This window comes from Neophocaena asiaeorientalis, unplaced genomic scaffold, assembly GCF_003031525.2.
Source record: "Neophocaena asiaeorientalis asiaeorientalis breed wild unplaced genomic scaffold, Neophocaena_asiaeorientalis_V1.1 scaffold280, whole genome shotgun sequence".
In the NCBI taxonomy this organism is placed as follows: domain Eukaryota; kingdom Metazoa; phylum Chordata; class Mammalia; order Artiodactyla; family Phocoenidae; genus Neophocaena; species Neophocaena asiaeorientalis.
Genome location: NW_020185321.1, coordinates 8,205,915 through 8,278,003, shown reverse-complemented (window position 1 = coordinate 8,278,003; position 72,089 = coordinate 8,205,915). Strand labels below are relative to the sequence as shown.

The following is a 72,089-nucleotide window of genomic DNA, read 5'->3' as shown; positions in this document are numbered from 1 at the left end:
TTTTAAAAATTATTAAAAATTTAAAAATAATAGAAAGAAAGAAAGAAGAGAGCAACAAAACCAAAAAACAAACCCACCAATGATAACAAGCACTAAAAACTATACTAAAGAAAAAAAAAAGAAATAATGGACAGACAGAACCCTAGGACACGTTAAAAGCAAAGCTATACAGACAAAATCACACAAAGAAGCATACACATACACACTCACAAAAAGAGAAAAAGGGAAAAAAAAAATATATATGTATTTTTTTAAAAAAGTAAGCTAGCAGCCAAATCAATAAACAAATCTACCAATGATAATAAACTCTGAATAGTAAACTAAGGTAAACATAAAATCAGAAACAAATTAGATGCAGAAAGCAAACCCTAAGTCTACAGCTGCTGCCAAAGTCTGCCGCCTCAATTTTGGCATGATTCATTGTCTATTCAGGTGTTCCACAGATGCAGGGTACATCAAGTTGATTGTGGAGCTTTAATCTGCTGCTTCTGAGGCTGCTGGGAGAAATTTCCCTTTGTCTTCTTTGTTCGCACAGATCCCGGGACTCAGCTTTGGATTTGGCCCCGCCTCTGCATGTAGGTCGCCAGAGGGCGTCTGTTCCCGCTCAGACAGGACGGGGTTAAAGGAGCAGCTGATTAGGGGGCTCTGGCTCACTCAGGCCCGGGGGGAGGAGGGGCACGGAGTGCGGGGCGAGCCTGCGGCGGCAGAGGACGGCGTGACGTTACAACAGCCTGAGGCGCGCCGTGCATTCTCCTGGGGAAGTTGTCCCTGGATCACAGGACCCTGGCAGTGGCGGGCTGCACAGGCTCCCGGGAGGGGAGGTGTGGATAGTGACCTGTGCTTGCATACAGGCTTCTTGATGGCGGCAGCAACAGCCTTAGCGTCTCATGCCCGACTGTGGGGTCCATCCTTATAGCTGCAGCTCGCGCCCGTCTCCGGAGTTCGTTTAGGTAGTGCTCTGAATCCCCTCTCTTCGTGCACCCTGAAACAATGGTCTCTTGCCTCTTAGGCACGTTTAGAGTTTTTCCCGGACTCCCTCCTGGCTAGCTGTGGTGCACTAACTCCCTTCAGGCTGTGTTCACTCAGCCAACACCAGTCCTCTCCCTGGGATCTGACCTCCGGAGCCAGTGCCTCAGCTCCCAGCCCCTACCTGCCCCGGTGGGTGAGTGGACAAGCCTCTCGGGCTGGTGAGTGCTGGTCGGCACTGATCCTTTGTGCGGGAATGTCTCTGCTTTGCCCTTTGCCCCTAATTCTGTGTTAGTGTGTGGAAACTTTTCCTCCTTCACAGCTCCCTTCCAGGGGTGCAGGTCCCATCCCTATTCTTTTGTCTCTGTTTATTTATTTATTTATTTTTGCCCTACCCAGGTATGTGGGGAGTTTCTTGCCTTTTGGGAGGTCTGAGGTCTTCTGCCAGCGTTCAGTAGGTGTTCTGTAGGAGTTGTTCCACGTGTAGATGTATTTCTGGTGTATCTGTGGGGAGGAAGGTGATCTCCACGTCTTACTCTTCTGCCATCTTGAAGGTCTCCTCCTCCACCTGCATACTTTTAACATTAGTTCCCTTTATTTTTTTTTTATGTATGTATGTATGTATGTATTTATTTTTGGCTGCATTGGATGTTCATTGCTGTGCGCGGGCTTTCTCTGGTTGCAGCAAGCTGGAGCTACTCTTCTTTGTGGTGCGTGGGCTTCTCATTGCGGTGGCTTCTCTTGTTGCAGAGCCCAGGCTCTCGGCGCACAGGCTTCAGTAGTTGTGGCACATGGGCTCAGTAGTTGTGACTTGCAAGCTCTGGAGCACAGGCTCGTGGGCTTAGTTGCTCTGTGGCATGTGGGATCTTCCTGGACCAGGGCTTGAACCCATGTCCCCTGCATTGGCAGGTGGGTTCTTAACCACTGTGCCACCAGGGGAGTCGAGTTCCCTTATCTTTAAAATGCATATGATAATGATCTATCCTGAGGAGATAATCCTACAAATAAAAAGCTTTGTGTATGAAAAATAAATCTTAAAAGTTATTGCAGGAAAAAATTATATTAAAGGTACTGGCTCATCAAAATTTATTACTGATTTTTTAAAAAACTTTTTAGCCTACCTGCCTAAACTAGGACCCTTGGTTCCATTTGACTGAGACTTTGAAGCATCCATACTGCTCATGAACTGCAGTTTAAGCATTTATGTTCAGGTTGCCTAACCTTTTCTCAAGGAATAAAGCCCTTAATGAATGGATCTGATCAGTCGTACAAGTAAATTATCACAGGTACCATTCGTTTCAAGAGATTTTTAACCTAAATTGTTTTTGAAAATCTTTTAAAAGGTTATTTTATTTTGTTCTGTCTTTTAAAGGTGAGTCGTTCGTCTCTGCTGATTGAACAGCCTGTGAAAAAAAGGCCTATTTTGGATAATCAGGTGATAAATTCCGTGTGTGTTCAGCCAGAGCTACAGAATAATGCAAAGCATGCAGATAATTCATCTGACACAGAGATGGAAGACATGATTGCTGAAGGTTTGTGGATTTTTCTTTAAGATGCCCTTTAACTTTGACTTTGATTGTTTGAAATAAGACATGGGTGTTTATTCCACACAGATTTTCACTTGGAAGTATTTACTTTTTTTCTCATATAATGTATTATTTGACTAAAATAGTGGGAAAGCTAATCAGACTCTTAATGGTCATATAATTAAAATAGCAAGATTGGTGTTAATTTGTATACTACCAGTTTGACATTTGAAGGAGTGTGGTTGGGAAAAGCTCCATTATATATGAAACTAATTCAGAATTTTAGGATCAAAACAACCAATTCTCTTTCTTAAACAGACTTAAGTAAATGACTATTTTACTGAGTTTGCTTAAAAATTTAGAGCTTCTGGGTTATTTGGTTTTAGACTTTATGTGTTCAGATGTTTGATATCAGGTGGCTGTTACAGTTGTGTTAAGGACGTAGTCTTCAATCAAAAGGCGATTAAGTTTGTTCATAGAGGAAAATATCACTAAATCTTCTCAGTGTCAAAGAATTTTTTTTATAGACCTTATTCTAATAGTGAATATTCCATAAAAGTCAAAGTGGTAATGCAAAGTGACTTTAGGAAAACAAACACAAATAAATGCAAAAATGATATATTTTACTTTTTATTGATTCTGATCATGGCTCTGCAGTTGATACCGTTCAGTTTAATTAAATAGCATTTAATATAGTCAGAGCTCTGTAATAGTGAATTAATATCTGTGTCTAAGTAATTATCCTCAATATATTAATATATTTCATCTAAAATTAATTTATTCATTTTTAAAATATTTATTTAGCATATATTATGTGCCTGTACTTTGCTAAAATTAAGTAAAATAGCATGCTGGTAAGCAAAATAGATACTGACTTGGCTTGCAGTTTTCCTAATTCTTAAGAGGAAGGCACCTCTGTCATTGTGGTAATTTATGAACTGTTGCAAAGTATTTATCACTGTTTTACTTCTTATTTGAATAGCAAAGAGTATGATAGTAGTATAAAATTTTTTTACTGCTAACTTACGTTGAGTTCAATTTGATTTTTTTTTATTTAAAAGAATGTTAAACATGAAAATTTTCAAACATACATACAATTAGAGAGAACTGTATAATGAATCCCAACTCACCCAGATGCAACATTACCCAATTTTAAACATTATTTTGCCACACCAGCTTCATCCATCCCTTTTGTTTTTTTCTCCCTACGTTCCCCCCTTCTCTCTTTCTCTGTTGCTTTTTCTCTTTCCGTTTTCTCCCTTTACTCCTCTGTTTAAAAAAAGATCATGGTTCTTATTGTATTTTGCTAGTACATGCTTCAGTGTGCATCTATAAAAAGTGTACATTTTAATGCTGTGTCACACAAAACAACATTAATAACTGTTTGGTGTCATCTAGTACCTGGTCCATATTCAGATTTCCTCAATTGTATAATTGCTTAAATTGTATAAATGTTCTTTTATAGTTATTTTGTTCAAGTCAGGATCCAAACAGTGTCTACATTTTGCCTTTTGTTGTTATGAACTTAATTTCATTTAATTCCTAAATACTTGCTTTTAGTTATGCATACTATTTATCTGAGAAAATTTTTCATTTGAGATAAAGAGTAGTAGAGATGAATGTGCAGGGTTTTTTTTTCTTGTCTATAAGAATAAGTGTATAAACAAAGTTTTCTAGGCTAATAAGCATATATAATATGCTCTCTTGTGTGCACATATTGGAGAGAAATGGAAAACTGCTTAGGAAGCTTCATAGCATATTTTGTGATGCTCATGGTTTATAATATAATACAATTAAAACATATGCTGGCCTATGCTGGAACCTAGAGGAGCTTTTGATCTAGTAGGAAGTAGCAATCTCCACAACAGAAAGATAACTAAGGAGCAACATATGGTAGGTATTAAATGAATTATTATAGACAGTAAGAACTTGGCACGTTAAAACTGGGTGAGATTATTGCCAGTTTGGTGAGTTTTCTGTAGAGATGGGATTTGACCTGGGTCTTGGCTGGTAAAGCATAGATTTAAGATAACAGGAATAACCTTTCAGGTTAGCATACCATGAATAAATGCACAAAAGATGTGCAAGTGCTAGGTAACTTCAGGAGGGGGCAGTGAAGAGTAGACAGTTGGGTTAGAGAAGTAGTGGGTAGTAAGGCAGTCAGATTCTAGCATACTTTGATATTCGACTATGGAGTTAGGAGTTATCTTGCTGTCAAGAGGATGGTTACTGAAGATTTTTTAGGCGGATGACATGAAAAAGAGTGTTTTTGGAAACTCTGCTGGTCACATGTAGGAGCAGTGTAGAGGTTTGGCATGTAATTGATACCTGTAGTCATGGTGGGAAGAGGAAGACAAGGCAAAGGGTAGTTTTAAAGGACAAGATACCGGAGTAAGGAAAAGGGCGATTTAAAGATGATTAATCTATGCAATGAATAATAAATAAGCCATAGAGATCTAATGCATGGTATAATGAGTATAGACAACAATATTATACTATAATCATCAACCTTGCTAAGAGACTTAAACTTAATTATCCCAGTGACTAAAATGAAAGGATAAAAATGTAATGTGATAGAAGTGCTCAATATTGCTACAAAGGCAGTCATATTATAATATATAAATGTATCAAGTTAATGTATTTTACACCTTAAATTTACACACTGTTTATGTTAACTATATTCAGTTAAAGAAAGATTAATCTATTTCATAGTAGAGATATATTTACTGAAAATGTGTCAAATTTTAAAATACTTCATAATTTCCCAAGGTAATTTTATAAAGTGTTTCTGTTACTGTATACTTCGGTGTTTATGGGAAGTATTACAGGGTGAAATGGTGAGGTCACTTATTTAGTGGCTTTGGTTGTAGTAGTATATACAGTTTAATTCAGTATGAAAAACAATGTAAGGATTATTCTTTTTTTAAAGGATAAACTATGTCTCTATTTGGACTGGTTCTATAACCAGAATCTCCAACCAAAATGTGATTTACCAAAATATCTTATGTCTTCCCTGGTAAATCATTACACTGATCATGGTTTCTCTCTCTGCTGCTGATCATCACATGATCTCAAGTCTTCAGGAAAATTGAAAAGTAACTCCTCCTTGCACAGAAAAATTGGGGATCTCTGTTAGTTAGGATATGTGTTTGGCCACTCCATTAGAGACCCAGAATAATACCTGATGAAATAAAGTTTAATTTTCTCTGACATAGTCTAAAGGTAAGCAGGGCAGGGCTCCATTGTGTTGGGCAGCTAAGCTGTCAGTGGCTCTGCCATCCCTAGAACGTTGCTCACATTTCCAAGATAGCTAATCTTCATGATCACATTCTAATTGTAAGATGGGAGAAAGGGCACTACCTGGAATTTGGTCAGAAACTGGCCACACAGGGGGCAGAAACTGTACTTTTTATTCTCAGTGGCCATATTCCTAGCTAAATATTAGGATTTTGTTACTGTGGGAGAAAAGTGAAGAATGGATATTAGGGAAGTGCCAGCTGTCTCTGCCATAGAATCCCATCTTTATTAGCCAAAGCAATAGTTCTTTAAACTTATTTGGCTCTGTAATTTTTTATTTACAAATGTGAAAAAGTAGCCTTGGTAACATTACCAGATTTGTTGAAATTTTGACCAAATATTAGAACTGGACTTTTTTGAATCTGTTGATATTCCTCTCTTCTTTATGAGAAATAAAACTGATGTTCTATTTTTGTCAGGTTGTTAACCCTTAGACCATACCTGTTTGGGATCTCCCCTCTCTCACCAGCAAAAACATTTCCTTCTCCTTCATAAGGTATTCTAACCTGTTAATCAAGTGTTGTATATTATTATGTTAATTAATACAAACTTTTGAAATAAAGCTTTCAGTATAGTCAAAACGGAACTAGTTGACAAATGGGCTCTTTGGGGCTGGATTGGTGGCAGTGGTGGTCAAATGAGAGGTTCTGTCGCCGGTACAGGCTTATCAAGGTCAGATCTGGTTACAAGCATGACAGTGTAAAAGCAATACTCCTGGAAGTATGACACTAGGTCCCAGGGATATGTTGAGGGGCACAACTGTGTGAAAGCCATCTCTAGGTCATTGGAAGGAGCAATTTTTACTTTACTTGCTTTGAGAGTCTCTTGTTCCTCATTGCTACTAAATAGATGAGTTTTGTTTATGAAGACAGTCTTGAGAATTTCCTTGAGATGATCACTTGCTAGTTTATGATTTGATTGGTCATGACAGTGTATTTGGATGTCCCTTGGAACTTCACATATTTCACAGTGTGTTTTTTAGTTCTTGCTGCCTTCACTTAATTTAGCACTTTGCTGTTTGCTTCTCCAGTAACACTGGGATAATGTGGTGCTTGAATGTGCTGAGTACATGTCATCCATGTCTACAGTTCAGAGTCCCTTTCTTCATCTTAACAAGTCTTGCTTAAATGAATAACATAGAAGAGCACATATGGAGCTCATAGCTAAAAGCTTTAGTTAGTGGAGTTCTTTTTTTGTATATTTTATGCGACTTGGCATAGGAATTAGGATGATGCATGAAAATGGCAAAATATGGTGGATTTAAGAATTTAACAGTTTTCATTGAAGTATTTCTTAAGCACTTATTACAGGTCTTAGTACTCTTAGTTCTTATGTGGAAAATAGGAAATGGAACTGTCACTTTTTTATGCCTGCTACCTATTGGGCATTCATGTAATCTTCACTGCAATTCTTCGGGAAGGGTATTTTAAACTCCATTTTACAGATGAGAAAACTGTGGGTCCTGAAGATTAAGTTGCTTACTTACAGGTGACTGCTGCTGCTGAATACTTGAGGATTTAGGTGGGAAGTTTCTTTGGGTCCTGTGGTATGACTTGAAAGTTATGGATATAGAGGTGGAGGGAAGGACATTCTCATTTAACAGAGAAGCACCCTGACAAAAAGGAGCAGAGGTTAGAAGTTACAAAACCAATGGTGATTTTGAAGGTAAATGTAAATTACTTTGTTTTAATATGATAAAACTAAAAGGGACTGTTTTATAATTAGATAAATACATCTTTATATATTCTGTTGTACATTGCAGATCTTTGAGAGTGTTAACTGTTTTAAATGCTCCTCTGAAATCAGACATCAAAATGTTACCTTCTTTTTGGATTCATCCTCATTTTCTCCAGTTAGAAGTGTGTTCTTTGCTATATATATTGTACATAGCACAGTGTATCAAAACTCATATACTACATGATGCTTTTTGAAAGGTAGTGACTTTGTTTTATTTTGCACATTTTAGGTAGGTTGGATTCTTAGCAAAATGAACCTTTAAAAATGTATTGCTTATTTATATAGAGAAAACTCCATAAAATATTTTTATGCAGGAGCAAGAGGGAATTGGTGGAAGTGGTTGTTTTGGGGGGCTTTGCCTTGCCAAAGTGGCTATGGATTGAAAAGTTAAAAGACCATTCCTTGTAAGTTTCCTGGAGGGTCTGAACTCTAGCAGCATCCAACCAATGTAGAAGCTAAAAGAAAATTTGCCACAATTAAAGTTTTGGAAGTTTTTTCTTTGTTTTCTTCTTTTTAGAGGCATTAGAAGAAATGGACAGTGAGTTGCTCAAGTGTGAATTCTGTGGAAAGATGGGGTATGCTAATGAATTTCTGCGGTCAAAACGATTCTGCACTATGTCGTGTGCCAAAAGGTATTTCTGTTCTCTTGAATTTCCTAGAGCACAAGCCAACAACTGCTATAACAAAACCAAAAAACTTGCAGAGTTTACCATTAGTCAAAACTAGATATTATAGAGGAATGATATCAAATAGGCATTATTTGGAGCAACTCTGCTATTTAGTTGTTAACTTTTGCTCCGTGAAAACTGCATATTCATAACACATACAGCATAATCTAATATTGAAGTGGCAATCTTCTGGTGGCAAGAATATGCTTAGGAGAACCCCTCCTGTGAAGAGACTACTAGTCCTTAAGGTGTCAAAACAATATTTGTTTTATCAATATTGAAATACCTGGATTTACTTTGTTATATTTTTAAATGTTTCATTTTTTTTAACCATATCCTATTTATTTTAGGTTTCTAAGTGGGACAGCTATAGCATAAGTTCTCCACATTGTTATATTATCTGACAACAAAATGGCCTGTCTTCTAAACCTGTATTTTCAATAGTAATGTTATAGGTGAATAGTATTACTATCAAAATTTTTAGTATCTTCATTGATCTAGTCGCAAGTTTAGTTTACATTAAAGAACACCCCTCTAATTCTGATTATAAATCCTAATTATAGGTATTTCCCACCAAAGGTGAAGTGTATGCACAGGTTGATTATTTTGAAATTTGTTTTCTATTCCAAAAGTTATTATTCTCTCAAAGAATTTAAGAACTTAAAGATTCATCAAGGGAATTTCTTGCTTGAATACATTATTTAGTATGGTGCCCCAAAAATATACTTAGTAAAACTTAAGTTAAATAACTAGTAGAAGTATTTTCCTCTAAAAATGAGTTATTGGTTTTTCAATTGTCAATCTGTTATTCAGATATTCTTTCATGTTATTGATAGTCCTAATCAAATTATGTAACTCCTATTTTAACTTAGGAGTTTTCCCAGTTTGCATGTACTACAAGAAAGAATAGTGGCTCTCTGATTCTAAGGGATTAAAAACTGAGGGAGGGCTTCCCTGGTGGCGCAGTGGTTGAGAGTCCGCCTGCTGATGCGGGGGACACGGGTTCGTGCCCCGGTCCGGGAAGATCCCACATGCCGCGGAGCGGCTGGGCCCGTGAGCCATGGCCGCTGAGCCTGCGCGTCCAGAGCCTGTGCTCCACAACGGGAGAGGCCACAACAGTGAGAGGCCCGTTTACCGCGAAAAAAAAAAAAAAAAAAAAAAAACAACTGAGGGAGAAGGATTGCCTTTCAGAATATTTTAAACTTCTTGACTATTTAGAAATATTTCAGGACATTTAACACACTACGATCACTCTTCTCCCAGAGGTGATTGCTTAGTTGTCCTGTTATGATACCTTTAGGCGAAGCTCTTTAGAGGTTTAGGGGTCCTAACGTAGGAAAATGCAGACGAGAGAAGAGCAAGGAGGAGAGGATAAATTAGGTCTCACCTGAGAACTGCAGTTTACATGTCTGCCTAGCTATCTGTCTAAGATATCTAAATATTTAGGGACTAAATAGCAAGTGTAAAGTTAGTCTCTCTTCTCTGTTCTGTAGTCAGCTAGGAAAGAAGTTTTGTCAGTTATGTGAATGGAAATCAGAAACCTTTAGAGCTGAGTCCACAGATGAGCATAATGAACACAGGAGGAGCTTGTTGAATTGTTTTAGGGTAGAATGAAGTGACCATCAGGACACTTTTCTTCTTTATATTTTTAGTGGAAAAATAGCCTATTCACTCTCATAGAACTCCTTACTTCTACCTCCTGATATTTTCATAAAACATAGGTGAGGAAATTCTTGTCATTTCCCTGAAAAATCATCTTAGAGCAAAAGAGTTTTGAAAATAAGAAATTACAATGGCAGTTTTATGTGTAAAAAAAGAGGAACTGTGTATATTTTTCTTAGCCTTTGTGTAGCTTTTCAGAAATTTGTATCTTAGATCATCTCTTTTCACTCTTCTTTCTAGGGAAGGGGTTGGCAAACTGCCCAGGCTGAGTCCTTTCTGGAGCCTATTTTTATATGGTCCCTGAACTAAGGATAGTATTTAAATTTTTAGGTGGTTGAAAAAGAATAACATTTTGTGACACCTGAAAATTACATAAAATTCAAATTTAAATGTTATTAAATAAAGTTTTATTGGAACACATCCATGCTCATTCATTATATTTTAAAATATATTTATTTATTTATTTTTGGCTGCGTTGGGTCTTTGTTGCTGCTCACAGGCTTCCTCTAGTTGCGAGAGCGGGGGCTGCTTTTCATTGCGGTGCGTGGGCTTCTCATTGCGGTGGCTTCTCTTTGTTGCAGAGCACAGACTCTAGGCATGCAGGTTTCAGTAGTTGTGGCATGCAGGCTCAGTAATTGTGGCTCGCGGGCTCTAGAGTGCAGGTTCAGCAGTTGTGGCGCATAGGCCTAGTTGCTCTGTGGCATGTGGGATCTTCCCAGACCAGGGCTTGAACCTGTGTCCCCTGCATTGGCAGGCGGATTCTCAACCACTGCGCCACCAGGGAAGTCCCCATGCTCATTCATTATTGTCTTTGGCTGCTTTCATGTTACAGTTGCAGAGTTGAGTAGTTGAGCCAGAAACTTGTGTGGCTTACAAAGCCTAAAATATTTAATATCTGGCCCTTTATAGAAGAAGTTTGCCAGCACCTGTTCTAGGGTGTTGGAACTAAGTAAATGGCATAGGACTCTTTTAAGCTGTCATCATGCCTTATAAAGGTCTACGTTAAAAAATTTTAGAGTGCTCACTTCGATAGCACATATTCTAAAATTGGAATGCTACAGAGAAGATTAGCATGGCCCCTGCACAAAGATGATAGGCAAATACATAAAGTGTTCCATATTTTAAATATATATATGTTAAAAATGTATATTTAAAAATATTAGACAGTCTATTTTGATAAAATAAAAGTAATCTTTCAGCCAATTTTAAAGAATTATATATATTTGAATTTCCTGAATTCCTGAGACCCATGAATTCCTTGTGGAACTTTGAAATCTCAACTTTACCTTTTCATTCCTTGATTTTAGTTATATTTGAAAAATATTTTACTAGCCATTTGAGATTTCCCCCTCTCTACTATATTAACGTCTTTTTATTAATCTCTTCAGAAATGATTACCTGGAAAAATAACAATTTGAACGTTTAAATAATTAAATCATAATTTATTTTCTCCTGGAACCTTGAATTATTTTGCAGCTAGAAAAATGAGTTATCCTCTGTATTTTGCAGAGAGTTTCTATCATGCTGTTATTAGGAGAAAATATCAATACCTTGTTATAGGTGTCCAGTATTATATTGAGAGCTATATTATGATGTAAAATGAGGCCACTTTTTTTTTTTTACTGTTAGCATAAGTAAATCTATTGAACACTATGGTTTACTTTCTGAGGTATTACAGACCATAATGAAATAAATGGCACTTACTGATTCACAACTGCACTTTAAGGTCATAATTAGTTACTAAATGGAGTGTCCCATACATCATTTAATTTTTTTCTTACTTGAATTTCTTAGGTACAATGTTAGCTGTTCTAAAAAATTTGCACTTAGTCGTTGGAATCGTAAGCCTGATAATCAAAGTCTCGGGCATCGTGGCCGTCGTCCAAGTGGCCCTGATGGGGCAGCAAGAGAACATATCCTTAGGCAGGTCTGTAGAAACTTTGATTCAATGTACAATACCCTTTTCAGAAATACAAGGAAAGTGCAATGCTGTATTTTACCTGTACTACATTTTCCAGCTTCCAATTACTTATCCATCTGCAGAAGAAGACTTGGCTTCTCATGAAGATTCTGTGCCATCTGCTATGACAACACGCCTGCGCAGGCAGAGTGAGCGGGAAAGAGAGCGTGAGCTTCGGGATGTGAGGATGAGGAAAATGCCTGAGAACAGTGACTTGCTACCAGTTGCACAAACGGAGCCATCTGTATGGACAGTTGATGACGTCTGGGCCTTCATCCATTCTTTGCCTGGTATGTGATTCACCACTTTGGCCTTAATATTTGTCTTGGGCACACACAGAGGAATGACGTTAGATCCATCCACACCTGTTGCACAAAAGGGTTAGAGAAGTTCTATGTATATGTACTCATTAAATGGCATTTGGTATTGAAATGTGATCTGTCTCCTCTTGCTTATTCCCTCAGCACAACTGGGTATTTTCTCATACCCCCCAAGTCGATAAAAACTGACTAGTCCTGCTTCTGCTGTGACACCTCAGCCGGTGAAGAGATTAAAGGTGCTCTCTTCTCTTCAGTCTGATTTCTCTCGAGAGGTCAGTAGAGAGATTGAGTCAGACACTTCTTCCCTTCTGCTCTTCCAGTTTTCTATTCTATTTCCTCCTTATTTCCTAATTTAACCTTTTTTAAATGAAGTAAGAGAGACTATCATTTTTTTTTTTTACTTTTTTGAAAGCTAATCAGCACCTTTTAGAATATAAAAGTTTGGCTTCTTTTAAAAAAAAACCAAGCTGTTTCTTTTAAAGGAGGCTGCATTCTTTGATTCTTTGCAGTAAATAGACATCAAGAATACTTCTGAAATTAAGTAGACAACTGAAATTCAGTTATGATATTCCATTCCAGTATTGAGGGTTACTTTCTTATTTATGTTTTCTGCTCTCTCATTTGGTACTCTTTCCATCAGCTTAAGTCGTTATGTTCTTTATCTTTTTTCTTTACTACAACAATAATCTTTTATTTCCACTTTCTCTAAGGGGCTGGCTACTGAAGACAGCTGCACCTTTGCTCATCATGAGACCCACACCGCTATATATGTTAAGACAATATATATTTTTTTAATCAGCAAACCTTTATCATTCACTTTGACCTTATGAATATAGAAAATAAGGTTTTAAAAATATTTGTTCCATTTTGGTTTTTCAGTGAATCTGTCATATCTCTTGACACAAGCTTTCCAGAAAAATACATCCCCTTTGAACTTGTCTACAGACTTATTAAAATTAATCCAGCTATTTTTGCTAATTAATCTTTCTATGAAGGTGACCACTGTCTCAGAAGCAAACTTACAGCTAAAGTGTTGGGAGTTCCCTGGTGACCTAGACGTTAGGATTCATCGCTTTCACTGCAGTGGCCCGGGTTCAATCCCTGGTTGGGGAATCATCCCACATGCCGTGTGGTGCGGCCAAAATACAAAAAATAATAATAATAAAAATTAAATTAATTAAATAAAGTGTTGTATGAGTGAAGAAAGTATATTCAGAAGTACTCTGCTTTTTAAAAAATTCCTGGCTTGTGATGGGTTGACTTAATGAACTTTCGATTTTATGGTGGTACAAAAACGATACACATTCAATAGAAACTGTGCTTTAGTTTTGAATTTTGATCTTTTGCTGGTGATATGAAGCACAGTACTGTCTCCTCAGGTTGGGTAGGGCAGCTCCCAGTCAGCCACGCTGTCACGAGGGTAAATAGCTGATAGAACCATTCTGTACCCACGCAACTCTGGTTTTCACTTTCAGCACAGTAGTCAATAAATTACTTGAGACATTTAACACTTTATTATAAAATAGGCTTTGTGTTAGAAAATTTTGCCCAACTTACAGTAGGCTAATGTAAGTGTTCTGAGGACGTTTAAGGTAGGCTAGGCTAAACTATGATGTTCAGAAGGTTAGGTGCATTAAATGCATTTTCGACTTGATGTTTTCAACTTACGATGGGTTTGTCAGGATGTAAGTTGAGGAAGATATATGTACAGAACTCTGAAATTTTATTAAATTATTGTTTCAATAGCTTGTTTTAGAAATGTTAAATAAGTTTTTCTTTTTTTTTTAAACAAGGTATGGTCACTTTTAAAGAAAGATGAAATTGTTTAAAGAAGGGATACATTTTTCATGGAAAGAGTTTTAAGCATGCATCTAGGAAAACTTACGTGTGATTTAAGTGCTGACCATGTGGGTTTAGAATCTGCTTTAAAAAGCTGACATATTAGAGAATGGTGTGTCTTCACTGGGTGTGGTTTTAATACTTAGTGCAAAAAATTTTAAGTTTTATACCAGTCTAGATATCTTGAGAATTAACGTTGGAATTGACACTAATTCCTGAGGCTGGACTTTGATTCTGTCATCTTCAGACATAGTCTTCCAAATGGAGTACATGAACTGTCAGCCTGATTTCTCATTAGGGGGAAAATATTTCTTTTCCTTTGGGGAGGAGGAAAGTAGTTGGCCAAATAATTAACAAATAATAGATACTGCTGATTCTTCTATGACTTCATATGCTTTTTTTTTTTTTTTAGGACTAGTTTTCTAATTTTCCCCAGCATCCATTTGCCATGAGACTACTCTTGGCTGCTTTATTAGAACAAAGGCTAACTCCTTTGTCTTACTCTTGCTTCATTTGAATTGAAAAAAATTATTTCTTATAACTTGAGATGCTTGTCTTATTGAGTTCATCAAGACACTTAATTTTGTTGCTAATTGTTCAGAGAACATTACATATAAAGCAGACTGCTTTATAATTTAGGATTGCTTGATACTGTTTAAGAGTTTGCTGAATATAACTCTGCTTTTCTTTTACCTGATTAAATGGGAGTATTTCTAAACTGCTTTGACAGGCTAAATAACAAGCTTATTTGTGTGATCAGTTAACATTTTCTTTCTCAAAGTTTTTCTCTGAATAATGCCTGTAGCTTAAGGTAAATCTCAGCCAGAAAGCCGTTATCTTTATTTCTCTATGTTCCTCTGGCCTTTGTAAACTTCCTTTTGAGCCGCTTTCAGCTCATTCAGGGCTGGATTTTTTTTTTTTTTTCCCTGAGCTTTTCTCATGGAGTGAACAAACTTGTAAATTTTGTAATCTCTTGTATTTTGTTTCTTTCCAGTTGAGGCTAGGTTTCCCTCTTTCATCAGGGCACCTATATTTATTCCTAAAGTTTTCTCTTCTCATTGTGTAATGTCATCTTGTGAACCATCTTGGTGGGACCATGTTAGAGCTGGTATGCAGACCAGTCTCAGAACTGTTACCAGAGTGAAAAATTATTTTCTTCAAAATTTTTGTACATTAAAAAGTTCTCTATAGGAACGGTTCTTTTTACTCTCAGTTTACTGCAGTTATCTTCCTTAACTCTTCCTTGATACAGTGAACTGCCTTTTGCAAAGATCACTTTAGTCTGTATTTGTTGATCTGTGAATCTGCAGTAGATTTGGTTTCCCTGTAGGCATATAAAGTAGGTATTGTCTAAAAACATAGGACGGTTTACTGGTTTTCATAATACTGATATTGGGACTTATTAATTCTGTAGTATTGAATGCAGGTAATATCTTTTCATCATCCTTACTGATGTTAGTTTTGGGGTGGGGTGTTTTGTTTTAGGTTTAGCTGGAAAAGTGACTGGACATTTGTAAGGTTCATTTGAGACCCATGTCCATGTGCAGAGGTCCATGCCCATTCTGATGTCTGCTTGTGGTGATGTAAAGCCAGCTGAGCTGACTGGTTGCTGCAGTTGGGATATGTTCTGTAATGTTCCTGGGGCTCCAGCTGTTTTACAGAAGTAGATTCTAAATATGTCAGAAATTCATAGAACTATAGCTCAGTATACCTTGAGCATCTAGGTTTTTTAAAAAAATTCATCTTTCTCTAATATGTTTCAGGAAAGCATATTTGCTTCTGCCTTTCTTTTCCATTTTTCTTTTCTAAGTCACTTTATTTTTTCATTTCTATACTAATGTATGGTATAAATACCCTTTTTGTGGTTTGCTTAAGAAAGTTGTGATCTAAAATTCTGAAGATAATTCATTCCTGTTTGATCATGCTGTTTCCCAACTTTTTGTTCTGTATTATTTTGCTAATACATTTACCGTCTGTCTACAAGAAGACATTTGAAGAGCGCTCTGATAATACCGAGGAACAAGCACATGCTATGAATTTCTTCATGGAGAACTCCTTGTTTCTATTCCCAAATGTAGCTCTTATGGTCCTCATTACTTCTCATTGCTTCTGTTTTCTGAATCTAAGTAAGTCCTACGCTATCTTTCTCTCTCTTCTTTTCTTTCCTGTGTTCTTGTAAGTAAGACTGAAGAGAGAAGAACATTTAGTTCTTTCGTAAAAAGAAGGATGAAGTCACAACTAGATGCAAGATTAGTCAGTTTTGTCTGCCCAGTTTTGAGAGCTACCTCTGGGAAAAGAAAAGGGGCTTTTCTATGGTGAGTAATCCCATTTTAACTATATAGTTTCTTTTATATGGTAAGTGGCCAAAAGCATAAAAATTTTGCATAGGGTACTTTTGAAATGTCAGTTTTTAAAAATTTGAGAAATTATTAAAATAGAGAAATTGAAAAGCTGATTGCTATATAGGAAACAGGAAGGATACAACCAACAGAGAAGATGGAAGAGAAATAGCCAAGAGAAAAGCTGGCCACACAGCTGAATACAGAAAAAAAAGTTTGTGTTACTCTTACAGATGGCTCCTTTTTAGAAGATTCTGTTTTTGTTCATTATTCATTCAGTCAGTCCTTCCCTTATCCAAAAATATATGTATTTAACACCTACAATGTTTTGTGCTTGGTGCTGGGGTTATAGGGATGACATTATATAAGAGGATGACATCCTCTTATATAAACAAGAGGATGATACATTTGCGGTAGAAAGAATAATCATTCCAGCAAAGTTGTATCCAAAGGTATAATGTAACCATTTCCATTATCTTTTTCTTTGTGTTCTCCCTTAGAATGCTGATTTGAATAGAAAAGAAAGACTTTAAGCTGTTAGTTTTTATTCTTAAATTCACTTTTATAATTTTGTCTTTTATAAGGAAGCTTCCACATTTTTGCATTGTCTCCTCTCATGGTTCGTTAATTCATTACCTTCCCTGCTGGTTTCTTTACCCTTAGTGGGGAAGTTTATTAGCCTGGCTGTGCAAAATTTGGTAGATAATAGAAACGTTTGAGGTTCAAGTAGAGTGCTCACGTTGTTACTTGCTTTGAAGCACTTGGTTTACACAGAGAGGTAAAATATTGGTTATTTGTCAAGAGATTAGCCAGCAAGCTCAAAATTTCAATAAGAATTTATGTTTTCTTATCAGAAGTAGAGATTAGTCCAGTGATATTAAGATTTGAAGTTGAAATTACAAGTTGATCATTGTAATACATTTCAGCAATAGATTGATACTGTGATTTTGATGGATTGGTTCTGTCCTGAGTGAATAAGAAAAATGTTTTGGATATGCCTGGCACATTGAAGGTTGTAAATCAGAATAAAGATACAAATGATAATGAAAGTGGTACTTGAGAAAATATTTCTAAATTATTATTTAAATGGCAGAACATTATATTTTATTCTTTTGTACCTGTATGTGAAGGATATGTTATACAAAGTAAAGTTCTTGAGGTATAATGACTGGTTAATCCAAACTTGCTGTATGTGTGGCATGCTTTCAGGTGACAGCATTGCCCTTTTCATGAAGGTATGTTATATCTGGACTGAACAATCTGTACATTTTACCTGACTTACAATTCTTTCTGCAATATTATTTTTAGAACAAGAATTCCAAATAAATTGCTTTACCTGGATTTCGAATTCTTACTTTTTAGAATGTCAGGAAATACTCTCTTCTTCAAGAGTGAACCCAAGACGACCATCAATAAATTTCATTTGTTTCTCAGCCTGTATTTCAGATACTCAGACCCAGTGCGAGCATAATTGTGACTGTTAGGAGTAACCTCTGATTGTTGTGTATTAATTCTAACATCCTTCCTCTGATCAAATTCTAGGCTGCCAGGATATTGCAGATGAGTTCAGAGCACAGGAGATTGATGGACAGGCTCTTCTCTTGCTAAAAGAAGACCATCTTATGAGTGCAATGAATATCAAGCTAGGCCCGGCCCTAAAGATCTGTGCACGCATCAACTCTCTGAAGGAATCTTAATGGGATCATGAGGCTTTGAGATAACAGCAGTTTTATTCTTAAACAAACTTGTAAGGTAAAGGCTCAAATTGGCCTACAATATTATCACTTACTGTGATGGATAGCCAAGCACATTGGGATCTCTGCATTAAGGCTGACATTTCTTCTACAGATAAAATAATTCATTATATTGATACATTTTCATAATTAGCTAACATTGGTGAATTAATTTTACAGGTTACACACAACATTGAAAGACTTGTTATAGAGGGCCATGATATTTTTCAAAGTGTTTTACTAGATAATTTTTTTAAAGGTGATGTTTATCATTAATATAAAAAATCCTTTTGAAAGTAATTTAATGATTTACATTTCTCCTCTTTTGATTCGGTTTTCTTACACATTTTTCTACCCTATAATTTTTCTATGGGTTGTCGTGAGAGATATAATTTAGGAGTGATTTAGGAATAATTTTGGAGTCCAGTGACTGGAATTGTATGCAGTGAGATATCACTGTATGTTTTAAAAAACATGTCTTTTAGACAATTGCTTTGTCTATAAAAAGGATTGCATTCTAGCATGAATAATACTGATCTGGAAGTTAGAAGATTTGGTTTCTTTTCCAAACTTGACCAAGAATTTGGTGTGACTGAGGAAGTTAGTTTTCCTCTTAGTTTTTGTTCTTTCAGAGCAGTGGTTCTCAACGGAGGTCAGTTTTGTTCCCCAGGGGACATTTGAAAATGTCAAGGGACATTTTGGTTGTCATAGCTTAGGGGTTGGACGGGGGGTTGCTGTTGGTATCTAAAGCGTGGACAGGGATGTCGCTAAATATCCTACAATGCACAGGACAGCCCTCTACAACAAAGAGTTATCTGGTCCAAAATGTCGGTAGTGCCAAGGTTGAGAAACCGTAACATAGGAGGGATAAATGTTGCTCTTTTTCACCCAGAGGGATATTTTGAGAAAAAAAATTTAAAAAGGGATGTAATAAGGAATACATTGTACAACGGAAGTATTTCAGATAGCATCAATGTTCTGCTAGAGTATTTTTCCCAGTTTTATGCATTCTAGAAAAAGGGGGGAAATCTGCCTGTAAAATGAGAACTAGCACACTTAGAATTTTGCCTCTCAGTATTGAGTCATAATAACAATTCTCTTTCATATCTCTCTGCACTGATGAAGGCATAATATGATTATGCCTGATGAACCAGTGCACAGCCTTTGCTGGCAGGGCGATACTTTGTAGTGGCTATGTGGTTGGTCTTCGGATTTTTCTAGTGTTGAACAAGCTGGATCTAGCTAGAATGCACATTCCTTTTTCCTTGACTAAATCCTTGTATGCTTCCTGCAAAGCACTTATCCAACTGATCTCTCTTGGATAATTGGATCTAATTTTGTATGTACACGTTTTAGGGAAAAAAGATTTTAAAGCAAAACCTTTCATTGAACAGTTAGTGTTCTGTTAGAATTATGGCACTAAAAATTGTGGCAGGCCTGTGAACTTTATAGTCCTGGACATCAAAAATGTTTTAATCTTTTTTTATCTTATCTTTACCATACAATGGAAATGTTTTAATAATTGAAGGAACATACACAGATATTTGGCAGAAGTTCAGTAAGTGAGGAAGAGTCCATGGGTTTCAGTCATTGTCACTGATCTTTTAAAAAAGATTGTGTTACGCTAGTAGAAGACTAAAGATGTCATTAAAGACATCACAGATATTTATCTTTTGGCTTTGTGTACATTAGAGAATGTTGATTATTTTTATACAAAAATACAGCGGGTAATTTTTTTAACCTTTAGATGCCTCTTGTTTGAATGTATGCTTTGTGGGATTCTTTTGTGTAGTAATGTTTTAAAGAAAAGACATTTACTGATAGTTATGTGTAGGATTAGAATATGTAATATAGTGTAAGGCTCATGTTCCAGACCTACAATAGCTTGTAGTCTATGTCACATATTTCTGTATATCACATTTTTAATTATTGGATTACAGTTTCAAGGACAGGTAGGTACTCTACAGTTAATTTTCATCTATTAGCAGTTAATCATTATGACAGAGTTGTCATAATGCTTTGACTTTTCCCCTCATCTTGTAATTTCAGAACACAAGTATAGGTTAAGCATTAGTAGGAGATGGTCCACTGTATGAGGGCTGAAGGGCACAATGGGAAGTCTCCCCTGGAATTAAAACTTTGTCACAGATGATCCACAAACAATTCATACAGAATTGATTCTTTGGGGATAGACTCCCCTGGCGATAATGATTACCTCCCATAACTATATTATCTATATATAGCCTTTAAGGTATTAACTTGGAACTGTGGTCCCTCTTCTGATATCAGTCATTATGTACTTACTGAAAGCCCCTGTGCGTAGCACTGTGTTAAGTATCCGAGAAAGCTTACAAGGGGGGTTTCCATTGGAGAGCACCTTATAATCCTAAATCTTATAATAATCTTAAGAACAGACCAGATCTTCTGTTGTCCCTACTCAAAACATACCCAGAAAACATACTTGCTTTTTTCAAGTTATGTTTTTTAGAAATGGCTCGTTGGCTTTTAATTAGTAGTTTTCCCATTGATGCAGCTGTTTCTTTCTGGGTGATTTAACTATCTGAATTTCAAAATTTCAGTTACGTATAATGGATATAGACGATAACACTGGGTGTCCACTTCTCTCCTGAGCTTAAAGCACAGTTTTAGTATGAAATAGGTGGGGAGAGTGCTGTCATTTTCGTTTTCCTTCATATTACTAGTTGTTTTAGGATTTTGATTGAGGAGAAGGAATGACAAGCAGAAAGGGTACATGGGAAGTTCTTCCTACTTTTGCTACCTAAGTTTGCATTTTCTGACTTCTTTATACTGATGCACTTTTCCCATCGAGGAAGAAAATCCCTACAAGTTTGAAATTTTATTTGCTTTAAGCCATGTGTTCCTAAGAAAGTATACAGAGAGCTGGTTTATAAAAGTTGTTTCTTACATGATGTGCATTTTCATCAAGCCTTGTGTAGGCATGTGTCTGACACAGCTGTGCAGCTTTGATATATAATCAGTATAAGAGTGCTGTCCCACAAGCTGTCACTTTTTAAGTGGCTGGTAATTTTTCCATGATGATACTTTTAATTTGCTGGCACATCCTCTAAACAGACATTTGTTAAAGTCCCAGTTTAAGGGCCGTCCCCTCAGAATAGAGAATGTGGAATAGAAGGAAGGAAATATTAGTGAAGGAGCTTGAGAATGGTGGAGAGGCAGACAGGAGACCTGGCACTTTGTTTATCCCACTTCAGCGCTGAACAAACTTCTGCACTTTTGAAGTTAATAGTCATGTTTTACCTAGTTCCAAATAGAAATTATTTTTTGTAGGTAGCCGACTTTATTTTAATTTTTGACATAGTTTATCTTCCCATATCCAGTGTAATATTATAGTCAGACATTTATTCAAATACCAGTCTTGGATTGAAATCTGTCCGAGCGCCCCATATCACTGGCTTGTTCAATTAAATGTTATGAAGTCCCATTATTTGCATTTGCAGGGTTTTGGTACCACCATGGCACAAGTATGGTAAGGAGGCAATATACAGATTGAGTATAGTCTTAGGCTATGTTTGCATGTGTGTAAACAGTCTTGGAAAGCATAAACTATTGCACGTATATGGGAATGATGCTATCCTCATAGCCATATGGAGTGGAAGAAATCCCTGGCTGGACACACTGTTAAAACATTTCAAAGATATATTTTCCACCAGAACAGCCTGGTTATATTTTGTGGTTTGAAGATCCTCACCCTTAGTGAATGGCAGGAACTCATGCTGCCTCTGGGCAATGGGCATTGAGCATTACTGCCTAATAGGATGAAAGAGCCTCACTCCCCTTACCTCCTCAAGCCCCAAGGAAACAGTGTGAAAACTTTCTTCTTAGAGAGACCTTTGCCTGAAAATCCCTACAGAGGACTTTGTAGTAGGGTTAATTTTAGGGAGGTAACTGGGGCAGGAATTTCTAATACCTAACAGTCATGTCTTCGTAAACCCTCTGGGCAGTGGAAACTGGCCATTTATGTACAATGTTTGCTCAGTCTGTTTCCTTTGCAGGACATGTAACTGTAACGGGGCCTTGGGGAAGGTTTTCTAGGGGAAAGGACAGGGAAGTGGAGGAGGAGACAAACGGGGAAAAGCATTCCAGACCCAAGAGGATAATATGGTTAACTGAGTGAGGTTGTGTAGTATAGATATGGCCATCAGTAGTTCAGAATAATAAATTGTAATGGTTGGGTCCCAGTTATAGCAATAAACAGTATAGTTTTTTTTATGTCAAGATTTACCTGTAATCACACTCGTTCTTTAACTCTCTTTATCAAGAGATTCTGCCCTTAGGAGCATATTAATAGTTCCAATGATACATAAATTGGTGATTTTTGACTTATGAAAAGGGTGACAATTATTATAGTTGGAGAATATTTGTCAAGAATTCAAAGGTTAATTGTTATAATTGAGTTATCAGAATTATATAGAGGAGAGAGTATCCATTGTCAGATACTACAGTTGAATCAACCTTGTGGATTGTTACAAAGGCATTTTTAAGATTTTTAAGATAGTGTTTTGTTAGGTTGTGTCTCAGTCTAAGAGTTGGATGACTAAGCGCTGTAGGGTTCTGTTTATTAGCGTGGATTTCAGTAAACACAAGCCTACCTCTGTTTCTTTGATGCACAATAGTGTGGATCATGAAATGAACTGTTTAATCTACATTCATCAATATTGGTATTTTCTGAATCTGTTTAGAGCATTTGATTTCATCTTAACAATTGTGATTCAATTAAATAAGCACAAATACAATATTAGGGAAAGTAAATATGCAATCTTATTAAAATTTAATTTCAACCTATTATAAGCTGTACATCTTAAAAAAGTTCTTTGGGAAGATATTCCTCTTTTGTTAGAAGTTCATAAAATGTATCACTATATAGTTTCCCTCATAGCACTAATATAAGCCATTTCTTCAATAAAAAAATGTTGAAAATTATATTATCTTCTTTGGAAAAAGTTTCCTAAATTTTTAAAAATTATAAAGTTTTACATATTATTTTTCAGAGCTTATTTAATCTACTTTAAAATAATACTATGGTAAAGGTGTTTTTTTGGAAATTGTAAAGCACTAACACAAATATAATTTTTACCATCATATTCCAGAGCAAAACGTCTGGCTTTTCCTGAACTTTCACTTTAGTACACGTACATGAGAAGGGAGACCCGCCCTCCTTCTCAGATCCGAAGCTCAGCTTCTCTAATGAAAACTCTCCCATTCTGCTCTACCACATGAACACACACCTCTGAAGTGCCATGTTCATGGGAGCTTTGGGAAATGTTTTCCACAAATGTTTCATTTTTTTCCCTTTGTATAGCTTGTGAACATTTAATTTTACTTAAAGGTGACAATTTCAACCTCCGACATTAGAGAAGAGGTACATTTAAAAAGTATCTTTTTCTACTGCCTTTGAAAAGTACAGCTGCTCTCAGTGATATTGGTGGCGTCAGTATGAATCCATAGAAAAAGAAAACCTGTGTGTAAAGGTCTTAAAATGTATTGTTTAAAAGAAGTAATAAGTGAATTTTAATTTGGAAAAAATCTATATAAATTTAAAACACTATAATGCTAACATGGTATAGTTTTAAATGTAAGAGTAAAAAAAGGAAGTCCTTTTAGACCACCTATTTAAATTCACTCCAGTAATCTTAAGGATGGATAGTAGCCGTCTTATTGACTTGAAAGTTATACTTTAGGGACTATTATCAGTGTTAAATCCTTGATTTTGTGGAGCTTTAATTGATGGAGGTGAAAAATTGGGGGTTTATAAGAGCGGTGGGGAATGGTAGAGAAATGAACATCAACATATTTTAGGAAAAGGAACTTTTTTAGTCTTGCCTCAAGCAAACCAGATGTATCCATTGCTTAAAATCTTTTAGAATGCTTATGTTAAAGCCATAATTTTGTTTTAGGTAGTACTAAATAATTACTTCAATAGTAAATAAGAGATGCACATAATCATTAAATTAATATGATAAATGAAGATAAAACACTGGCTGGGAGACTGGGGTTTTACTTCTAGTTGGTGAATTAGCTGTGTGACACCTTAGGCCATTACTTAGATTTTAACCTGTTTCCTCTTCTGAGTATACAGCATGGAGTCTGTACTACTCAAAATGTTGATTTTGTTTAAAATCATCTTTAAGCTATATAAAACTACGATTCTAGGCCACATAATGGGGTATTTTTTAAAGTTGCTCCTACTTAATTCTCTTTTATCTTAATTCTCTTAATTTCCTTTCTTAATGGTTCATTTCACACTTAAGAGCCTTTGCTAAAAGATAATTATTTATTAAGCATCTGTTTCCTGGGTCACCCACAGTCTTTGTTCTCCTAAGGATTAAGGTAGAAAATTCACACAGATGAGCAAATGACGTTTTTCTAAACACCTCTTGCTAAACCACTGAACATATGAATACATCAGAACATTGTCATTCATTCATTTATCCATTCATTTAGCAAACCGTTTGAACATTTACTGTGCAGTGTGTGGTATACTTAAGGAACTAGTAATAAGTAAACAAAATCCTCTCTTCCCCCCATTTTTGATTGTGGTTTGAACAAACATGGATGTAATTATTATTACTTAATGTACTGAATGTTAAGTTGGAACTGAGAGGGAATTTTTATGCATTGGGTAAAGGATTAGGCTAGGTGATATCTAAGGGATCTGAGTGAATCACATCATAATTCCTGTAACACATTTTGCATACTAATCCATATATCTGATTAGGTTACAAAATTAAAGGTACCTAATATTAGGATTTATATTTTGAAACTGTTGTGACAGCCCATATTTCTCAGAATTATTTTGACACTTGAATCTATTCCAGAGGTGTTGCTATATGCAGGGTGTGTGACAGAACAATACAAAGAAGCTGGTGCTGATTTACTATACATTTTGAACTACACCCAGTATTGACAGTGCAGTAACTTTTGAAAACTGAAAAATCTCAGAAGAGCTTGCTGAACAGGTTTGGTTTTTATTTTGTTTTTGTCTTTTTAAAGCAAGAAAGATTACATAAAATTTTACTGTTATCACAAATATCTACTTTTTAGAAAGCACTCATATATTGCATAGTAAAAGGGTTTCCTTTAAAATGCAGAACCGGTAAGCAGTAAAACAGTTTTGTGCTTGGAGCTTGAATTTACAAGTATTTGGGGAGTAAATATAGAATGGGAGAAGTGATTAACTGGGAAGAAGTTCCCTTACCACCCGAGGATTCTGTGAATTACATTGTGATTTCCTATTGACACAACTTTACATATTAATATCACTTGATACTAACCTTCTCCATAAAGATACAAAATGAAAATATATTGAAAAGATCTTTTATGTATCATAGTCACAGCTTTTTAAAGCAGGAAAATGTCCAAATACGTGTTAGACTAGAATCTATAATAAAGTGTTTGTAAACAGGAACACTAACATCCAAGTGACCAGATAGTCTGGGTTTAAAAAAATTTTTCCATGGTACTGGTTAAAACTTTTAAAATATTTTAACTTACGTAATTTTTCAAATACTTTTGCTGTTAAAATATCTATTACATAAATACTTTTTGTATGTGTATTCTAAATTTTTAAAAAATCAGTGGGAGTGTGCAAAGATGGTATAATTTTGGACATCTAATTTCTAAGACATTTAACTAGATTCCCAATCACCTCATTCAAAAGCTTGGTCTTTCTGTTTTTTCCATAGGAAAAAAAAAAGTCAAAGTAAGCTCCAGAAAACTCCTTAGAGCAAGGGGTGAGCTTGTGGTGTAGGTTGGAGTTGTAGACAGCAGTGTGCAGGATGGATACCGACACTGGTGTCAGGCATTTCAAGGCTCTCTGTTGAATTAGTGCTTTTTGTCTGCCTGCTTGTTGAAAACATTTTTTGCTGTTGACTTAACAAAGGCAAATTGTGATAAACTTTTTGTTTTTGATGCCTTATGCACATGTTAACTGATTTTTTAATTCCTCCTTTTGCTTCCCTCCCATTGTTCTAATTAAATAGGACTTTCATATTATTAAAACCTCAAACACTGACCCAACCAGGATGAACAAAGAATCACCAAGGGGAAAGAAAACATTTTTTTATCTTTACAAAAAACAAATGTTAAGATTATATATAGATGTATTCTTTATGTTGGATATTGTACTAGAGTCCTCCTTGCAGGGAATGAAATAGTTTTAGCACTCTTAGCATTAGCGGTCCTAGATTGGTGTCTATAGCTGCAGTTTTAAAATGTATAACCTGACAATGAAGTTAATTTTGCATTATGAGAGCACACCATGATCTATGTAAAAAGATTGTCCATTTGGTGTATTTTTTTAAAAAAGAGAAAGCACTTTCATATTAACAGTAGCATGTGTATGAATTTTAGATTTTCATATTTGTTGTGTCTGTATTCAGTGAAGTAAAATTGAACATTTCAAATGTTTGTTGATGGCAACATTAACTGTTAAATTAAAGCACCTTATACTCTGCTGCTTAAACTTGCTTGTAATTGCACCTTTGTTACCTGCACATTTTCACATAGAATATCGTTGTAACATTGCTTCATGTGGGTCTGGATGGAAGGTTAGTGGGCCTACAGGATCATTTATTTATATTGTTTATATTACAATAATATATTGTAGACCAGTTGTAAGTTCATTTCTTTACAAATAAAAGCCTCTTCCATTTGGCTGGTCAACTGAATACTTTCTTTTTTTCCTTTAAGCTTGTGAGGCACGGGGCATCTTCTAAGTAAACAGCTTAGTGGGGCTTGAAGTAGTTATACATTATCCAGGTTTAAAATCTGCAGAGAGGGTAAGTCTTTACTTATTAAGTAAAATACATTCTTAAGTATCTCAGTTCCACATATGGCCAGTTAGAAAGCCACTACATTCAAAAGGAAAGTAACACAGAGAAGTAGAGTAGGTTTGTACATTGACAAATTAGACCGTATCTGTGTAGCTTAACTCACAGAGTGATTTCAGATTTTTCTGCCGTTTAGATTGCTTCACTCCAGTAGTTCTCAACCGGGAACAGTTTTGCCCACTGAAGAGAGTATGGCAGTCTCCCGAGACGCTGTGATTGTAGTGACTGGGAAAGGAGGTTCTACTGGCACCTAGTGGATAGAAGGCAGAGATGCTGCCAACCATGCTGCAGCACACAGCACAGCTCCCCCAACGAAGGGTTATCCAACAGAAAACGTCAGCAGTGCTGAGGGTGAGAAACCCTACCTTCACACCGTGGTACGTCGCCCATGTGATTACGGGTTGTCATGCAAATATATGACAGATGATAAGTTACAACTGAAGGTGGATCTGTTAGGGAAGAGACCTAGTCACCACTCCCAGTTCTGTAAGGTGAGCAACCAAAACTTTTCTTTTAGGAATATTTGCACTAAGAACAGAGATATATTTTTTTTAATTAGCTGGATTTATTTTTTTTTCATTTACCATTTTAACCACTTTATTTTTAAAAACGAATTTATTTATTTATTGGCTGCGTTGGGTCTTCATTGCCGCACGCGGGCTTTCTCTCTAGCTGCGGCAAGCGGGGGGCTACTCTTCGTTGCGGTGCGCGGGCTTCTCATCGCGGTGGCTTCTCTTGCTGCGGAGCACGGGCTCTAGGCGCGCGGGCTTAAGTAGCTGCCTCACATGGGCTCAGTAGTTGAGGCACGCGGGCCCTGGAGTGCACAGGCTGCAGTAGTTGTAGCCCACAGGCTCTAGGGTGCGCAGGCTTCGGTAGTTGTGGCTCGCGGGCTCTTGAGCGCAGGCTCGGTAGAGTTGTGGCGCACTGGCTTAGTTGCTCCGCAGCATTTGGGATCTTGCCGGACCAGGGCTCAGAACCTGTGTCCCCTGCATTGGCAGGCGGATTCTTAACCACTGCGCCACCAGGGAAGTCCTAAAATTAGCTAAATTTAAATTGCACTAATCTTTCCCCTTATGTTAAAGAATATTTACACCAAATTATTTAAAGAAAACAATCTTGATTTTCTTGCTCTAAGTGTAATAAAAATGTTTATTTAAATCTGAAAAGTTGGCAGTGAATCGCAGATTTACCTAACAGTTTGTATCCAGTAGTTTTCTGGGTAACACAAATATCAGTATGGTCAACAGGTATAAATATTTCTTATTGGAAGTATTCTGTTAGAAAAAAAAAACCTAATAATATCACAATCCCAAAAAGACATATTCTGAAAAGGTATGAAAATTTGGGATGCGGGGGGAGAGCTTTCAGTTCAGTTCATTCTTTATATGTCCCAAGTCATCATTCTTTCCCATTTGTAAAATTATAATTCTTGTAGCTGTTAGTTTTAGAACATGGCAACATGTCAACAAATTATTACTGATATAGGCTTTTCAATCTGCTCAAGATTATGAATTGTAAGTGGAATGAAGCAGCATTTCCAGTTGACAAATGGATCCACAGGTAATGCCATGTTTCTAAAATTAAGTTTGTGACAATTAAACCAAAAAACTGTAGCAATGAGAAAACTATTGACAAAGTACAACCACGGAATGTTCATCTCGATGTACGCTGGAATCTGTACTTTAAGTAAAAGGATAATTATTTGAAGTAGTACAAATGGTAACCAGGTACCAAGAAAACAGATAATCAACTTGGGCAAGAGTGTTTTTTTAGAGCTCACAGTATAACTACAGTGGGATGAAAAGGGAAAATATAGGACAGTCTCATTCATATAGGAAGTTATCCTAACAGCCTGTACCAAGGTAATAACTTCTGACCAAGAGGTTATAAAAGCCATAAATAAAATCATCACCATGGAAAATGACAGCCAGTAACTCTGAATGCTGATGTAGAAAGGACACTGATGATAAGAATAAACATTCTGTACCTTCAGGCTTTGGTAGATAGCTGGATCTCCCAAAACATAAGTAAGGACTGAAATCCAAATTAAAATAACTGCAAAGAAATAAAGTACTTTTTGACACTTAAATGGAAGCTTGGTGGCTTTACAGAAATTCAGGTAATAATCTATACAAGCTGTCAGAAAAACTGGATAATGCAAAAAGCCGTAAGTAAAAGAAATAATTTGAGTAAATAGGCAGATGTGGTATTTAGTAAACCTAATGCCTAAAAGTACAAAATCCCTGAAATAGGATATAATGGAAGTATTCACCAAAAGTAGAAGATCAGTAAATGCTAGTGAAATGCAAAAATATTCCATAAAATTTTGATGGGTGTTTTTTCTTCTCATTCCTAGTGTGAGGATATTTAATAATATTTTCCCAAGTGTAATCAAGAATAACAGACAGTTACCATCTAGGGGCTGATTTGTTTGATGTAGCTGGTACTGAAAAGAGCAGTTCTCTGAAGTAAGAGCAGTCATTTTTTTTCCAGTTCAATTTCAAAGGCCTGCTGCTACAATAAAGCAGTGCTTCACTTTATTTACCATCCCTGCAAAGAAAAGTGAAAAGAAAACCTTGATGTTATCTTGATGCTATCACTGTTTTAAAACTTTACAAAGCAAGCACCTCATCTCAAAAATCTATTTTAATCCAATCATTTCCCCAAATAAACATATTTCTTATACTTATAGAATACAGAATATGATCAAGAAGAATTAATGTGTATACTCTCGTCATTCTTTGAGACCCAGATGGTCCAGAGCTCTCAGACCTATAACCAAACTGTTTTATATAAATTACTAACTTCTACAGAAGCACAGGTTTTAATAACTTGTTGAAAAAAGGTAGAAAAACACTTTTATCTACCAGAGCCAAAATATAGGCTTCATATAGCTGATTCACTTTGCTGTACAGCAGAAACTAACACAACATTATAAAGCAACTATACTCCAATAAAAATTAATTTAAAAAAATGACTGAAACACTCTTAGAAATACATCTACTATAAAAACAAGCCATGTTTTATGTCATCCAATTTTATAACTGAAGAACTGGGAATAATTCAGAAAAAAGGCATAGAAACTCTGTGTAGCTCTAGAAAGAGGATCTAGGATACCTAGTTTTCACTCCCTTACTCTCCTAGAAAGAGAATAGTTCCTTGGAAATAAAAACAGATCCTTCTTTCCAAAAAACTGGAAGGTTCCTGCATTAAGTCATGACATAATCATGAGATCATTCTACTATTAACTATGTTGTGAATAAGATATCACATTGATGGTTTGAATTTTCTCCTTTGGAAAAAAAACATTTAGCAAGTTTGACTTCTAAAAATAAAATACATTCCAAGAAAATACAAAAATATATATAGATAGTATATTATAGATAATATATATTATAGATAATATCTATAATACATCTATAATATATATATTATATATATATATATATATATATACACATAGGCTTCAAATAGCAGCCTGATAGGAATACTCAGAACAATCCACTGATAGCTGTTGACTCAGTCCCACTCTGACACCAGACAACATGACCCGTTTTTGTCTTTCTGTCCGTGAAATTTAGATAATGCTTATGAGGCCCCTTTAGTATAGCTGATTTCAAAGCTTTTTAGCTGCAGGATCATCATTCAAAGAAATCTCTGAAGCTCAAAGATATAAAACAGACGGTTCAGCTGAAAATCATGAAAATATTGGTTAAGGAAAAAGATTCATCAGGTGTGGCACCTGGAGAGATGAAAGAATACAGGGAAGGAGTAGGGATACCTGAGAACGTTAAGAATTGCTAGGTTAGGGCAAAGGAACAGGAGCTGAGCTTGAGTGATAAATGCATTCAAAGCAGGAAAAAGATAATGAAAGGGAAAGTTCAAAGAGGAAGAAATCAGGAAAGGATGGAAGAAAAGGAAGGAAATTCAAGAAATTTAACCTAAAAAAAAAGAAAAACCCACACAAATTTAGCCTTAAAAAACAAAACAAAACACAGTTGACCCAAAGTTGTTTCTGCAAGACTGTTCAACCAGTGTTTATAACAGCAAAACAAAACCCAAACAATAACAAAAAACCTACCCATGAATGTCAACAATTAGGGATGCATTAAAAGTGATACATCCTGGGCTTCCCTGGTGGTGCAGTGGTTGAGAGTCCACCTGCTGATGCAGGGGACACGGGTTCGTGCCCCGGTCCGGGAAGATCCCACATGCCGCAGAGCAACTAAGCCCATGGGCCACAGCTACTGAGCCTGTGCTCTAGAGCCCGTGAGCCACAACTACTGAGCCCATGTGCCACAACTACTGAAGCTGATGCTCCGCAACGAGAAGCCACCACAGTGAGGAGCCCGCACACAACAACAAAGACCCAACACAGCCAAAAATTTTAAAAATTAAAGTGATACATCCTTACGATGTACTATTATGCAGCCATTAAAAATGTTTCTCGGGGGCTTCCCTGGTAGCACAGTGGTTGAGAATCTGCCTGCCAATGCAGGGGATACGGGTTCGAGCCCTGGTCTGGGAGGATCCCACATGCCGCAGAGCAACTGGGCCCATGAGCCACAACTACTGAGCCTGCGCGTCTGGAGCCTGTGCTCCGCAACAAGAGAGGCCGCAACAGTGAGAGGCCTGTGCACCGCGATGAAGAGTGGCCCCCGCTTGCCACAACTAGAGAAAGCCCTCGCACAGAAACGAAGACCCAACACAGCCAAAAATAAATAATTAAAAAAAAAAAAAAGTTTCTCGGGATAGGAAGACTTAGTTTTCACTCTACCTTTTCTATACTTGTTAAATGTTGTTATGCCTTGTGATTTTGTTACATGTTAAAAAAAAAAATACCATGATAAATTTCCACAGTATGCTTACTTAAGTGAAATGCAGGATAAAAAATTATGCAGCAACATGTCATCTAATTTTTTACAGATATAATACATGTATAGAAAGAGACTGAAAAGATACATATCAGGTAGTATTAGAGGTTTTTCTGATTTTCTCAAACTTTACAGAAAAAAAGTAAGGGAGTATCAAGTTTGAAAAGTAAAAAAAACAATTTGCCTACAGATAACTGATGATTAATTTCAAGGAAGTAGTGAGGATACTGTCTGAGGGTAAAGAAAAGAGAGGGAGAGGGCCACCAGTTCTGTTGACAGAATGAACCCTAAGTTGACAAAGAGTCTCTCCTAGTTGAGAAGAGAATTCAACTCTCTTCAACTAGGCCAACTTTTGAGCTTCTGTATTTGTCTTTTCATTGTCCAGTTTTAGCAAGAATATTGCTAAGTCGGTTTAGGCAGGATCTCTCACTCTCAATATCTGATCTCTCAATATCTGACCAGGTTCCTCATCCTTTAGTTTAGGTGATGTCTAATCACGTTGACCTGCCTTCAGCAAGAATTCTGGTAGGTCAGTTTCACCAGAATGCCCTCTTAACCCCTGATGTTTCCTTGGTAACAGTCCATTCACTGACCTGACCCCCACCTTCCTCCTTGGGTATAAATTCCCCCTTTTCCTTGTTGTACTTGGAGTTGAGTCCAGTCTTTATACCCCCCCAACCCCAACTGCAAAATCCCATTATTGTGGTCCCCACACCTATTGCAGTCATCTTGAATAAAGTCTGCCTCATTGTTCTTTAACAAGGATCATAAATAATTTTTTCTTTAACATATTCTCATGGCCATCAATGTACCTTGTCATTAGCTAAGTTATTAAGACACACAAATAATGTATCTATTTACACACACATGTATATGTAAAGACAGTTATAAAAAATCATCCAATACCTATTTTCATAACTATAGGTTATAAAAGAAGAAATGAAACAAGTTCTTTTGTACGCTCAATTTTTTTCCTATACTCAAATATACTATATGGTTTAACTTTTCCCTCTCAGAAAAAGTTCCATTCCAGATTTGATATACAGGGGCACAGAATCATGGCTGCCACCTTGACAAACACTACTACTGGCCTTGGATAAGGAAACCTGGGTGGAATGGTAAGACCATATGAAATCCTTGTGCCAAGAAAAAAAACAGGCTTAGTTTTAAATAGCAAATGTTGGTTCAGAATGGGGGTGGGGAAGGGAAACGATGTGGGGTTCATATTTGTAAAGACCCACTTATTAAAAAAGCATGTTTAGGGCTTGCTCGGTGGCGCAGTGGTTGAGAGTCCGCCTGCCGATGCAGGGGACACGGGTTCGTGCCCCGGTCCGGGAAGATCCCACATGCCCGGAGCGGCTGGGTCTGTGAGCCATGGCCGCTGAGCCTGCGCGTCCAGAGCCTGCGCTCCGCAACGGGAGAGGCCACAGCAGTGAGAGGCCCGCGTACCGGGAAAAAAAAAAAAAAGCATGTTTAGGATAAAAGAAAGAATTATCAGTATAAAATGACTGTATCCTTTACAGTCCTATCCAAAATTAAAGCTAAGGAATCGTACTTAAGTAGGCGACATCCAAGGGATGTTTCCTCAGTTTCCATTTCACCACTGACTCTCCCAGGGGAGCTGATTGGAAGGCCAGGACAGCCGGCCTGTCCTTGCAGGAGGGAAGCAACCCTGAGTGTCTCCCAGGGGCCAAGGAAGCGGGTCGGGGGCAGGGGGTCAGCCACAGCCACCGAGGCACTAACCAAGAACCTCTTCGGAAGAAGATGGGGAGAAAGAAGACAACAAATCTGAAATGGAATATGTAAGAGAAACATAAAGCTGTAAGAAAATTTAGAGACAAGAAAGATAAGGCCTAGGGAAGATATGCAACTTGAGGCAATAAAAAGCAGTCAAAGGGACTGTATGGAAAAATGTATGTTGGAAAATGAGGTTTTGGTCATTTTACAGTGGTTCCTGAACACCATAATCATGGAAACCAATGAAAACTTTCTTAGATGAAAATGTTAAACCCTACTTACTCCATAAACCACTGAAAGTATTCAAAATTCCATTATTTTGTTCTTACAAAAAACCTCCCTGTCGAAGACAAAAAGCCTTCGATGGGCTACCTGTCCCCCAATTTTCCCTTGAAAAATGTTCACATTAGCTACTGGGATGCAAAGATTTATGAAGATATGATCCTTTTCCTGCATGATGTTTTAAACTACTTATGAATCACGTCACACTTCATATACAATTCAAGAAGTTACTGTGCAGGTCCTTTTCAGGGCATCTTTGGGCTTGCTATGTGATCTGGCCAGTTTAGAAGTATTAGTAGGACCTGAGGGAAACAAACCACAACTTCTTTTCACTGACCCAGTCTGCTTTTCCACTTATAACCCAATTAATTCTTAACAACACACCACACTTACTTTGCTTTCTCCAGTAGGTCTTTCTTAGCTGATCTTCCTATTTTACTTCAGTTTTACTGCCTTTAAGTATCTCACTTCTGGTTCCTGGCATACCAAAATGCCATGTGAATAAGCTCTGTGGGAAAGATAGAAAATAAAATAACCGTCATTAATAGCCATCTAAATAACTGGAATTCACTGTAACTGCCTCCAGATCTCTGCTTAGAGAAACTGTAACTATTTGTAGGATTATGGCAAGTAACTTCTTTTTTCCAGCAAAAGGAAGGAAAGGGATACTTAGATTAAAAGTCACCAAAGACCCTGAGATATGGGTGCAGATAACATGGTATCTGTTTATAGAAATGCTGCCTACATTGCAGTTTTCACCCACAGGTTCAGAGTCTAAACTAGCAGCTCTCAAACTTTCATTTCAGGACCTTTTGACACTTGTTGCATGTTAACGTGAGTAACATTTTTTAAGTGAAAAATTACTGTGTTTTCCCAAACAAAAAAATTGAGTGAGCAGAGTGGCACTGTTTCACATTTCGCAAATTACTTTAGTATCTGGCTGGACAGACAGCTGGATTCTCATCTATAAAATCAGCTGTGATATCACACATGTAGCTTTTGGAAAATCCACTGTACATTCATGAGAGTTTGAGAGTAGAAACGAGGTATATAACTTCATAGCATAATTACAATCAAATAGTTGTGTTATGCAAGCATAGAAAAGTTTCCTAACAAAACCATCTGCATTAAACAACAGGATGGGAACATGAGCACAGTTAACGTTCTGGTGTACTATTATACAGAAAATGGGATTAGCACTGTAGCTGGATTTGCTGAGCCTCACAAGTGAAGAAAGCCTCTGGGAGAAATAATGTATTGAGCCTTGTCCAGGGATTTTACGTACCTTTTATCTAATGCTTACAACAATCATGAAGGGTAGATATTATCTTTTTTGCATGAGGAAATGCTCGGGGGTTAACAAGCTCATTTCCCTTGTCCAGGGATTTTACGTACCTTTTATCTAATGCTTACAACAATCATGAAGGGTAGATATTATCTTTTTTGCATGAGGAAATGCTCGGGGGTTAACAAGCTCATTTCCCTTGTCCAGGGATTTTACGTACCTTTTATCTAATGCTTACAACAATCATGAAGGGTAGATATTTTTTTTGCATGAAGAAATGCTCGGGGGTTAACAAGCTCGTTCCCTAGGATGGGTGACTGCTAAGTGTTGAAGCTTGAAGTTCAACCTCAGGTTTCATTTCAAAGCTCTTCAGTAAGACACAATTATGGCTCAACTCACAACTGGAAATGTAGAAAGGGATCCAATTTATGTATGTGAAAGACCTTTCCAAATAAGAGTGACTGTGTAGATTACTGGCACCCAAAGGATCCCATGAGAGCCCCTTCAGTGTTCTCTTCCCCTGCCACACGGAATAAACAGGATGTGTTCCAGGTAGTACAGCTCAAGACAGTGGGACCTCTGTCAGTCTGGGTCCTCAAGTGACTGTGTGGGGCAGTGGAGCAAAGCCCCAGGTGATTCAGAATGGATGTACAGCGTAAGCAAGAAATAAAGTTTGTTGTATCAAGCTGGAAGGGTTTTGTGATTATATGTTATGGCCTATCCTGATGCATAAAATTCCTTATAATTCTCTGTACCCTTAACATTTCTTTAAGAATTAGCATGTATTATTTATATTATCAGAATTTATAAATCTACAGTAGAAAAAAGAACTTTGAAAAGCAGCAAAGCAAATATAAGAAAACCAGCAATATCAAAATTCAGTTTTAATTTCCACTACATTAATTGCTCTTGACTGTATCGTTCTGAGATTCTTATATTTGCCTGTATTGGAAAATAAGGTCTTGATTCAGTGACCTGAATTTCCGCCTTAAGAAAAAGAAGAGTAAGGGAATTCCCTCATAGTCCAGTGGTTATGACTCCACGCTTTCACTGCTGAGGGCCCGGGTTCAATACCTGTCAGGGAACTAAGATCCCACAAGCTGCGTGGTGCGGCCAAAATGAAAATGAAAAAGAAAAAGAAGAGTAAATTAAACCCTAAAGTAAGCTAAAGGAAGTAAGCTAAAGAACAGAAAACAATGAAATTTTAAAAAATAACAAAAAAAAACAATGAACCAAAAGCTGCTTCTTTCTAAAAACCGATAAAATTGTAAACCTCCAACCAAACTGAGAAAGAACTTACCAAAATTAGGAGAGAGAGGACCTCAGCACAGATCCTATAAACATTAAAAAGATAATAGGGGAGTATTAAGAATAATTTTATTCCGGGACTTCCCTGGTGGTGCAGTGGTTAAGAATCTGCCTGCCAATGCAGGGGACATGGGTTCGAGCCCTGGTCTGGGAAGATCCCACATGCCGTGGAGCAACTAAGCCCGTGCACCACAACTACTGAGCCTGCGCTCTAGAGCCCGCGAGCCACAACTACTGAGCCCCCATGCCACAACTCCTGAAGCCCGTGCACCTGTTACAGCCCGTGCTCTTTAACAAGAGAAGCCACTGCAAAGGGAAGCCCGTGCACTGCAATGAAGAGTAGCCCCCGCTCGCTCCAACTAGAGAAAGACCGCCCGCAGCAACAAAGACCCAATGCAGCCAAAAATAAATATTTTTTAAAAAGAAGAATTTTATTCCAATAGATGAGACAACTGTGATGACACACAAAATTCTGGAAAGACATGGACTACCAAAACTCAAAAAGATCCCTAAAAATCCCTATTAAAGAAATTGATTTTGTACTTAAAAACCTTCCCACAAAGAAAATTCTAGGCTCAGATGTCTTCACTGATGTATTCTGCCAAACATTTAAGGAAGAAATACCAAGCTTAAAGAGAACAGAAGAGAGAAACACATTCCAATTCATTTTACAAGACCAGAATTACCCTTATAACAAAACCAAAGACATTTCAAGAAAACTAAATTACAAAGCATCATCCCTCAAGAATATAGAGGCAAAAATCCTTAACGAAAAAATTAAATTCATTAATATATGAAAAAAATAATATAATCTAATACACCACAGTTTATGCAATCTTGGTTTAACATTAGAAAATCGATGTACTTCATCGTGTTAACAGAATAAAGGAGAAAAACTATATGATCATCTGAACAGATGTAGAAAAAGCATTTAACAAAATCCAACATGATAAAAACTCTCATGAAAACAAATAATGGAAGGGAACTTCCCAACCAGATAAAAAGCATCTATGAAAAACCCACATCTAAGCTCAAGTGCTGAAAGAGTGGGCTTTTTCCTCCTAAAATCAGGAACAATGCAAGGATGTCCACCCTACAACCCTCCTCAACATTTTATTAGAGGTCCTAGCCAGTGCAGTAAGTCATTAACAAGAAATAAAAGGCATGTAGACTGTAAAGAAAGAAGTAAAGCTGTCTTTAATCATGGGTGACATGATCATGTACTTAGAAAGTCTGAAACAAGAGCTACAAAAGGTAACAAGTGAATTTAGCAAGGTTGCGGGTTAATTTTTTAAAAATTGTATTTCTATATACCAGTGATAAATAATTGGAAAATGAAATAACATTTGCCATAGCATCAAAACTATGGAACATTTAGGGATAAATTTGCCAAAGCACAGGCAAGCACAGTATTCTGAATATTTTAAACACTGCAGAAATGGCACTTGTGTTTGCTTTTGTGTAATTCGTGGACAAAGACTTACAGACAGATGCAAAAATAAATCCTCCTTTGTAACCCAGAGCTCATTCTTCAGTATGAGTTTTGATACAGAAGAAGGAACATGATACTTAAAACAGGTTCAAGTGATGGGGGTATTTACAAACATAAAGGTTGCTTCCAGGACTATAAAATTGATAATTTAAAAGCATAAGATATGAGGGAAATTGTCAGCTATACTGATTTAGTACTCTAATTTTAATGTTGACATGAAACAAAGAAGGCTTCTTTTTTAAGGCTTGTATCTTGAGAACACAGTGTCTGGACTTTAAAAAGGTACTGGCATAAAGGAAACACTCCCATTTACCATTGCAACAAAAAGAATAAAATACCTAGGAATAAACCTACCTAAGGAGACAAAAGACCTGTATGTAGAAAACTATAAGACACTGATGAAAGAAATTAAAGATGATACAAACAGATAGAGAGATATACCATGTTCTTGGATTGGAAGAATCAACATTGTGAAACGACTATACTACCCAGAGGAATCTACAGATTCAATGCAATCCCTATCAAACTACCGATGGCATTTTTCCCAGAACTAGAACAAAAAATTTCACAATTTGTATGGAAACACAAAAGACCCTGAATAGCCAACGCAATCTTAAGAAAGAAAAACATAGGACACGGAGAGGCGGAAGGGTAAGCTGGGACAAAGTGAGAGTGGCATGGACATATATACACTACTAAATGTAAGATAGCTAGTGGGAAGCAGCCGCATGGCACAGGGAGATCAGCTCGGTGCTTTGTGTCCACCTAGAGGGGTGGGATAGGGAGGGTGGGAGGGAGAGGCAAGAGAAATGGGGATATACGTATATGTATAGCTGATTCACTTTGTTATACAGCAGAAACTAACACACCATTGTAAAGCAATTATACTCCAATAAAGATGTTAAAAAAAAAAAAAAGGTAGTGGCATAGCCCAATGATATGTACTGTTCTAGGGTGTGATAGCTTAGGAGTAATCTGATTTCAACTTAATGCATGTTTAGAGGGTGTCTAAAATTCAGAACCAGTCAGAGCCGTCTCTTCTGACCCTAAACATGGTCCTAAAGTAAATTGCTTGAGGAAATTGGACCCCAAAGATTACAGATGGGGAATTTTTAAAAGTGTGTCCATATTCTATGGGAGATCAAAGAAGGTGACCTAGAAGAACTGTGGACTGACTGACATGACAACTGTGGACTGAGCAAAAGTTCTTTTTGAAAGGGCTATCTTATCTTGAAGATTATGACTCAAACCTTGGAGGAACTAAGTGACTGGCAGTGGAAGGAATCAGAACATGTGAAATTCCTTCAGAATGTATTGACCTAAATAATTTTGCCTGTTTTATACAATTAAAAAAAATCCTTTACACTTACAAATAAATAAATAAAATATTTAATAAAACAGAAATTAAAGAAGATCTAAATCCATGGAGACATATATGATGGATTGTTAAGACTCAGCCAGTTTTTTTGTTGAAATTGGCAAGCTGATTGTACAATTTATATGGAAATGTAAAGAACCCAGCAGAGCCAAAATAATTTTTAAGAACAACAAAGTTGGTGAACTTACACTACCTGATTTTAAGACTTGCTATAAAGGTATAGAAATAAAGAGGGGGTATTAGCATAAGGATAGTCCTATAAATCAATCAAACAGAAGAGAATCCAGAAGTAGACCCACATATTTATGGTCAATTGATTCTCAACAAAAGTACAAGGTAATTAATGGGGGAAAGGACAGTCTTTTCTAAAAATGGTGCTGGAAACCATATATCCATATGGGAAAAATTAACCTTAACCCTTACCTCACATCATACACAAACTAAACTCAAAATGGATCATAAGGCTAAATGTAAAAGTGACACAAATTTTTAGAGGAAAACAGGAGAAATTCGTTGTGGTCCTAGGTAGATGTATTAGTTCCCTAGGGCTGCCATAACAAATTACCACCGGGCAGTCAAAAGAAAAGATTAATTTTCTCACAGTTCTGGAGCCCAGAAATCTGAAATCAAGGTCTCAACAGAGCCATGCTCCCTTTGAAGGCTCTAGAGGAGCATCCTTCCTTGCTTTTTCCAGCTTCTGGAGGCTCCTGGCATTCCTTGGCTTGTGACAGCGTAACACCTATCTCTGCCTCCATCTTTACATAGCCATATATTGCCAAATTCTCCTCCATAGGGACTGCTAACCATTCTTGAATGATGGTTTAACTAGTATTAAATTCTAAGTTGAATGTATGTACTCTTGTATTCTAAATGTTATTGTTAATGAGAAATCTGTTGTCAACTGCTGTTTCTTAGAGGTATGGCAGAAACGGTTAGTAGTTTTCAAAACCTGTGCTCTCTTCTCTTCCTGAAGCCCACAGGGGACCTATATTTCCCAGTCTCCCTTGCAGTGAGGTATGGTCACATGACTGACTTCTAGCCAATGGGATGTGAGCAGACATGATAGTAGCCCTTTCTGGGCAAAGCTCATTCCGCCTTCCTACGGGCAACCAGAGCAACTCTGCAGGACACATGGTGAAGGCAGCTGGGCTACCATCAGCCGGGTCCCTGAGTATAGAGGGACCCCCAATGACCTGAAATATCCACCCAGGACTGTTATATGAGAGCAATAAACTTGTACTGAATTTGAGCCACTGTATTTTTTACCTATTTTTACAGCATTTTAGCCTATCCTACTTAATACAAAATACTTCTAATTGCTTCTTTTTCATATCCCTCCCATCTTGCTGCATTTATGTTCCTGCTTCTATTTCAAAATTTTTATCCACTGTAAGCCTTCACTGTATCTTTTGCCTACTTCTCAGCCTCCTAAAAGTATCCTTAGCCAGAGCACTGACTTACGAGATGCGGTACTGTGCACATACTCGTATTATAGTCATTGATGGCTCAACTACCTTGTGATTCATCACGGCCCAGGGGCTTGTTCTGCCAGACTAGGCACAAAGCCAATCATTCTCCAATCTGAACTTCCTGCTTACAAAATTAGCCTTCATTTGACATTGTCCAGTTTGTTAAGTACCTAATTTATACAGGTTATTTTGACTTCTGTCTCCAGTATTCTGGCACACAAATATATACACAATACATCAGTAGTCATAAAGTTTATTTAATGGGACTGGGTCCCAGACTGACCTCTGAAGGGTTAACTGGTGAGCGCTATCCTGCACCAGCACCATATCCTTGATGTCTCTGACCTTCCTACCATCTGACTGTGGTACCATATAAGCTAAACTATGTTTCCCTGGGTTGTTGCTGATTATGTTATTCATAATTAAATCAACAGCATGAGAAAGTCAAGACATATGTGCCCTGTTTCCTCCAGATCCTTACTATGTTCTTGAAAAAATTAGGTTACATTGATGAGATTTGGTTTTCCATACAGCTATCATTAATTTTTACCCAATGCCCTAGGTTTGCTTATAAATTAATATTCTGGTGATGTATATTTTCACATATCCCTCCCTCACAGTGTGACTGTGTCTTATTTATTGCAAATTCCACACATATATATTCATCTCTTCATCATTTTGGTGTGAAACCACAGATTAATACAAGTACAGTGTTCAGAATTAAGGAGAAAGGAGTTCCATACCTTGTATTAATTGCTTTTGCCACCAAATTTTAAGAAAGATAGCAATACATAGGAATATACCTAAAGAAGTCAACACATAGGGGAAAGGGATTCACAAGAGTAATAGTTAAAGGGTTACCAGATTGGGAATTCTTCAAAAGGAGGACATGTTAGTTTGGGAGCTAGTGTTTGCACCACCACCAGAAATGTCCAAATACATATGCGACAACTGCTTAGTAAACATGTTTATAGAGGTTTAGTCCTCAAAGGACATTTGAACTAGAGACTGCTTCCTAGTTCTCAATGATTATCATCAACTTTAGTCCTGCTCTCAAGCAAAGGAAGGGGTTCAAGCATACAGTGATCTGGAAAGTACCAATCAGAAACCCCTGCTCAATGAGACCTCACTGGCAGTCCCAAGCTACTGAACATGGCTCCTGGGATGACTCAACAATCAGAGAGATGACGACACTGCTCAAGTTCAGTTGTCCATAGTTTCTAAAACTATGGGTCTGTCGGTCATTGCTGAGAAAGTGAACCAGGCCAATCACCTAAGGGAGATCCTTTTTTCAACTTCACACAACCTGGGATAGCCTCCCCAATCAACCAGGGTCAAGCTGTCCTATAAGTTATCAACAACAGCATCCCAGACCTATGCCAGCTTACACTACTACCATAAACACCCACCTGTTTTTTCCATTCTCTCAGGATTCAGAAAATATAACATACACATCTCCTTATATTGATTAATTTCATTATTTTTATTAAAGTATAGTTGATTTACAATATTATATTGGTTTCAGGTGTATGGCACAGTGATTCAGTATTTTTAGATTATTCTCCATTAAAAGATATTACAAGACAATGGCTATAATTCCCAGTGCTATCAATATATCCTTGTTGCTTATCTATTTTATACATAGTAGTTTGTGTCTCTTAATCCCATACCCCTATCTTGCCCCTCCCTCCTTCCCTCTCCCTACTGGTAACCACTAGTTTGTTTTTTTAATCTGTGAATATGTTTCTGTTTTGGTGTATACATTTGTTTGTTTTATTTTTTAGATTCCACATATACATCATATCATATAGTATTTGTCTTTCTCTGACTTATTTCACTAAGCACCTTATTTCACTAGGTCCATCCACGTTGCTACAAATGGCAGAATTTCATTCTTTTTTATGGCTGAGTAATATTCCATTGTATACATAGACCATATCTTCTTTATCCATTCATCTGCTGATGGATACTTGGGTTGCTTCCATATCTTGGCTATTGTAAATAGTGCTGCTATGAACACTGGGTTGCATGTATCTTTTTGAATTCATGTTTTTGTTTTTTTTCAGATATAAACCCAGGAGTGGAACTGCTGGATCATATGGTAGTTCTACTTTTAGTTTTTTGAGGAACCTCCATACTTTTCTCCATAGTGGTGGCACCAATTTACATTCCCACCAAAAGTGTACAAGGGTTCCCTTTTCTCCACACCCTTGCCAACATTTGTTATTTGTGTTCTTTTTGACAATAGCCATTCTGCCAGGTGTGAGGTGATATCTCATTGTGGTTTTGATTTGCATTTCTGTAAAAATTAGTGATGTTGAGCCATCTGTATGTATTCTTTGGAAAAATTTCTATTCAAGTGTTCTGCCCATTTTTGATTGGGTTTGATTGATTGTTTTTGGATATTGAGTCGTATGAGCTCTTTATTTTGGATATTAACCCCTTGTCAGCCATATCATTTGCAAATACTTTCTCCCATTCAGTAAGTTGTCTTTTTGTTTTGTGGATGGTTTCCTTTGCTGTGCAAAAGTTTTTAGGTTTAATTAGGCCCCATTTGTTTATTTCTGCTTTTATTCCTTTGCCTTAGGAGACAGATCCAAAAAAAGTATTTCTACAGTTTATATCAAAGAATGTTCTGCCAATGTTCTCTTCTAGGAGTTTTATGGTTTCAGGTCTTACATTTAGGTCTTTAATCCATTTTAAGTTTACTTTTGTATATGGTGAGAGGAAATATTCTAATCTCATTGTTTTACCTGTAGCTGTCCAGTTTTCCCAGCACCACTTATTGAAGAGACTGTCTTTTCTCCATTGTATATTCTTGCCTAGTTTCTCATAGATTAATTGACCATAGGTGTGTGGGTTTATTTCTGGGCTTTCTATTCTGTTCCACTAATCTATGTGTCTGTTTTTGTGCCAGCACATGCTGTTTTGATTACTGTAACTTTGTAGTATAGTCTGAAGTCTGGGAGGGTGATAGCTCCACCCCAAATTATCTGAAATTCCTTTTAAGTCATTGATTTCTCCAGTGTTTAGACCAAGGACCATAGACTTCTTAGTCCCCCAGGATTTTCAGGTCAATGAAAAATTGGGACATAGGCAACAAGTATGCAGATTTTTTTGAGAATTTCTTTTTTGAGAAATATTACTGGACACTTAAATGGAAAGACTTTGTCATATCCATAAGTTAGGTCTCCCAAGCTCAGAAAGTAGGAAGTACGACCTTTTAAGGTCAAAATCTCATTGTGTACAGTTCTGTTATTTTCATACTGATTTTTTTAGGCATGAGACGAACAGCAGAAGTTTCAGAGATTAAGAGAAGCTTTGGGGGACAGGTAGGCCCCTTAAGTCAAATAATTCTACCTAAATATACATGGTGCTTTTTAGTTTATAAAGTATTTTATGGAGATGATCAGATTCAAACTATCTAAATCATGCTCCTGAACCTACATTCAATGAATAATGCCAAGATGTTCGAGTGTCAGAAGTAGTAACAGTGGTCTTTTCCCTAATTCGACATAATGAAAAAGTGCCAAAAGATGAAAAAGAGACACATTCACATGAACAGAATAAAGGAAAACAAACGATATGATCATCTTGAGAAATGCAGAAAAAAGTTTTTGACAAAATTCAACATCCATTCATGATAAAAACCTCTCAGCAAAGTAGGAATTGAGGGAAATTTCCTCAACCTGATAAAGGACATCTATAAAACAATCTACAGCTATCATCATACTTAACTGTGAAAAACTGACCACTTTTCCCTTAAAGGAACAAGGCAAGGGGGAAAAAAAGGCATAGAGATTAGAAAGAATAAAGTAAAACTCTTTGCAGATGATGTTTATACATACAGAAAATGCTAAGGCATCTACCCAAAACTTACTGGAATTACTAAGTTACTTTACTAAGGTTGCAGATCAATTTTTAAAATTGTATATATATATATATATATATATATATATATATATATACACACACACACACACATATATGTATGTTAATTTGAAAATGTAAAAATTGCCATTTACAGTAGACTTTAAAATGTAAAATACATAGGAATAAATCTTTTAAAATGTGTACAAATCATCAGGGACTTCTCTGGTGGTCCAGTGGGTAAGACTCCGCACTTCCAATGCAGGGGGCCCGGGTTCAATCTCTGGTCAGGGAACTAGATCCCACATTCATGCTGCAACTAAGAAGGCTGTATGCCGCAACTAAGAGTCCGCATGCTGCAACTAAGAGTCCGCACACCACAACTAAGACCTGGAGCAGCCAAAATAAGTAAGTAAATAATTTTTTTTTTTTAAATGTACAAATCGGGCTTCCCTGGTGGTGCAGTGGTTGAGAGTCCGCCTGCCGATGCAGGGGACACGGGTTCGTGCCCCGGTCCAGGAGGATCCCACATGCCGCAGAGCGGCTGGGCCCGTGAGCCACAGCCGCTGGGCCTGCGCGTCCAGAGCCTGCGCTCTGCAACGCGAGAGACCACAACAGTGAGAGGCCAGCGTACCGCAAAAAAAAAAAAAAAAAAAAAAAAAAAAATGTACAAATCATCAGTGCTAAAAGCTATAAAACACTGCTGAGAAGACAACAACAACACTGCTGAAACTAAAGACCTAAATAAATGGCAAGATATGCCATGTCTATGGAAGATTAATATTGTTAAGATGACAATGCTCTCTAGATTGGTAGATTCAATGCTGTCCTGATCAAAATCCAACCAGGCTTTTTGGTAGAAACTGACAAGTTGATTCTAAAGCGTACATGAAAAATGCAAAAGATTCACTTGGCTGTACAGGAGAAACTAACACAACATTGTAAAGCAACTATACTCCAATAAAAGTTAATTTAAAAAAAAAGAAAGAGGGCTTCCCTGGTGGGGCAGTGGTTGAGAGTCCGCCTGCCGATGCAGGGGACACGGGTTCGTGCCCCAGTCCGGGAGGATCCCACATGCCGCGGAGCAGCTGGGCCCGTGAGCCACGGCCGCTGAGCCTGCGCGTCCGGAGCCTGTGCTCTGCAACGGGAGAGGCCACAACAGTGAGAGGCTCGCGTACCGCAAAAAAAAAAAAAAAAGAAGGAAAATGCAAAGGGCCAGAATAGTTTAAAATTTTTGAAAAAGAACAAAGTTGAAGGGCTTACACTACCTGATTTCAAGACTGATTACCGAACTGAAGATAGTGTGGTGCTAGCTTAAGACCAGACAAACAGATAGAACAGAGTAGAGAGTTCCAATAGTCCACCTGATTTACAAGGAAGTACCAAGGCAATTCAATGGAGGAAAGGAAAGTCTTTTCAATAAATGGTGCTGCACTAAATGGATAACTGTATGAAAAAGAAGGAGCTCAATCCCATCTCACACCATACTCACAAATTAATTCAGGATCGATCACAGGCCTAAATGTAAAAGCTAAGGCTAAAGCATTTAGAAGGATAACAAAGAAGAAAATCTTGCAGCCCTGGGGGTAGGTAGAGAATTATTAAGCAAAACACAAAAGCACCAACCATAAAAGAAAAAATTATAGACTCATGAAAATTTAAATCTTTTGCTTATAAGAAAATGAAAAAGCAAGAGATATACTGGGGGAAAATATCCACTACACATATATCTAACAAATGATTTGTGCTCAGACTACCAGATTATCTATCTATCTACCTACTTAGCTACCTTCCTACCTATCTATCTATAATGCCTACAGATCAACAGTAAAAAGACAAACAACTCAGGGCTTCCCTGGTGGCGCAGTGGTTGAGAGTCTGCCTGCCGATGCAGGGGACACGGGTTCGTGCCTTGGTCCGGGAAAATCCCACATGCCGCGGAGCGGCTGGGCCCATGAGGCATGGCCGCTGAGCCTGCTGAGCCTGCGCGTCCGGAGACTGTGCTCTGCAACGGGAGAGGCCACAACAGTGAGAGGCCCGTGTACCGCAAAAAAAAAAAAAGACAAGACAAAAATGGGCAATATACTTGAAAAGACAGTTCAAAAAGAAAATGAACATATGGTCAACAGCATGTGAAAAGGTGCTCAACATCATTAGTCATCAGGAAAAAGCTAATTAAAAGCACATAGCCATACAGTTTCACATCCATCAGGATGGCTACAAGTAAAAAGACCAATACTAAGTATTGGGAAAGACGTAGGAGTATAAAATGGTACAACCCCTTGGAAAAGTCTGGCATTTAAACATACATCTATCCTATGATCTAGTACTTCCACTCCTAGGTATTTATGCAGGAGAAATTAAAATACATGTCCACAAAAAGACCTGTATGATAACACCAAATGCTAGTGAGCTTGTGGAACAACAGGAACTCTCACTGCTAGTGGAAATACAAAATGGTACAGCCACTTGGGAAGACAGTTTAGATTGGCGGTTTCTTACAATATTAAACATATTCTTATCATACAATCCAGCAATCGCCCTCCTTGGTATTTACCCATAGGAGTTTAAAACTTATACCCACACAAAAACCTATACACAAGTCTTTATAACAGCTTTATTGATAATTGCCAAAAGTTGGAAGCAACCAAGATGTCCTTCAGAAAGTGGCTGGATAAACTGTGATTACTTAGCATTAAAGAAAAAAAAAATGCTATCAAGCCATGAAAAGACATGGAGGAACCTTAAAAAATGCATTTACTAGGTGAAAGAAGCCAATCTGAAAAAGCTATATACTGTATGATCCAACTATATGACACTCTGGAAAAGGCAAAACTATGGAAACAGTAAAAAAGATGAGTAGTTGCCAAGGGTTAGAGGGGAGGAAGGGATGAACAGGCAGAGCACAGAGGATTTTTAGTATTACTCTGTATACTACTGTAATGGTGAATACATGTCACTATACATTTGTCCAATCGCACCAAGAGAGAACTGTAATGTAAACTTTGGACTTTGGGTGATTATGATGCGTCAATGTAAGGTCAACGACTATAACACATGTGTCACTGAGTGGGGATGCTGATAATAGGGGAGGCTATGCATATGTGGACACAGGAAATATATGAGAAATCTCTTCGGGAAATTGTACCTTCTGCTCAATTTTGTTGCGATCTAAAATTGCTCTAAAAGATAACGTCTATTTAAAAAAAGGCTTGTACACAGTTAGGAAATATTTCTTAGATATGTAATTAGAAGTGCAAACCATAAAAGAAAAGAAATTGATATCTTAGACTTCATCAAAATTTAAAACTTTTTTCTTTAAAAGGTGCCATTAAGAAAATAAAAATATAAGTCAAAGATTCATAGAAAATATTTGCATGTCATATATCTGATAAAGCCCTTGCCTCTAGAATTTAAAAAAATATTTGAATATTTTACTTCAATTATTTTTATTTGAATATTTTATAGAATATTAAAAATTTTTGAAACTCCATATGACGATGGTGACAACCCAATTTAAAAAATGGGCAGGGCTTCCCTGGTGGCGCAGTGGTTGGGCGTCCGCCTTCCGATGCAAGGGACACAGGTTCGTGCCCCGGTCCGGGAAGATCCCACATGCCGCGAAGCGGCTAGGCCCGTGAGCCATGGCCGCTGAGCCTGCGCGTCCGGAGCCTGTGCTCTGCAATGGGAGAGGCCACAACAGTGAGGGTCCCGCGTACCAAAAAAAAAAAAAAAGGGCAAAAGATTTAACTAGATATTTCAGCAAAGCAGATATACAAATGACTAATAATAATAAGCACGTGGAAAGGTGCTAATCATCATTAGTCATTAGGGAAATGTAAATTTAAACTGTTATAAGGGAATTCCCTGGTGGTCCAGTGGTTAGGACTCCGAACTTCCACTGCAGGGGGCAGGGGTTCAATCCCCGGTCAGGGAACTAATCCCGAAAGTGGCATGGCCAAAAACAAAAAACAAACAAAAAAACACATAAACTGTAATAAGATACACTCATACAGCCATCAGGACGGCTATAATTAAAAAAACTAACAATATTGAGTGTTGGCAAGAATGTGGAGAAACCAAAACCATCATACATTGTTGGTGGGACTCTACAGCCACTTTTGGAAAACAGTTTACCAGTTTCTTAAAAAGATAAACTTACTATATAATCTGGTAATTACACTCCTAAGAATCTACCCAAGAGAAATAAAAATATAGGCCCACACACACCTGTACATGAATGTGCAGAGAAACATTATTTATAACAGCCAAAAACCAGAAACAATTCAGATGTCCATCAACTAGCGAAGAAATAAATGAAATGTGGTTACATCTGAAAAACTGAACTATTCAACAATACAAAGGAACAAGCTACTGATACATGCTGCAAATGGATGAACTTCAAAAATATTATGCTAAGTGCAAGAAGCTAGACACAAAAATCCTACATATTCTAGGATTCCATTTATAGGAAATATCCAGAAAAGGCAAGAGACAGGAAGTAGGTCAGTGGCTGCCTGGACTTAGGAGTGGGGACTTAAGCTGGCATGAGGGAACTTTGGGGGTGATAGAAATGTTCAAAAATTAGATTGTGGTGATGGCTGTACAAATCTATAAAAATCATAGAATCGTACACTTACCATGGGTGGATTTTATGGCATGTAAGTTGCACCTCAAGAAAACTGTGTTTTTAAAAAAGGACTTGTCAAAGAATGTTCACAACAGTTTCCTTCATAAAAGCCCCAAACTGAAAACAACCCAAATGGTCTTCCAGGCAGAATGGACAAATGAATGGTTGTATAATCAAAGAGTGGAATATTAGCTATTAATAAAAAAGAACTACTGAAATACACAACATGCATGAATCTCAAAAACATGCTGACAAAAGAAACCACTTTTGTTTTCCTATTGTATATTGTATTCCATTCATAAAAGAGTCTGTTGTTTGCTGTAGACAACCTCTGAATCAATCACACTTATTTCCAGAAAGTATAGTGTGTGTGTGTGTCTATTTGGAAGTCATAACATGTCAAATAGTTAATATAAATGAATGGCTAATGATTTAATATTCAGTTTAAAATGTTGTAATTATGTCATGTGATACACACAAATCTATCTAATATATGTATGTTATTTAACATAATCAAACTCATTCATTCTGTGCATATTCATTCGCTCATTTACGCCAAACATATTTATAGAGGGCCAAAAATATATTCCTGGCAACCAAGTTCAAACCATGACTCAATCACAAATACAATGTTGATATATCACTTCTTCTTCATGACAGAATCTGAGTGTACCTTTCAGAATACAGTTTACTTAACATGAGTTTCCTGGTCTGCTCCCGGGAGGAAAAAGTGTTACAAACCTAACAGTCACAGACTTATGAAGCAAAAACAAGTTTGGTGCCAGTCGGGAACTGCAGATTCAGGACTAGTAAGTGAGGCTGTCATTTCAGGCCTCCACGAACTCCCCTTCCTGCCTGCGCCTGCCACTGGAAGGCAAGCTAAAACGTGCAGACACACCCTGAAGGAAGCTGTTGCCTGGTGAGTGGGTTCAGGACTCAGGCCAGGAGGAAGAAATGCCACCATCACAGGCAGCTACCCACCCCCACCCTTCAGGTAACTTCCCTCCCACTCACCAACCCCCTTGGGAGTCACACCTCAGAATCTGCTCTAAGCTGGGCCTTGACGTGTGTGATGATGAGCAAGGAGTGATTGCTGCTCCCCAGAGAATCTGTCTACAGACCACAGTGCTCGGGAGGGTATCTGTCAGGGTACTTCCTCTACTCCTCCTGCATTTTAAAGAGTGTTTAGAATGTTCATGCCTCCTGATTCAGTATCCACTCCAGGAATTCACCATAAGGGAATAATCAGAGCTGAAGGAAGTGATTACGGCCTGAGCAGCTCACTTCAGCATACTTATAATAGCCTACAGAACACTCTCCCACCCCAAAAGGATCAGAGCAATTTAAATGCCTCACAATAAGGAAGTAGTCAAATGATTTATGACAGTCATAAGATGGACTACTATCTGTAGCCATGAAAGACAAGCTCTTCAGAAAGACTAAAGTATGAGAAAATGCTGACAATACAATGTAAGATGACAGAACTGAGATAAAAGCTGTATATACCAGGGTTTCTCACGGGGGGGAGATACTGTAATGGAATTCCTCATGCCTTCCAGAGGTTCTGCTGATCCCTGAGAATCAGCGTAACCGAGAGGCGTGAGCTGTTATCCTCAGACAGTCTAACGGTAGGGGATGGGAGGCTGAAAACCAGTGGTACATACAGCATTATTCCCATATTGGGTAAACCTGAAAAATGTACGAATATACACAGATCAGAGGTAATTAATGCCAGGCCACCTGTGACTGGTAAGGTCATGGCCTTGTAGACCAATACTTCTCAAGCTTGAATGTGGATCTTGGTAAAAGCTGGATTCTGATTCACTGTGTCTGGGGTGGGCCTGAGATTCTGCACTTCTAACAAGCTCCCGTTGCTGCTGGTCTGCAGGACACACAGAATCAGCAGGCAGCAGGGGCAAGGATACCAATGGGAAATGGCAGGGGCTGTGGAGGGAAACCCCTGCAGAACGGTCAGAAGGGAGCAGCTCTGTGGGCTGTTAGCTGGGGCGGGGAGGGCCGTGGAGGCTGTGCAGCATCTCACTGGAACACCTGGCTGGGAGCGGCGGAGGAGAAAGGCAACAGTTCCATGAAGGTCCGGACCTGGGCAGGAGGAGGAGGGAGCCCAGCAGCCCAGAGCCCCGCCTCCCCCTGAGCCCCACTGGTACCTCCGTGAATGGGTCTGGGCAGGAGCTGTCAACCGGGCGACCTCTGCCTCGGCTGCTGGCAGGGGACTCTGCGGGGGACGGGCTACCCCTCCGTTCAGCCTCCCTCGACACAAGGGATGCTTTCAGCTTCCCGAGAACACCTCAGCTCTCAATCTCCCCCTTCCCCTCCCCCTCCCCAGACGTCATCACTCCCTATGACTCCTTAAGGGCATAAGGAATACGAACACGGGTTACCTTCTCTGATAAAGTATAGAACGCACAGCCCGCTCCTCTGTTCCTACTTCTGGGCTCCCCTCTGGCCTGAACCTCAGTTCCCTTGTGTACCTCTCCTGACAGAGAGCAATAGGCAAGAGAAACAAATGCAAATAAATAAGCCCGCACCACTGGTCAAAGATCAAATTGGATAGCCCTTTGAAAACGACAAAATGTTCTGCCAATACAGGTTAACAGCACCTCTATTATTTCTCCAAGTTAAAAGTAAACCCCCTGGGGTACCTGGTCTTTGACTTCGCCACCAAAGGGCAGGTCGGACACAGTACTTCACGGGGCCTGGGTCAGGACTTCGTATTTGTTAGCTGCTCCCAGCATTCCCGTGAGGAGGGCACGTCCCCAGCTGACAGAGGACTCAGGTGGCACGAGCCCTGCCGCAGCCGCCGAGGCAGAGGCATCTGCCCCATCTACGCAGTCCGCTCCTCCCCCACCAGGGGCCGGCGGGGGGGACCCATCTCCTTTCCAGAGGCACAGCGCATTTTAATCCCCAGACCACAGGGCCACAGCCCCAGTTCCCGGCCCCGTTCTCGTCATCAGTTCCAAAGCTGCTCCGCCAAACCCCCTGCTGACATCTGTCACGGAGGACATTTCCTCAGGCCACGAGGCAGGCCAGGCGGCCTCTGAAAACAGGGAGGTCAGAGCTGGAAAGCGTGTCTACCCTGCAGCCTGCCTTCTAAAATTCTCGGGGGGAAATCCCCCGAATAAAGGCCAAAGCGAAGGAAGGCGGGGCTCCAGCGACAGCGACAGCGACAGCCAGCGCTCAGGGAACCCCTACTCCACGCCGGGCCCTCCACGCGCCGCTTCATCCTCGCAGCCCTGTGAGGTAGGTGTGCTCAGTACTTCCATTTTACACAGAGAAAACCGAAGGGCAGAGTGGTTAGAAAAATAGGTCAAGGTCAAGGTCAAGGTCACACAGCGAGGTGGTGGGAGAACCAGGGAGACATCAGCCACCTGGCAAGAGTCCACACTCGGGGGCGCCACGCTTCACCTGTGTTTGCTGAGGCCGGTCATCAACCTAGTCTCCTTGCAGGCCGTGTGTTTGACCAGGGAGTAGTAATCACCTACCTGAGAACACGCCCAGAGCTCCCCAGAAAGGTTCCGATCAACCCGCCGGCCTGGCACTTAGGAAAGCCCTCAGCCTCTAATGTCCTTCTTCCAACCACACAAGGCAGCCCGCCTGCAGCGGCCCCCGTCCCACGTTTCTTCTCACACTGGGGTACGCACACACCTAGACTCACAGCTCTAGTGACAAAGGTCACAAAACAACACCTGACGTTTCCTCAAAACCGCACAGCAAGGTTCCATCTGTACTTCCTTCTCAGCACTTCTGCCTCACCATGCCCATACCTCCACACAGCAGCCATGAGTACTCGGAACTCAGGGAGAGGAAACAAAGATCTAAACAGCAGCCTCCCCTGCAACGAAACTCCACGTATAGACAGAGGCAGGAACATCTGTCCCACGACCCTTGAGCGAAAGTTTCAAGATGAGGAATCAGGCCACTCTTGGACTTGCACCCCAGAAACCTCTCAAAGGCTGGACTAGGGCGCCTCAGTTCCTCCTGCCTGCGGAGCTTTCCGACGGGGCCATGCCTCAGTGGTGTGCAGGACAGATCTGTCACCAGCTGGAAAGGGGTGGGCAGAGGAGGGGGAGGGGATTACTTTCTGGGGCCCTCAGAGCAGAGAGCCAGGGCACAATCTCAGGATCCCTCTGGATCCCAAAGTCAGGCTGCTTAAAGACAGAGGGCTTCTTGGTGGCCCACCCCTACAGGACACCCCGGGGAACCCCCCCAGGTGCACAAACCCATCTTCCTGCTCACAGAGTCAGTGGTTTGGGGTTTGGGAGGCCCTCCTTTTCTCTGCTGCAGCGTGCCCACACATGTACTCCATTCTTATTGTATTGCAGGGGGTAGTAAGCTCTAAAGTTCTATGTAAATGAGTAACAGACAGGGTGTGAGAAAAATGATGACATACCTTGTATTTTCTGTCACAGAATCACTGCAGAGTAAACACAAGAGTGTTCATTCTCTCAAAGGAATATGCTCTTTCCCTTTTTCTTGGGACAAGAGCCCTCAAGCTCTCCTGGGTTATTCCATATTGGGGAGATGCACACGTAGGAAGAACTCTTACTGTAAGAAACAACAGTGCAAGTGTGATGGTCCCTGGGCTCAAGGACAGGGACCACGATAGGGAGTGGTGGAGACCAGGGGGAAATGGAGTACACTACCCTTCTCTAGAGAGAAGGCTGCTCCAATACCGCCTTCAGGAATTCTTGGGGGCAGAATATTTGAAACCTCCATTGTCAACATTGGCTCAGCTTTGTTTTTGATTTTCCCAAACTCTGCCCTGGCCTGATAAAACATCCTTGTCGGCTGGATGTAGCACACGGCCCCAGTTTGTAACCAGGGCAGTTGAGTGTGGCAAAAAAGATAGCTTGCCTTGGGCTTCCCTGGTGGCGCAGTGGTTGAGAGTCCACCTGCCGATGCAGGGGACACGGGTTCGTGCCCGGGTCCGGGAGGATCCCACATGCCGCGGAGCGGCTGGGCCCGTGAGCCATGGCCACTGAGCCTGCGCGTCCGGAGCCTGTGCACCGCAACGGGAGAGGCCACAACAGTGAGAGGCCCGCGTACCGGAAAAAAAAAAAAAGAACTCTTGGGTATGGTAGCTCTGCTGTCTGCTAGAGTTTGGACCAGCACAGAGGCTGGAAATAACGTAAACTCTAAGGTCCAACAGATCTGAATTTGAATCCTGGCTCTCTATTTTTACCAGCTGCCAGACCTCAAGTGAACTACGAACCTCTCTTAGCTACAATTTCATCCACAAAATGGGTTGAAAATACCCAATTTAGAGAGCTTTGTGAGAATTAAAAACATGTGTGTGAAGATGACTTGAACTCTTAATGAATGTTAAATTTCCTTCCCCCATATCTCCAAAGAAACCACCTGGCAAGCCTTCGCTTCTCTAGATTTTCAAATTTCTCATCTGCTAAAAACTAAAATAATCCTCCAGCACCGCTGCTGAACTTCACAGGATGGGATGAAGTGATGTAGATGAGAGCTGAGTGCTTACAAATTAGAAGAGGATTATTGAGTGGATTGCCAACACCCTTTCCTCTCGTTTCTAGGCCAACAAAGCAGTATGTAGTTTGCTTTTCTAATGTGTTTATACCCTTCCATAACATGATGCGGGAGAAGATGGTGTCACATTTGTGGTAATTCCTTAATATGGCGATTAACAATAAACTCCCCAGAGTCCGCCCAAATCTACCGTCCTCTCACAGAGGAGAGCATACGCGAGGTCACTGCCTGTTCACTTAAGAACCTGGCAAGTTTCTTTTCTCTCTCCATGTTCTTGTCTCAGAGAACTGAGGTCAAAAATAAAGTCACTTAACAGTTGCCTATTTCTTTGACTCACACAAAGAAAACTGTCACAAGCCAAACAATTTCACTTAAGTACCATCACGAATTCACGAGGATATTTCCCAACAGTAAGGGGATTTTGGTTGGTTCTCTCATTTTCCCATGCACTACGAGGAAACTGGGACATGCTCTGGCATTTCCTCAACTGAATCTGACTTCAAGCATCTTTACAACCTCTTTTATTCTAGTGAATCTACACGGGCAAGGTCTAGGCTGAGGGGATTCATCTAACACTTCAACTTTCAGCTATCACTGATATCATTTACTTGCGTTGTTTTCTCTTAAAAGCAAGGAGGCATTAAAATCAGTTCCACGATATCTACTAAGAAATGTGGGTTTATCTTGCGGGACTATATGCCTCCCTTTCCTCCCTCTATTGAACTTTAATAGCTCCCTCATAAGATCATCACTTTTCCAAATTATTCATCAGGCATGATAGAATGAGTAGGAATTATATGGTAAATCCAGAGGGGGCAAAAATAAGCAAGTTGGATGAATATATAGATAACTTCCCATGTCCCTCCTCTTGAAAGCAAGGTTCTTGGAAAAGAATACACAGAAATTTCAGGAGCCAGTTCTTTGCTAAATATTTACACTGCATGATACCTGAAGCAAACAAGGTAAGGACAGGAAACAGGCCACACACACACAGATAAGATCTCTCTCGGGTAATAAGTAGAGCTCCACTCACCTTGTGATTCATTTTCATAATGTTGACTTTGTACTGATGTATACAATGCTTCCAAAAGTGTACACAAAACCTAAGTGTGTACGGGAGTGTTCACTACTCTGAGCTCTGTTTTTTGATGAGCGTAACTTAGAAAGGATTTGGGCAGTTCAGAAAAATTGCTAACACATTTTATACAACCTGTCCATTTGGAGACAACTCAACCCCTATGCTCGCTAATACCCTTTGTATAAAAAAAAAGCTGACCCAGCATCCACCTGCATCAACTTGATCCTCTCAGCTTTGTCACACTCAGCAAATGCTCTGTGCCTTCGCAACAAAATAAAGCGGCACCCCTGGGAGGGAGAAAAAGACTTGTTATGAGTCTGGAGAGGCAGCCTTTATACCCAGCTAGCAAAGAGTGAGGATCTGTGGAAGGCTTTGAATCTAGAACCACTAGCGTTACCTTCCAAATCTACCTTCTGCAAAAAACCTCCACAAGTGGGGTTACGTTGAAAGGAAAATGCCAAACATACAAAAGCAGAGTCAAGAGTACAAGGCAGTCCGTACCCCCATACCGTTCATCCATCTTCAACTATTAACAATTCATGGCCAATCTCCCTTCACGTTGTTCCCCCTCACTTCTCCACTAGCAGCCCTCCCCAAAACTGGCTTATTTTGAAGCAAATCCTCAACCTATATTTCAAGTTTAGAATGTATTTCTAACAGATAAGCGTTTAAAAACAACCCTAATCATGATACCGTTACCAAAAGTAACTAAACAAAACTAATATTCTTAATACTAAACAACAGCCAGTACAAATTTCCTCAATTGGCACAATTTTTTAAAAAACTATTTTCATCAAATCAGGACCCAACCAAGGTTTACACATAGCATTGATGCCTTCTGTCTCTCAGTCTTTAAACCACAGGTTCCCTCCATCCCTATGATTCTCATAGCAGCCAGGCTGATCCTCACCTGCAATTCCCAACAATTCTATTCTAGAGATACCACAAAGAAACTCCAGTCTTAGGGGCTATCAAGAAAAAACGTGTATGTTAATTAGTCGTTTCATAGTTAAAGAAGTTTAAAAGTAACCTGAAAAGCACAAACGAAATTGATCTGACCTGAAGCCATGAACAATTCTGAGATCCAAACACTCACTCAAGTGTCCTTTGCAATTCTGGTCTGTGGTGGATTTATCTCCGGGGTTTGAACGACCCCCCGCCCCGGCCCTTACCCGAGTTATTTGCACAAGCAAAGCAATGGGGCGAAGCAAGTGCGTTTCCTCCCAGCTGGACCTTCCTCCGCAAGCCGGGTCCTCGCGGTCGCTTCCGGAATGCGGGGGGCGGGGGACCCCGCTGCCACCTCCCGAGACCACCTGCCCAGGTGAGAAGAGGAGTTTCACTGAGCCAACAAATTCCGGAGGGCGGTCCCAAGTTATTTAGAGAGAATTTTGAGCCATCCAGGCTGGGCACAGAGAAACCACCCGTAACGCCACGGTCTCAGAGAACAACCAACCTGAAAAGCTCCAGGGCTTAATCCCAATGCCCGGCGCTCGCGGGGGCACCGTCCCCAACGCCCGAGGGCCAAGAGAGGGGACGCAAAGTCCGCCCCAACGAATACACGAGCATGTGTGCCCGTGACTATATGCCCACCTGTGTGTTCCAGGAAGGAAAGTTGCACACACTGATGTTTTACAATGTTTAATAGCCCTGGAAAGGGGTTGCGAGCTGGATGTGAGTATACACCCAACCTAGGCCACCGGTTACATCCCTGCACCCCACCCCCGGGTCCAAACACGGGGAGGACCCGTGGCGCGAAGGCTACGATCACCCCCCAGCCGGAGCGCGGCGTCCTCGGCTTTCAGTCCAGGGCCACCACCCACTCCAGGATCTCTTAAGTAATAAAGAACTCCAGCCCCTGAATCCCCGGGAGTGAAATTCCTCTCCCTCCCCGACGCGCAGAGCACAGCCAGGGAAGCGGGGAGCGGCGCGGTGCCGTCCGCCTCCCCACCCCGGAGCCCCGGGTGAGGAGGGAAGCAGCTGCGAGACGCCAGGCGCGAGTCCCCGCAACTCACCCGAGGCGCGGCGGCTCCCGGCTCCCGGCTCTCGCTCCGCGTCCGCGGCGCTGGGCGCCCGACCAGACCCGCGGCGAGGTCGCCGCCCGGGCACCTGCCGCGCCCGGCCCCAGGTAACGGGGTACAGGCCGGGGCTGAGAGCACGGCCCCGGGGGACCCGCAGCAACCCCGCAACGGCCCCGCGCGCTGCTACCAGGAAGTGCGGATGCAATCCTTTGAGCGCGCACGCCCCGTCGCGACCCCAGCAGGAGACTAGCCGGAGGGCGCCGCCTGCGGGCGGGGCGGCGAGAGGTGTCCAGGCCGCCACCCAGGCGCGCGGGAGAGGAGCCTGGGTCGGGGCTGGCACAGGGGATTCCCCGAGGGTGTAGGGTGGAAGATGAGACTCCCCCTTTTGCGTGCCGGGCCTTCAGATACTCCCACCTCCAGCCCTGCCCAAGGATCTCCCATCTCCTCAGCAGGGTCGGCAGGGGGCCATTGCAGTTTCCTCCAGATGAGGGTATACATAGGGTGACAGAACCTGATATAAACAACCACCTGTAATGCACTATGAATTCACATTTAAAATAAAAATCCGCAAATTGCATATTTGGAAATAGCACACTTATACTGCATTGCCTTTCTTTGTGTCAACATTACTAATTTGTTATATTCAACAAATATTTGTTGAGCACCTACGACTTGCCAATCATTTAAACATTTAAAACATAGCGCAGGGAATTCCCTGGAAGTCCAGTGGTTAGGACTCTGCGCTTCTACTACAAGGGCCACAGGTTCGATCCCTGGTCGGGTAAATAAGTGCCGCATGCCCAGTGGCGCGGCCAGAAACAAGAAACAAGAAAAGAAAAACCCAGCACAGTTTCCTCCTCCTCCTTTTCCTGAAGAGCCTTCAATAAGTGGAGTGGGCTGGCCCTTTCTTAACCTCCCAGAAAGCTTGAGTGGTCTTGCAAGGAACTTAGCAACGGCCCGCCCAAAGGTGCAGTAAGAACTGAACCGTGATAGAAATAAGTGTGGGCTGCTAGAGGGCCTGAGAAGCGGCTTGACCCAACCTGGGGGGGGTCAGAGAGGAATTTCTGGAGAAGGGGACATGTGTGCTGAGTCCTGAAGGACTACAGGATTCACCAGGATGTGAAGTGTTTCAGCCAAGACTCCACTGTGAGCAAAGCCAGAAGCCAGAACTGGCCAGAGAGTGCATGTTCTGACAGAGGAATAGCAAGTGAGTCAGTAGAGCTGAGAAGAAGAGGATGTGAACTGAGTTAGAGCAGGGGGTGTGGGGACCAGATCATGCTCCTATCACAACTAACAGCTGCTGACATGTATACACTGATGTGTATTAAATGGATGACTAATGAGAACCTGCTGTATAAAAAATAACAACAGCGGCCGTCTATGGAGTGTATAGCATAAAACAGGAACTGGACATGCATCACGTCAAACTGTGTGGTCGGGTTATTACTCCCCTTTAAAGAAGAGGAAAACGAGGAATAGGAATGTGAGGTGTCTTGCTACTGACAGGGCTGGGGGGAGGTGACTCTCAAGAGCTAGCCTGCACTTTTCATGGCTCTTTCCAGGCCAATCCAGGAGGCTGAATTATCTTCAAATGTTCTCAGCATCCTCAAGTATCCCCAGGTGCCCACTGCCGTCTCTCCATTCCAAAGCCTGTGTCAGCAACTGCCCTCAGACCCGCACCTGCCTAGAACAGATGACAGAGTATACGGCTGTGCACACCAGACTCTTTCCCAAGGGGTACTCGGTTTCAGGGGCTGGTGGAGGGACTGTAGAAGAGCCCTTTCTTGTTCCCTAACAGCCATTCTCTCCTTCTCCCATAATAATAGAATTGAAGCTGAGCCCAAGCCTGCTTAGAACAAAGACTACATTTCCCTTCCTCTCTTGCAGCAAAATATCAACACATCAACAGTGGTGCCCAGAGCCCCTAGAATCCATTTGATCCAGCAGTACTTCTGAAGCAGCTGTTTCCTCCCCAACATCTTTGATCTGTCAGATATTTTTCATGGGGCAGACACTGCTTACTGTCTCCTCAATAACCAATCCCCCTTCTTCCCTTTGAAGAGAACTCAGATTTTGTTCCATGAGGCGATGGGTCGGGCTGAAATGCTCACCTTCCCAGAAGTCTTTGCGGGGCAGTCACATGGCTCGACTGCTGAGGTGGAGGGGGAAGCTGCCTAGAGAGTCCTGAGAAGGTTTTTGCTTTCCTGAAGCGGACACCACCGCTTTTCTCCTTCTGTTTTATTCTGGCTGTGAGGTTGCTGTGAGCTTGGAGGGTGAGCAACCATTTTATGACCACAGGACAGCACACAAGAGAAAAGGAGGAAAAGCACCTACTGCAGACTGCTGAGCTCCAGACTTTTTATTACATGAGAAAAATAATCCCCTTACTTTTTTTTTAATATAAATTTATTTTTGGCTGCATTGTGTCTTCGTTGCTGCACGCGGGCTTTCTCTAGTTGTGGTGAGCGGGGGCTACTCTTCGTTGTGGTGCGCGGCCTTCTCATTGTGGTGGCTTCTCTTGTTGCGGAGCACGGGCTCTAGGCTCATGGGCTTCAGTAGTTGTGTGGTCTGGGCTTCAGTAGTTGTGGCATGCGGGCTCTAGAGCACAGGCTCAGTAGTTGTGGTGCTCAGGCTTACTTGCTTCGCGGCATGTGCGATCTTCCCAGACCAGGGATCAAGCCCTTTACCCCTGCATTGGCAGGTGGATTCTTAACCACTGTGCCACCAGGGAAGTCCCCCCTTACTTGTTTAAAGCACTCTTGGTTAAGGCTTGTTGCAAGCAATTGAATGCAATCCTAATGGATACACTATTCTTTCCCAAGAAAAGCCTCAAAAATCAATCCACCAACTCTACCTAATACAGTGTGATAGCAGAAAGAGGGTGGGATTGGCATGAGACAATCTATGAGTTTCAGCTCTTCCATTTATTTAGCTAATGACCTTGGGCAATTTTGTGAAATTAGATTACGTGTTGTAAAATTAGAAATTGTCATCAAAATACAAGGCATAGTGCTTCCTGGCATATGGTGAGTAATTAATAAATGATCAGTTTAGAGCCTCCACCAAATGGATGTCTGGCCAATATGTAGATTCAGAATCATATATCCACTTACCAGTTTCACCCCTTAGACAAATCTTTTGTCTGTTCCACACTTAGATGCTTTGTAATAGCAAAGTCAATCTTAAAGTTTCAGTAAAAACCAGCCCTTGCCAAGCGTCTTGTTTCCTCATCTCCTAGACAATATACACTCTACCAAAAATTTTTAAAAGGAAAAGAATAGAAGCATAGACTTTGTAGTGACCAGCCATGAATTACTGGTACACTAGTTCAGCAGGTACACATGCATATTTCTGTTTGACTCTCTTTTTTTAAATAAGAAACTCTAATTTCAATGCTTTGAGGTTTGTATTTTTAATTACCAAGCAAGATGTTTTAATGGTCCAAAAAATATGCTTTTGTTGAAACTACAACATATCCCTTTATGCTGAAATTGAATAACGTTAAAAATTACTATCATTCACTTTGGCTTTTAATTTTTTAAAAAATTTATTTATTTTTGGCCGCGTTGAGTCTTTTGTTGCTGCGCGTGGGCTTTCTCTAGTTGCAGCGAGTGGGAGCTACTCTTCGTTGCCGTGCTTGGGCTTCTCATTTGGTGGCTTCTCTTGTTGCGGAGCACAGGCTCCAGGCACCCGGGCTTCAGCAGTTGTGGCTCGTGGGCTCCAGAGCTCAGGCTCAGTAGTTGTGGTGCACGGGCCCAGTTGCTCCGCGGCACGTGGGATCCTCCCGGACCAGGGATCGAACCCGTGTCCCCTGCACTGGCAGGTTGACTTCTAACCACTGCGCCACCAGGGAAGCCCTTGGCTTTTAACTTTAAAAATAATACATTCTTTCAATCACTACAGAAGTTTTTAAGTTTAAAAAAAAAAGGACTGTAATTTATTTAACCTGCCTTCTATTAATGGACATTTAGGTTACCTCTAGTTTATCTCAGTTACAAATGACATTGCCTCGAACATCTTTGACCCTACACTTTTGCCCATTTGTGTAATCTGACCACATCTCCCCACTTCACAGCTTGCTCCCCAGGTCCAAGCCCCTATCCATCTCTTGACTGGATTGTTGGAATAGCCTCCTGAATGGTTCCCGTTTTTGTCCTTGTCCTCCTTCAACCCCTCTGCAATGCAGCAGCTGGAATTGGAATAGTTTTTTTTTTTTTTTTTTTTTGGCTGTGCTGCACGACTTGCGGGATCTTAGTTCCCCGACCAGGGATTGACCCACAGCAGTGAAAGCACAGAGTCCTAACCACAGGGCCGCCAGGGAATTCCCTGGAATAGTCATTTTAGAATGTAAGTCAGATATTGTCCCTCTCTGGTCAAAACTTTCCAGTGGCTTCCCTCTCATTCAGAGTCAAAGTCAAGGTCCTTCATATACCCTGAGAAAACCATAATTCAAAAAGTCATGTAGCAAAATGTTCATTGCAGCTCTATTTACAATAGCCAGGAGATGGAAACAACGTAAGTGCCCATCATCGGATGAATGGATAAAGAAGATGTGGCACATATATACAATGGAATAGTACTCAGCCATAAAAAGAAACGAAACTGAGTTATCTGTAGTGAGGTGGATGGACCTAGAGTCTGTCATACAGAGTGAAGTAAGTCAGAAGGAGACAAACAAACACCGTATGCTAACACATATATATGGAATCTAAAAAAAAAGAAAGAAAAAAAAATGGTCAGAAGAACCTAGGGGCTAGACGGGAATAAAGATGCAAACCTACTAGAGAATGGACTTGAGGATACAGGGAGGGGAAGGGTGAGCTGTGACAAAGTGAGAGAGTGGCATGGACATATATACACTACCAAACATAAGGTAGATAGCTAGTGGGAAGCAGCCGCATAGCACAGGGAGATCAGCTCCGTGCTTTGTGACCCCCTAGAGGGGTGGGATAGGGAGGGTGAGAGGGAAGGAGATGCAAGAGATATGGGGACATATGTATTTATAACTGATTCACTTTGTTATAAAGCAGAATCTAACACACCATTGTAAAGCAATTATACTCCAATAAAGATGTTAAAAAAAACCCAAAAAACAAAGTCCTTACAATGGCCTATAGAGCTACACTGTCGGCCCCCATTGCCGTTACTTTTCTGTACCATCCCCTTCCATACTCCCCTCTCTGCTACAGCCAGATGAGGAGCTTCCTTGGTGGTTTGTTTGTTTTTCTATTTTAATATGCCAGGTAGACTTCTGCCTCAGGGCCTTTACACTTGCTATCTCTTTTGGGAACTCTCTTCTTCCAAATAACACATGACTTAATCCTTCACCTTTTTCAAGTCTTTACTTATTTTTGTTTTTAATAGTTAGCAATTATGGAGAGGTTAACATGGCGAGGCATCTGGTCCTAAGTGTTTTGCATGTATTACTTCATTTAATCATTACAACCACCCTAAATTTTACGATCCCCATTTTATAGATGAGGAACTTGAGGCACAGAGAGATGAAAGAATTTGTTCAAGACCCACAGCTTGTAAAGAACAGAACTAGGATTTGAGTATTCAAAGCCACTACATTTTACCACACTTGTAGTAAACGGAGAACCTCTCAGGAGCTGCTAACATCCTTTCTGCTCAAGAATCTTGCTCAAGACCTGAAGAGCCATGTTTCTTCATATCCTGGGTTTTGGAGGTTGTAGTTATTTCCTTGCTTATATAGATGAAGTTGTCTAAGCTTTTTATTGTTGTTTTCTCTCGTTCATTTCAGTATATTTCCTGGAGAAGCCCAGCATTACACACTGTACTTCAACTTTACCAGAAATCTTTAATTGCATGATTTGCAAGAAAATTGCAAAGTAGCTACTGACTCCCCTACCCTGGGCCTTGTCCAATTCAGTAACCACTAGTTACTTATGACTACGAATTAAGTCCTTAAAATATTCGTAGTCCAAATTGAGATATGCTGGAACTATAAAATACACATTGCATCTCAAAGACTTAGCACAAAAGAAAGAATGTAAAATATCTGGATAAGAATTGTTTATATTGATAATCGTGTTGGAATGATAATATTTTATACATACTAGGTTAAATGAAATATAATATTAAAATTAATTTCATTTGTTTCTTCTTTTTACAATGTGGCTACTAAAAAATGTAAAATTAATACATGTGGTTCACATTGTATTTCGATTGGGCAGTGCTGCTCTAGGGTTTCCTTTCCTGCAGCTATGGTTTAGGCAAGCAGGGGGAGGGCAATATATACGCACAAAAAAGTGATGTAATTATACTGGCAGAGAACTTGCTGAGAGGGAAACAAAAGGCAAAGGTAGTATGCTCAAGACGCAGGACAGAACCATCACATTCCCTTGTCCAAACTTTCCTCACGTGGGCATTATTTCTTGCCTGTGCAAATGCCACCTATAGTCCATGCCAGTCCTCCTGTCTTTTCTGTGGTCAAACCACACAGCCTGTTCTTCTTTCTGGTTCCTGTGTCCCCAGGGATCTTGCTGACCAAGTCATATTTATTTATTCTATTGATTCCATATATTCTTTACCAACAGACCACAACATTCAAAATATTCCCAAACATGTTAGCTTCAAAATAAAACCGGGGTGGGGGAGAGGAGGGGGTAGAATTCGATGGCAATATAAATGAAACAGATAGGCTATGAGCTGATCATTCTGGAAGCAAGGAGATGGGTACCTGGGGGTTTGTTACAGTATTTGGTCTACTTTGGTATATGACTGAAATTTTCCTTAATAAAAAGTTTAAAACGAATTCCCAAATATGCATAATTAATACAAAATCTCTTTTCATGGTTCAGGGTCCACACATGTAATTTACCCTAACAATTTCTCCCTTTTAAAATGTAATAAATTTCCTTTTGGTCAGAACCCATCTGCAAGAGGTAAGCAGACAAGATACGGTGTACAATGAAGAAAACAATGCAGAGCTTTCAGTTTGGCTGAGAAGACAGGCTAAGTTCATGGCAGGCAGTAGCTTCACAACTTGAAAGTTTCCTGTTTATATTTTTTATTGGAAAGCTTTGGTACAAAGTCCAAATTCAGTGGCTAGTGCCTTGGGTCCACAGGAACCTGGCCTTATCAGTAACAGGTTTTTCAACAGCTGCTGTTTTCCCATGAAAGTGTGCCCACATCTCTTCTGAAACCAGGACGTCAAGTGGAAAGCACTGATGAATTGGAAAGTGTTCTTTATTGTATGTTTCCTGCAGTACCACTCAGCCCCAGCATAGAGTGTAGAGGTACTCCCTCTGAAGTTAGATTCCCCGGTTTCAAATCCTGGGTGACTAAGGGTTGCCTACGTTTTTAATGCCTTGGTGGTTTTTAAGGTAAATCTGTAAAATGGGAATAATAAGGCATATCTCAAAGGGTGTTGTAAGGATTAAATGAAATCATGTGTGAAATATGCTTTATACCATACCTGGCCCAAAGGAAGGACCCAGTAAATGGTAGCTGTTGTTTTTACAGCAAACTCCTGTTTATTCTTAGCTGTTTGACACTTTACAAATTGTCTAACTAATTAAATATTCTGGTTCCTATATATAAAACATGAGCAATTACCAATTTTTAAATAGTTAAACGACTGTCTTTTCCACTAGACTCAGCTCTCTGAGGGTAGGACCCATGTATTATTCAGTTTGAACCCTCAGTGTCTAGCATAATGGAGCTCATAATCTTGGAAAGACATCACCTTGAATATAACAAAATACACTTACAATTTAAGGTCTAAGCATTGCTCTTACTGTTATAAAATGTTTAGGACACTGGTTTATAAGCAATTTATAACATGAAGTGGATGTGGCTTTTGTGTGTACCTTTCTTGGGGACCTCATTCAACAAATATTTATTAAGTGCCTCCTGTAAGGAAGAGATCGTGTGCCGGGTGCCTCATTAAGGAAGAAGGCAGACACAACTCTTATGCCCGGAATTTATTTTTAACAGGGGAGACACCTTTGCATGACCACTTACAAAATTACATATATATAATTGGAGGAGAAGCACAGGGGACTGAGAGAGCAGACGAGGGGGCACTGAGCCTTAGCGTGGGGACCTCTTGAGAAGTGATGTGCAGGGTGATGGCAGAGCAGGAGTAGCTGAAGCTGAGCAAAGAGGGTGAAAGAGGATAAAAAATGGGCTTTCTGGGCCCTGAATACAGTCCAGCCTGAAGGCCTCAGGCTCGTAAGGAGACAACATAAAATGCTAGAGGAACTGAGAGAGGCTGGTATGACTGGGTCTGGGGAGGGGGAATAGCAAATTGTGATCTGTATTTGGAGGAGTCAGCAGGGAACAGGACATGGCAGTTCACTGGAAGATTTAGAATTTCATTCTGAATGCATGAAAAGATCCTCCCTAAAAGCTATGACTTCTGGAATTCGCTTCAAATAACCCAAGAACATTGGAGAAAGTAGGTGGGGTACATACGAAATGAAACTGGCCATTCATTGATTTGTTGAAACTGTGTGATGAGTATGTGGAAGCTTATTATACTCTATTTTTGTGAATATTTAAATTTTTCTATAATTAAAAAGAAAAAACAGAAATCCCTCCAGCTACAATAAAGAGAAAGGATTAAGAACAGATGTGGGGAGGGAGGAAAGATGGCGGAAGAGTAAGACGCAGAGATCACCTTCCTCCCCACATATACATCAGAAATACATCTACACGTGGAACAACTCCTATAGAACATCCACTGAGCGCTGGCAGAAGGCCTCAGACCTCCCAAAAGGCAAGAAACTCCCCACGTACCTGGGGAGGGCAAAAGAAAAAAGAATAAACAGAGACAAAAGAATAGGGACGGGACCTGCACCAGTGGGAGGGCGCTGTGAAGGAGGAAAGGTTCCCACACACTAGAAGCCCCTTCGCGGGCGGAGACTGCGGGTGGCGGAGGGGGGAAGCTTCGGAGCTGCGGAGGAGAGCGCAGCAACAGGGGTGCGGAGGGCAAAGCAGAGAGATTCCCACACAGAGGATCGGTGCTGACCGGCACTCACCAGCCCGAGGGGCTTGTCTGCTCACCTGCCGGGGCGGGCGGGGCTGCGAGCTGAGGCTCGGGCTTCGGTCTGGGCGCAGGGAGAGGACTGGCAGCGTGAACACAGCCTGCAGGGGGTTGGTGCACCACGGCTAGCCGGGACGGAGTCCGGGAAAAAGTCTGGAGCTGCCGAAGAGGCAAGAGACTTTTTCTTCCCTCTTTGTTTCCTGGTACGCGAGGAGAAGGGATTAAGAGCGCTGCTTAAAGGAGCTCCAGAGACGGGCGCGAGCCGCGGCTAAAAGCACGGACCCCAGAGATGGGAATGAGACGCTAAGGCTGCTGCTGCCGCCACCAAGAGGCATGTGTGCGAGCACAGGTCACTCTCCACACCACCCTCCCGGGGAGCCTGTGCAGCCCGCCACTGTCAGGGTCACGGGATCCAGGGGCAACTTCCCCAGGAGAACGCAAGGCGCGCCTCAGGCTGGTGCAACGTCACGCGGGCCTCTGCTGCTGCAGGCCCGCCCCACACTCCGTGCCCCTCCCTCCCCCCTGGCCTGAGTGAGCCAGAGCCCCCTAATCAGCAGCTCCTTTAATCCCGTCTTGTCTGAGCGAAGAACAGACACCCTCTGGCCACTTACACGCAGAGGCGGGGCCAAATCCAAAGCTGAGTCCCGGGAGCTGTGCGAACAAAGAAGAGAAAGGGAAATTTCTCACAGCAGAATCTGGAGCAGCGGATTAAATCTCCACAATCAACTTGATGTACCCTGCATCTGTGGAATACCTGAATTGAAAACAAATCATCCCAAATTGAGGGGTGGACTTTGAGACCAAGATTTATTATTTTTTTCCCCTTTTCCTCTTTTTGTGAGTGTGTATGTGTATGCTTCTGTGTGAGATTTTGTCTGTATAGCTTTGCTTTCACCATTTGTCCTGGGGTTCTACCCGTCCGTTTTTTTTTTGTTTACTTTAAAAAAATTTTTTTTTCTTAATAATTATTTTTTTATTTTAATAACTTTATTTTATTTTACCTTACTTTATATTCTTTTCTTTTATCCTCCTTCTTTCTTTCTACTTTTTCTCCCTTTTATTCTGAGCCGTGTGGATGAAAGGCTCTTGGTGCAGCAGTCAGGAGTCAATAAAAAAAAAAAAAAAGAACAGATGTGAGGAGACCTGACTTTGCTATAGACCAGGTGAAAAAGAAGACAGTCTTGAACTAAGGTGGTAACAGTAGGATTTGAGGGAAGTGAATAGATTCTAGTGATAATCGAGAACTGTAATAGATGGAGTTTGGTAATTGATTAGATGTGAGGGAGGGAGAGTGGGAGCTATCATGAATGGGTCCTTGTTTTCTGCTCTGATTAATTAGGTAGAGAAGCTCTCCTGAGGATGAGTGACCTGCAAAGGGAAGATTCTGGTAGAGTCTTAATATTTCCTCCCATTAACTCCATCTACCTCCTCAAGGTTTAATGTAATTCAACAAATATTTGCTGCATTCCACGTGTTAGGCACTATACTAGGAGGTGTGGAGTGGGGTAAAGAGGAATATGCAATTATAAAAACAATAAGCTACGATTAACTGAGTATCTGTGATGAGAGAGGCATTTTACACACATATCCCATAATCCTCACAGCATCCCTGCAAAGCAGATATTATTAGGCCCATTGTACAGATGAGGAAACTGAGGTCTGGAGAGCTTATATAACTTGCCCAAGTTCGCAGCAGGAGTGAGATGGAAGTCAAGTCAACTTTTTTGGCTCCAAAGCCTGCGGTCTTTCCACTACATAACACTGCCTCATGGGGGTGCTGAAAAGGCAGGTGGAGACGTTCCAAAGACAATTCTATCCACATCACAGTTGTTTTTCTCAGACTTGTACAGTTTCATGATTCAAAGGGATTACAATGCTAATATGCTGTCTGGAAATGAGTGTGTGAAAATTCTGAGATAGATCAAACCAGTTCATCACCTCCATCATAATGAATCCACAGTGATCTCTTAATCAAGTTCAACTATCTTTTCCCAGATGATATCTTTAGCCCTTTGAATCCAATTGCTGGAATCATGTTCCAGAGTTTTATGTGTTTCTTCCCTGGGGAACGGGACCATTATTGTTTCAAGATGAGCAGCACGCAAGATATCTAGTACTTTCTCTTCCCTGCTGTGACTTCAGAGACTGTACAAAATGTTTGTCAAATGTTCCTATGCCTGCACTTATTTATTTTTTAAGTCTAGGCAATTATTTAGGCAGTAAAATATATGCAAAAGTTAAGTTTGTTTCAGTGACATAAGGCAAAATGTGGGGGCTTTTTTCCTCTTAACTTTTTTTATTATGGAAAGTTTTAAGCAGGCCAAAAAATAGAAGATTATAATGAACCCCCATGTTCCCGGCACGCAGCTTCAACAATGATTAACTCACAGCCACGCTTGTTTAATCTGTACCCACCCACTTCCTCCCACATGCTTGTTCAGAAGCAAATCCCTGACTTGGTATCATTTCATCTGTAGATGATTCAGTATGTACCTTTAAGAGATAAGAACTCTTTGGGGGCTGACTGTTTTGTCGAGCATTTCCTGAGACTGGTTTGTGGGAACATTTGCCAAGAAAGGGCTCAGATGTTTTCCAGAAAGCTGCACTGGGAGAGGTGGGGAGCGAGGTCAGAGGAGATGGCTGGTGGGCAGGGAGGCTTTGGGTGAATGTGGGAGCAGCCAGGGAAGCACCAGGGCCCACTCAGGGAGAGTCAGTTCTTCAGCTCTCAGCCTCCACTCTTCATTGTTAGCTCTCTCCGTGTTTGGTGAATTTACTGATGTTTCTTCCTGAGTCTTAGTTAGTGTTTTAATGACCCCCATGGGAGAAACTCAGCAGAGGTGGCAATTCAGTGACTGCCTTTTGAAGTACCTGTCTCATCTGCATTGTCCTTTCAGTATGGCCAGCTCGCTTTAATGGGACCAGTAATAAGGCTCTCCAGGAAAGCCGACTGTAGACTCCCTGAGGGTAGAGTCTGGATACACAGTTTTCTCCCCATAATACCTGGCAGACTGTTTAGCACATAGTAAGTGCACAGAAAATGGTTGTCCAATAAAGGAAGGGAGGAAGGAAGGCCTGAACAACTAACTGAAAGAATGCCGAAGTTTTAGAAGTGGCTAAAGGTGACAGTAAACCAAGCAGCAAGGAAAAAAAAAGAAAATCTATGGAGAGTGTGGTAGGCAGAATCATGGCCCCCTCAAAGGTGTCCACATTCCAATCCCCGGAACCTGGGAATACGTTGCCTTATTCAGCAAGAGGGACTGTGTATACGTGAAAGGTTAAGGATCTCAAGGTGGGGAGATTATCTTGGATTATCTGAGTGGGCCCCATGTAATCACCAGGGTCCTTAAAAGGAAAGAAGAAGGCACGAGGGTCAGAGGAGACGTGACAACGGAAGCAGAAGTTGGAGTGAGGTGAGTACTGGCTTTGAAGATGGAGGAGACAGGCAGCCTCTGGAAGCTGGAAAAGACAAGGAAACAGATGCTTCCCCAGAACCTCCAGAAAACAGCCCTTCTGACCCCTTGATTTTAGCCCCCATGGCCCATGTCAGACTTCTGACCTCCAGAACTCTGACCTGTTTAGAATATGTTCCTAAGGCAATCCTGTTTTCTCTACATTAAAAACATATTCTGAATCTGCCCCATTTCCCGTCCCCACGCTGCCCCCTAATGCACACCACCCTCCTCTCCTGTGCTACAGCCTCCTGACGGCAGTCCACTGTCCACAGAGCTGCTGGGGTGAGGATGAGGGCTTGCCACCAGCGCATAGACTCATCTGCACCTGGCCTCACCCATACCATGCTCACCTCCCTCACAGTGCCGCATTCTGAGCAGAGTTCCTTCCTGCCTGCAGGCCTTGGCGCCGCTGGTCCCCTGTCTGGAGCCATTTCCCAGGATCTTTGCGTGACTGGACCCGATCAGGTGTCTATTTAAATGTCACTTCCTCCAAGGGACCTTCCGGAAGCCTGATCTGAAGTTCTGGCCTCACCCTCCTCCTGCTCTCTGTGCGATCTTAATTTCTTCAAGCACACTTTGCTCTCTAAAATTATTATTTGTATGCTTGTTTACTGTTTATTTCACCTCACCGAAAGATAGGCTTCTAAGGGCCTGGGAGCCTTGTCTGTCTTGTACTCGCTGTACCCACAGTTCTTGGAATTGCCTGTCTCATTTGTATTTATCAGCGATTTATATTTACTGAACAATGGACAGATGGATGGATGGATGGATGGATAGAGGATTGGCTAGTAGGGCTGAAGGTGGACCAGAGATTAAGATCCTCATGTGACTGGGTAGCCTTTTGAGGGTACCTGATGAGCAAGGAATTCATCATGCACACAACACCTGGGTGGACATTGGTAGAGTGTTGGATGCGTCCCTGCCAGTGCCACTCACCTCACCTTCCAGTCCAACCGAGCAGGTGCCTGGTGTCCCCTTCCTGTAAAAAGAAGGAGATGGTTTATGAAACAGAGTCTGTTGGTGACAGTTGACTGAACCGGAGCGGAGGAGGCTCCAAGGGGTGGAGCAGTGACAGCTGGAGCCAAGCAGAAGGGCAGCCAGGGCAAGACAACGTGACATCAGGAGAGTGACGACAGGGGCAGGAACTATGGCAGGAAGGGTGACAGCTGCATAGCAAGGAAGGGATGGGTATAGAGCGTAGGTGGTCCCTGTAGTTTTGTGAGCTAGGACTGCTTAATCAGGAGGGTTGTGATCTCCTATTGCTTGGAGGAGAGTGTGACTTAAAAACAACAAATCTGGGCTTCCCTGGTGGCGCAGTGGTTGAGAGTCTGCCTGCCGATGCAGGGGACACGGGTTCGTGCCCCGGTCCGGGAGGATCCCACATGCCGCGGAGCGGCTGGGCCCGTGAGCCATGGCCGCTGAGCCTGCGCGTCCGCAGCCTGTGCCCCGCAACGGGAGAGGCCACAACAGTGAGAGGCCCGCGTACCGCAAAAACAAACAAAAAACAAAAAACAAATCCTTCAATGTGGGACATGTTGTAAGCCAGCTTGTCTTCTATCTGAACATCCGAAGTCTTAGAGGTGACCATGTGTTTTTTCCCCCAAAGACAGGAAGTTACTATTTCAGAGTGACAGACACAGCTGTTTGAATTTTCTGCAGCAATTAAAGACACCGGCTTGAGACAACACCGGTTCAACCCAAGTCACCTCCAGGATACTTGCTTTTGCTGGCAGCAACCCTGGAGGAATCATCTCTCTGGCTTACAAGAAACCAGT

At 40.3% G+C, this 72,089-nt stretch overlaps 2 protein-coding genes and 2 non-coding genes across 18 annotated transcripts in view; 3 read left to right on the top strand and 1 right to left on the bottom strand.

The window, feature by feature from the left end:
- The window catches only part of PHC3 (polyhomeotic homolog 3), an 83,387-nt gene extending 56,632 nt beyond the window's left edge, over window positions 1-26,755 (top strand). For 8 of the 12 annotated variants that reach the window (XM_024734055.1, XM_024734061.1, XM_024734060.1 and 5 more), the window contains 5 exons: window positions 2,339-2,498; window positions 8,044-8,158; window positions 11,651-11,783; window positions 11,875-12,106; window positions 17,857-26,755. In XM_024734055.1, the coding sequence (XP_024589823.1) occupies window positions 2,339-2,498; window positions 8,044-8,158; window positions 11,651-11,783; window positions 11,875-12,106; window positions 17,857-18,011 (795 nt within the window). In that variant the 3' untranslated portion in view covers window positions 18,012-26,755. Of the gene's footprint in view, window positions 1-2,338; window positions 2,499-8,043; window positions 8,159-11,650; window positions 11,784-11,874; window positions 12,107-12,280; window positions 12,409-17,856 lie in introns of those variants that run through there. The other 4 variants (XM_024734063.1, XM_024734062.1, XR_003001668.1 and 1 more) reach the window with 3 other exon arrangements.
- LOC112392419 (U6 spliceosomal RNA) lies at window positions 10,874-10,980 on the top strand. Its single transcript, XR_003001683.1, has one exon. It is a non-coding gene; the product is annotated as a U6 spliceosomal RNA (small nuclear RNA).
- Window positions 26,756-27,921: 1,166 nt separating the features above from the next.
- Window positions 27,922-70,726, bottom strand: GPR160 (G protein-coupled receptor 160). 4 transcript variants are annotated; one of them, XM_024734069.1, is made up of 4 exons: window positions 57,844-58,021; window positions 57,004-57,144; window positions 34,204-34,318; window positions 27,922-29,467 (listed from the first exon to the last, which is right to left on the bottom strand). In XM_024734069.1, exon 4 carries the CDS (start codon window positions 29,397-29,399, stop codon window positions 28,380-28,382), a length of 1,020 nt encoding a protein of 339 aa, XP_024589837.1. In that variant the 5' UTR covers window positions 29,400-29,467; window positions 34,204-34,318; window positions 57,004-57,144; window positions 57,844-58,021; the 3' UTR covers window positions 27,922-28,379. The 4 variants fall into 4 exon arrangements, with proteins under 4 accessions (XP_024589837.1, XP_024589838.1, XP_024589839.1 ...); XM_024734070.1 differs by lacking the exon at window positions 57,004-57,144 and adding an exon at window positions 36,396-36,429; XM_024734071.1 differs by lacking the exons at window positions 57,004-57,144; window positions 57,844-58,021 and adding an exon at window positions 70,665-70,726.
- On the top strand, window positions 37,844-37,968 carry LOC112392425 (small nucleolar RNA SNORA40). The gene has a single exon (XR_003001689.1). It is a non-coding gene; the product is annotated as a small nucleolar RNA SNORA40 (small nucleolar RNA).
- Window positions 70,727-72,089: the final 1,363 nt, after the last annotated feature.

Bases quoted from the DNA above. Each gene is read 5' to 3' on its own strand.
- GPR160 (XM_024734071.1), bottom strand. From the start codon at position 29,399: ATGACTGCTCTTACTTCAGAGAACTGCTCTTTTCAGTACCAGCTACAT.